This window comes from Gallinula chloropus, assembly GCF_964237585.1.
Source record: "Gallinula chloropus genome assembly, chromosome: 27".
Taxonomy (NCBI): domain Eukaryota; kingdom Metazoa; phylum Chordata; class Aves; order Gruiformes; family Rallidae; genus Gallinula; species Gallinula chloropus.
This window is the reverse complement of record NC_140112.1, coordinates 4774117-4840869: the sequence shown is the minus strand read 5'-3', so window position 1 is coordinate 4840869 and position 66753 is coordinate 4774117. Positions and strand designations below refer to the sequence as shown.

The following is a 66753-nucleotide window of genomic DNA, read 5'->3' as shown; positions in this document are numbered from 1 at the left end:
ATGACCTTCTGCAAATGCTATGTCATGTCTACACCCTCTTCCCAGCCTTTGCCCTGTGCTGCAGAGTAGTGGATGCTTTTTGTGTCTGGACCAAACCCAGAACATCCCTCAGGTTTCTTCCTCTGCAGCCTTTTTATATATATATATTTTTGAGGACCTTAATGCAAACCAGCAATCTAGACACGTGTATCAAAAGGGCAAAGAGTCTCCAGTCAGGTTTATAAAGAAAAAAAAGGAATCAGTGATTCACCCCAGCCCAGTTTCTACAGGACCAACCGTGTCGTTGCAGCGTGGATAAGGGGAGAAGGAAAGGTCTGGTATCCTTCCCATATGGAGACCTTATCCTGAGAGATGCCAGAACAAGCCCAGGGAGTGGTGCACAGCCTAAACAGTAGATTGGGACTTCATGAGCCCAGGATGTCCCTCTGGATCCTAAAGCCTTTGGTTTTGTTCCTGCAGGTTGAGTGGGGCTGCCCCCACTCCCGGTGTTTGAGAGATGTGGTGACTTGGCAGCAGCCGAAGCCAAGGGCTTCCCACGGCAGGGAACACTCACAGCACTTTGGGTCCAGAGCCACGGAGACTCTGGTGTTTGAGGAGCTCTCTGTGTCCTACCTCTCAGCTCCAGCACTTTTGCACAGTTCACCAGCATTAGCTTGGAGTGGCTTGCAAGCCTCGAGCCTTGGAAAAAGTTGACTGGGAAAAACTTGGGGGTTCCTTTCCTTTCCAAACAGTGCTTGAAGGACACCCTGGTTTTCTCCTTTCCCTGCATCACCGTGTCAGATGATGAAGAGGAAGAGGCTAGACAGATAAATTCTTCTTTGCCCTTACTCGTTTAGGAACTACTCCCACTTTTAATGTACTTCTGCTCCCTGAGGCTTTGTGGAGCCAGGCAAGGCAGGAGGGATGCTGTACCCGAGGGATGAGAGACCAGCTCCAGCCCCGGTGCTCTGCCCAGGAGACTGCAGCATGGGGAAGGCTCGAGCTGCAGCCCTCTGCCCAGGGGAGCTCCACCTCTCCTCCTCCTCCAGCCTCTCCTGCTCCAGCCCTGGGCTCCTTGGGGATTTGGGGATGGGAAGCTGAGGGAGCCTCCTCTGGTTTTGTTTTGTTTCTATAAATGTAACCGAGTTCTGTGTTTACACACGTGATGGTGTGTGCCTCCTCCAAACAACCTGGTGACTGAACCTACAGCCCCAGCCACCAAACCTGGGGGTGCTACTAAACACCAGGCCAAAATCTCAGGGGAACGGGCCCCCAGGAGCCCTCTCCAAATGCAAGGGAAGCAGGGACACTTCTCTTTCTTTCAGGTGAAAGGTGAAAAGAAATCCTTATGTGGTTACAGTGCTGGGTAAAGGATGCACCCACCCATGGAGGTGATGGCAGCTGGGGTGGCAGAGCTGGGATGGGGATGGATGGGACCTGAGTGGGTGCTCTGCAGGGCTGGTTGTGAGTGTTTGGAAGGACACACACCCCCCACATTGCTCCTGCTACACACGTGAGAAACAGGATGGAGGGAAAACACAGCACCCCCCCCCCCCCCCCCCCCCCACCTCACTGCCCCCCAGGAAGCGCAGGGAGAGCTGCAGAAAGACCCCAGTGCTCCGTGTCGGGGCTGCACCCAGCCCTGTGCTGGGGGTGGCTTTTGGCCTCTGGATTTCCTCATGGTTTCTGACCTCGGGTTCTACAAGGAGCCGTAATCCTCCGGTTACCACTGAGTCAGCCGCTCGCCAGCAGCGTGTGGAGCGGTGATACAGGGAGTGTGAGCCTGAGATGGTATCAAGGAGCCCTTTGTAGGGAGAGTCCGACACGCTGCCTCTCCCTCCACCTCTTCCTGCTGGCCCCCAGGGTGATTTATGGGTTGTCACCCACAGCCCACCTCCCGCAGTGGGGGGGAGCATCGTCCCAGGGCTGCAGCCACAGCCAGGCAAGGTGATAACCCCCATCCACCCATCCAGCCTGGCTCAGACACGGGCATTTACACCTGGGAGGCTCCTGCAGAACTGGCCCTGCTCTTCCCACCCCTCCCTGGCACACATGACTGCCAACACAATATAAACCACTGCTCTGGGCTCCACACAGAGCCCCTGTCCCCCCACCAACACCCACCCTGGAGAAAGGGGACTGTGGTAACGAGGTGGCAGCAAGCGGATGGCTGGTGGGAAGTGCAGGTGTCTGGGGGTTGGGAAATGTTTGGATTCATTCCTGTCCCCTGCACAAACCCCTTCCCTCTGCCTGGTTTCTGCCTGTGTGTGAGCTGTGACTGGACCTGGGGGTAAAGGAGGTTAGAGCAGGGCCTGGGAGCTGGCAGCACGGGCGCAGTGGGAGGGTGAGTGATGCAGTGCAACCCTCCCCCGGGACTGACTGTGCATCTGGAAGGAGAGGTTGAGCCATCACCTGGGCAAGCAAACATGCCTGACTCAAGAGCAGCTCCCAGTGCCTGCCCCGACCTGTCCCTCGGCAGAAAACACCCGACTCTGCCCGTCACCTTTCCTCCAGTTCCTCCTCCAGCCCCTTTTCTGGAGGCAATGTGTGCTGGCTAAACCAAAAGCACCCCTGGTGCTGAGCACCCCTGGCTGCTCTGGTTGCCCAGAGGTTGCCCCCAGCCCCCCGGAGCCAGGACTCGGGTTGTCCACCCGTGCCAGAGGCAGAGCTGCAGCAGGGACAGGGCGAGGGGCATCCCTGCTGTGGCTGCTCCTTGCATGGAGCACTGGGAGACACGTGGGGACAGAAGGCATCCCTGGAGTTTGTCCTCCTTCTGTGGGGACAGCACATCCCTGGAGCCGAACGTCTTTGCCTCAGCGCTGCCCTGAGCCTCAGCAGAGGAGCAAGATGAGCAAGGAGAGGCAGCTCCAGGGCTGCACCCAGCTTCACTTTCCTGTACGAACAGGCCAAGCACACCCAGGAGCTCCCTGTGCCCAGGAGAACGTCCCGAGTGGAACCTGGCACCGCGTGTTGCCATCCATTTCAACTGCAAAACCCAACATCCTGGCTGCCAAACCCCAGTGCTTGCTGCAGAAGAGGTGGAACGAAGCCACCCCTTAAAAGCCTTTCTCCTGCAAATTGTTTTACAGGATTCTCCCTGTTTTATAGCAGACAATTTTAATCCAGCTCACGTTGGCTGGCATTCCCTGCAGGAACAGGGCAGGGAGCCCAGGCAGCATCTCCTGCTGCCCTTCCTCAGATCCAGCAGAGCTGTGCTGTGTCCTACCAGCTGAGAGTTTGACCTGCAACATGTTTGGCTTCCACAAAAAGGGATTTCTTTCTTGGCAAACAGAAAAAAAAAAACAAAAACCCCAAGACTTTTTGCTAATAGCCCTTGTCATGCTTAAATGCTTAAATTGCCACAGCACAGCAGCTGCAGTGAGGATTCCTGGAACCCAAAGGAAACAGGAATTTTCCTGCCAATGTTAATTACTTGGGTTTTTTTCCCCCCAAATATTTTAACCCTTGGCCTAAAGGAACGTGACTACCTGCAAGGACAGCTGCAAAGGATAACAATGGCCACGGCCCTTTGGCAGGAGCCAATCTTGCACTAGAAAAATAAAGGTATTGAGGCTGGAAAATGAAGATTCAAGGCTTCAAAGCTGAGGTCTGCAGCTTCCCCAGCCAGTCCTGGCACAGCCACATCAGCTGCTGGTGAGAAGGGGCCAACACGTGTGACCCAGGGGCAGAGGATCCTCCAGGAGAACCTTCCAGAGGGATGTCAGCCTCTGCTGGGGCATCTCCTGGGGGGAAGCTGCCTGCAAGCTGCTGTGTGTGCAGCCCTGCTGAGCCCTGGGCACAGGGGATTTCCTTGGGGGTGAGGAAAACCAAAGGCTTCTGTGAGCAGTGGGGGATCCCCTCCTGCCTCCTCCACCCTGACACTGCAAAACTGAGACTGAAACTGTGTCCTGGGACAGCACTGGGAAAGCAAACGTCCAGGGTGGCAGGATTTAACAGGTAGATCTTTGCCCTTGGGAAGGTCCTTTGCTTTCTTGCAGGTGATTCCTTCTATGATTCAACTGGCTGGGGAAAATATAAGGTAAAACACCAAGTTTTTGGGAAAGAATTTCCCCTGGAATAGATCTGCTGCTCTTCACAGGCAGAAGCAGAGGGCACATGAAAGTGAATGAGGATCCTGAATGGGGAAGAAAAAGACCTTCCAAAAATGAATCTTGCTACTTAGCACAGGACAAAACAAGAATTTTTCAAGCTGTGTTATCACTCCTTTGGTTTGAAGGTCTTATTAGTGACTGCTTATGGCACTAGTCCTTTGTAATTCAGAGCCAGTGCTTTAATCCAGCCTTCAAATTAAAATCCTTGAAAAGGATTTAGATATCCTTGGCTTATCCTGTCCTCAGGAATTCATGAGAGACATCAAATTCAGCTTCCCCTGAGCCCAGAAACCAGGATTCACACAGCTGCCTCTTCAACCTGGCTGCTCTGACACAACACAGGGAGGCTTGGGAGCGGTGCTGTCTGGGTTAGTTATGTGTTTCAAGCCAGAATGACAGAGGGCAGCAGGGAAGGGATGGTCTGGGTTGGATGGCTAGCCCGAAGCCTGGGCGACGCAAGGCCAGCCAGATGCCCTGTGGCTCGTGCCCTGTGTGACTCAGGGTGACTGTGTCACCCTCTGTGTGCTGTGCTCCATCCAGACACAAGGATAAAGAGCAGCACCTCGTGCCTCTTCCAGCCAGTTCGGAAGGTGTTATGGTGACAGGGGACCTTCTTGTCGGGGGTGATACCCAACCCTTGTGTTCAAAGGAGGAGGGAGTCACTCAGCAACTAGACTGGCAGACAACCAGGCAGCACCCAACCAGCCACCCCAATTCCTGCATCCTTGCCCAGGGGAGAGGCTTGCCACTGGGCCAGCCAGGCACGGATGCCCTCGGAGCTGCAGCTCTGGAGCCTGCTTGGAGCCACTTGAAAATTTGGCCGTAATATTTCCCTTTCTGCTTTTCCCACAACCACAAGAGCCTCATCTGGGAGAGGTAATTGCTTCAGGTCACCACCCTCAGCGTCACTCCTGTGTCCCGCTGTCATTGCAGTGGGGTTATTCCCTCCTGCTGCCCTCACAGCCTGGTCCACACACACATGTCGTGCTGGGAGGGGGTTTGGACCAGCCTGTGGTGGCTCCGACAGCTCCCGTGGGGTGGGATGTGGCTGCACCCCAGCAGCAGACGGTGGAAGAGAGCCCCTGGCTCTGCTTTGGGCTGCACACCCCCGCTGTGGGACCAGCCTCGGGGGTGATGTACACACTCCCCGAGGCAGACCAGCTCCCGTGGTGATGGTGGTGGTGCGGATGTCCCGCGGGGAGAGACCCACGGGGAAATAGGGGGTGATTCCCACGGTGGAGAGGACCGCGGTGAGATCACACCGCACGGGGAGGGGAATCCCACGGGGGGGGGGAGAATTTCCACGAGCAAGAAACAAACGGGGTGGCCCCACAATGACGGGTCCCGCGGGGAGGGGACCCGAGAGCCGCTACTCCGGTGTCTCCGCGGGAGATGTGCCCCCCCGGGGCCGGTCTCTGCCCCCGTCCCTCCTGCCCCCCGCCCCCCCCCCCCCCCCCCTCCGTGTCTCCTCCCCCGGGCCGGTCCAAGGCGCCTGCGCTGCCCCACGCCCGCCCGGCGCTCCGAGCCCATGGCGTCGCTGGCCGTGGGGCCGTGCCCCCGCCCGCTGCCGCCGTCCGAGCCCGGTTCCATGCGCCGGCGGCCGCCCGGCTCCGCTCCGCGCTCGGGTAGCCCCGCGGTCCCCCCCGAAGCGACGAGCGGCCGGTCCCCGGGGAGCCCCGGCGGGGCCAGGGCGGCGCGGCGGCTGCGGAGACGCGGCGGAGCCCCGAGGCTGCTGCCCGACGTGCGGAGCATCTTCGCGGAGCTGCGGGAACCTGCGGAGAGAGACCGCGGTCACCGCTTCGCCTTCCGCCCCCCGCGCCACGGCTGGTGCGACCTGTGCGGGGAGGCGGTGCGGGAGCCAGCGCTGCGCTGCGACTGTGAGTGCTGCCGTGCCGCCCGCACCCTGCCCGCGCCCCTCTCGCCGCACCCCTGCCCTGCCCGCAGCTCTGCCCGGGCGCTTCATCCCGCACCCCTGCCCTGCGCTGCCGTCCCGCACCCGTGCGCTGCCTGCACCCTGCCCGCACTCCCGCCCGGGCTCTTCTTCCCGCAGCACCGGCCCCTCTCCACCTCTCTCGTCCCGGTTCTGGGCTCCCCATACCACCACCACCCCCGTCCCCGGGTGCCGCGGGGACCTGCCGGGCTTGCGGGGGGGTTCCGCACCGCGCCGGGCTTCCCTGGGGAGTGTCCGGGGCCCCGCGGTGCTGCGCTCCGGGAGCTGGGTGGAGGAAGGGGGACCTGGCTGGGGTCCCCCCCGGGAAGGGGACGCTGTCTCGGAGTACGGGGCTGGGCGTTCGGGGAGGTGAAGTGCTGCCGGGTGGATTTGGGCAACAAAGTTTTTCCAGGAGAGAGGAGATGTATCAGCTACTCGGCAGGATTGTGGTGATGCCCATCAGTGCTGAGCATCACCATCACCTGAGCGAGCAGGGAGGCTTTGTGTTCAGAAAGCTTTAATGGAGACACCTTGCTTTGCCCTGACTCCCCGGGTAAGCGTGCTTGTGCCTGTGAGGTTCACTAACACGGGTGTTATTTGTGTGAGACACGCTGCACCGTGTGGGAGGGGGCACGGAGAGGCCAAGCGGGGTGACCCAGCTGGGGCTGTGTGGCAGCACACGCTGCCTGCCACGCGTCCCGGCTCCCTGGCCACGGGTGCTGGAATGGAAAGGTGTGACCTGTGTGACTGCAGGGGCGGGTGGGGACATGAGGAGGCTGTGGTGTGCTGGGGCACAAGAGGTCTGAGCCAGCCTGTGTCACAGATAACTTGGTAGCGTGTGCTGTGCTGGTTGCTGACAGTGAAACGTCTCCTTTCCATCTCGGTCTGTCTGGATGTCTTACCCAGCAGCAGGCTGGGTGTAACTTCGCTTTTCAGCTGCACTTTTCTTGGGTGACTCAAAGATTTGCTGGTTGGGGTCAGCTGAACCTCCTGGGTTTTGGCAGGAGCTGTTAATGCTGATGCTGTTCACATGAGGCTTGTGCCCACGAGACCACCCGTACCCAGGGAGGGGTGTGTGGGGCGAGGGTACCCTCAGCATCGGTGTGGAGGGCAGGTTGGTGCTGGTGGTTCCTGGGGCTGAGGGAACAAGCTGCATCCAGCTCCCAGCTCTGGACGGGCTGCCCAGCTGGCAGCTCCAGGAGAGGCTTCATTGCTGGTTTGTTTGGGGGGGGGGGGGGGGGTTATGCCAGGCACGTGCTGTAACACCAGCCTCGCTGGGGCAATTAGTACCTGGCTCAGCTTGTTATGGCTCCTGTGCGTGGCTTTCCTTTGATTGTGAATCAGTTAAATGTTTCTAGTGGGGATTTGCATAGCGTGGTGTGAGCGGGGCTCTCACACGTGCCTCCTGGTGCCGTTTGGAAATGAAGGGCAATTGGGAGGGACAGTCGTGCCATATGGCCCTGCTGCATCCCATTAAGGCTTTAGCACTGACTGCTGTTAATTAAACCTAACCCAGCCATCGCCCCGCGGCCAGCACGACGTGACGCGGGGACACACCGGGGCCGGTGGACTTGCTGCACAGTGTGTGGTTGAAAGAGGGATGATGTAAATGTGTTTCACTGGCTGGTGTTTACCTTTGCTTTCTGGCTGCCGTTCCTGATTAACTGGCTCAAAACACAGCCCAGGGCCGGTGTGTTCCCTGGGGCTCGGCTGTGCCTGTCCAATGTGCCAGTCCAATGTGCTTGAAGCAAAAGCATGGGTTTATTTGAAGCAAAACAAACTTTGTTGGGGCTCTTACATCATACCAGCCATCCTGCAAAGCTGCTGCGGGGCTCACACATGATGTGGGGTCCTGGGCTGTGTGTTCTGGACACTGTGAGTAGTTGTTTTGAGGGACTTCTCCTCTGGCAGGATTTTTCCCCTAGTTATATCGAAACAAATCTTATACAACCCTATTTCCCTTTTCATTTCAGGGGAGAATTGTTCAGGCTGTGGGAGTAGTTCTGCCTCTAAAACTCCCCAAACAACTAGGCAGGGTGGGGGAGGGACTCAAGCGGAGATGCTCATAACATCATCTGCATTCCCTGTCATCCCGAGAGGGTATCCTTTTAAAAATGCCCCAGAGCTGCAGACAGGGGGTGTGCGTGCTATCCTCCCTTGGCTAGCAGTTCTCCCGATGCAGACTTGCTGCTTGTTTGCTTTTGACTAGAAACCTCTGGATACTCGAGTTTTAGTTGGTACAGTTCTGGTTTGCTTTTGTTTACACCAGATCTGGTTGGCTTTAGTAAAAGGTGACAGGGGTGTTTATTCCTCCTCCTGCCCCAAACAGTCCGTGCCCCTTCCTATCCCGGGGCACAGTGTCCCGCCTGGGACCCTGCCTGGCCCCAGTGAGAGGGGAAATGCTGTCTGGTCTGCAGCATTGTGACCTTGAAGCTCTGGGTCTGCCCTGGGGAAGGGCAGCAGGAGCTGCCCCGCTGCCGAGTGGGGAGGGGGTTTTGGCCGGGTGCTTCGTGTGCCAGCCAGGGGTGGGTGTGCTGAAATCCCCTCGGCTCCGCTTCCTCTTTCTGGAGCGGCGTGGAGCTGCCTTCCCGAGGTCAGTGTGGGATGTGTGGTTCCTCTTCCAGCCGGAGGGAAGGGGATCCAAGTCCTGGGAAGTCCCAGAATCAGGAAAGCTATGCCCTTGGGAGACTTTACTTGGGTGTCTGGCGGGTTTAGGGTGTCTGGAGGTGTCGGACAGACTCTGAGCTTCTAGTTCAGGTCGTAGCCACTGGTGCTGATCCAGATGTTGCCAGAGACATCGGGAACCTTTTTACTGCCTCTGTTGGGAGCCTTGGGGTATGTCCTACAGTGTCTGTGCCAGCAGGACTTCCCAGTGGCTGTGGCCTCTTGTCCTGGCAGCTGGGGACATGATTTACTGCCCGTGTATTTCCTGGCTCGTGTTGATGGAGTCCTGCGGAGCAGTTTCATTGGCCCCCAGGGGGGGAATTTAAGCCGGATGCATCTATTGCACATGGAGTGACCGTAAACAGTCCCCGCTCGCGTGTGGAGCTGTGGTCTCCCCAGCAGAGCTGCTGGCAGCTGGAACTGGATGTCCTCCCTGCTCAGCGCGGTGGGTCTTGGCTCTGATGGCCGTAGCAGTACTTGAATAGGGCTCTGTTGGCTGAGGTGCTGCTGTTGCAAGAAGCATCACTCCAGCTCTCCCTGCTCTCTGGCTGGGAAGGTGGCTGTGAGGTGCTGCCTCGAGGAAAACCTTGGAGAACGTCTTGCCTTGGGTTGTACCTGAGGTCAGACTTTGTTCTGTAGATCTCACGACAGCAGACCTGCTTCAGGAAAGTCCTGGGTTTGTGCCTCCAGGCTGAAGCCCCCCACCCTTACCTCCCAGCAGCTCATTCCACGTTTAAGCACTGAATCAGGAACTCTTTCCTTCGGAGGCAGGCAGTTAAGCACACACCATTTCTCTTTCTAATTTATAGAGCAAACTTCAGGTCTGATATTACTGGTTCTCAAGTGGACGTTTGCTCAAGATAGCGAATTCCGTAGCAGGCGTGGATGCCCTTATAAAGCTCCACCTCTCCAGTCTGAGGCTCAGCTCACACCCCAGGACAGGGTGGCTTGTCGTGTTCTCTTCCCCCTGCGTGTCCTCCCACGCTCTGTCGTGTCTCTGTTCTTGCCACCATAAATAATAATTGCCAGCAGTTCCATGGACCTGTGGTGCTTTGCATTTCTGCCCCATTGAGCTGGTCCAGACAGATTCCTGAGGCTTCTCCCGCTCCCTGGTGACTGGGGCAGGTTGGGATGGTGCTGGCTGGATGGGTGCTGCTGAGGTCGGATGAGGATGGGGTGGGGTGCTGGGGTGCATCCCACCCGCTGAGGCTCCCGAAGGCAGGGCGGGCACTTATCCCAGGGGAGATGGAGGTTTGGGGAGGGACGGTGACCTGCCCAGAGCTGTGTGGCAAGCTGCTGGGGCTCCTGGAGCAGCCCAGCTCTCCAGGGTCACGTTTCTCACTGCAATCCAGTCCAGTGCCTTGGGAAGGCTTTATGGAGAGTGATACCAGCCAAGGCTCCAGCTCTAACCGTGCAGGTCAGTTTTTGGGCTGTTCCTTTCCTTTCCTTTGCTTCGTCCCTGGTCCAGTATGTTTAGTTGACTTTACTGGTCATGGTGTGGGAAGGGGGGACGTGCTGGAAAGATGCTCTCTGTGTGTTGGGACAGCAAGGGGTGGATGATAAAGGTTCCAAAGACTGTTTATCAATATGGTGACAGGTGCTTTTATATATATATATATATGTATTATAGATACCATAATACATAATATATATTATGATGCATATATTATTGTGTATTATATATGCTATAATACATAATATATATAAAAATAAAGTCTGTTTTAACTCGCTGCCTATGCTGCTTGGTTTTTAGGACGAGTTAAATTGCATCGTTACTCCCAGTGTAAAAGCAAGGATGTGTTGGGTGCTGGAAACCTGGTCTGCTGGCAGGAGGGCAGCTGAGCAGAGAGGGGTTTGTCATGATGCAGAGGGTACAAAACAGCAAGTTTCAAGCACGATCTTAAGCTGATGGCTGTGTCCTACCCCATCACTTGATACCCAGTGTAGCTGTAACTGATAAATGCAGTGGAAGGATCTAAGCTGCAGAGTTTAAATCCGTGTTGTAAATATAGTTAATCTCAGTGTCTTCCCTTAATTTAACCTTGGATTAAATATTAGGGACTCTCTTATTTCCTTAAACTTCAGAAGACTGCTGGGGAAAAGCAGCAAAGGGAAAAGAATTGGAAAGAGCCCTCCTGGCGTGTGGCTGGGTCCTGTGCTTTCTCTCTCTAATCTCTTCCGTTGGGTTGTTTTATCTTATCAAGCAAAAAGCCCCAGAAATAGAAAGTTTTCCATGGCTAACAGGGCAAGCCCAGAGATGCACAAGCTCTGAGCCGCCTGTTACCTCATTGCTCCGAGGGGGGGAAAAAAAAAACCCCAAGAAAAAACCACCCACCCCCCCGCCCCAAAGCATCAAATCACAGCACTTTGTAAATGGACAATGTCAGCGTTGTGTCTCCTGGGGGGGGGGTGGTGGAAAGGCCTCTCCTGGAAGCAGGAGTAACTCGCACGGATGCTCGTTGCATCTCAGCAGTGCTCAGAGGAGCTGCCTGCCCAGCTCAGCGTGCCCGGGAAGTTATCGATCTCCTCTCCTCAGGATGACAGACGGGAAGGCAGAGGCTGCTGCTTGCTTTGGGCCTGTCACAAAGAGAATTCGCAAAATATTCAGGCATTTTCCCAAGTCAAAGGCTGGCTCTGAGGGACCCCGGCGGCTGAGGAGGCCGAGCAGGGAGCTCCAGCTGTTCAGAGGTAGGCGGTGGGGTGAGTCTGTGTGGCTGGCTGTATCCGCAGGCTGCTGCCTGCAGACCTGCTGCTGCTGCCCTGTAGGTGTGTGGGGATCGGGAGTGTGGCTGGGCAGGCTGCTGCCCGGCTCACAGCGATGCTGGCACGGTTGGCACGCTGCTCTGCCACCGTGCCGGTAGCACTGGGTGGCCTCAACTTCTGCTCTGGCTCCTTGGGCAGTGCTGCTCTCACGGGAGCGCTGTGGCAGAGCACAGCTTGGGGCATCGGTGCTGCCCTGCTTGGCACTAGAAAGGAAAATTTGGGGTTTTACAGAACAACAGCCTGAGAGCATCTGCCTGGCAGCTGGGTTTGCTCTCCAGGTCCTGCAACGGCACAGAGACCTCTCAGAGGGGTTGTTGTCCCCAAGCCAGGGGTGTGGGGGGGTGTCTTGTCTGCTCCAACCTCCCCCCTTGGTTTTCAGCTGTGCTTGCAAACAGCCTAAACCCAAACCACCTGATTTAGACCCAAAAAACTGGTGAGAGCTTGATTGAGCTGCAGACTCAGGGCGTGAGAGGGGCTGGGTTGTGGGGAGGGGAGTGAGGTGTGGGAAAAGCTTCTCAGGAAAGCCAAGACCCGTTCCTGGGTTCGCTCTGTGCACGCTGGAGCTGGTGGTGATGCCGCAGGTCCTGCCCCATCCCCTCCTGGCAGCTGTCGACGCTCGCTAGAGCCCGTGATGTCACGGGGCCACATCCTGCAGCGGTCCCTGAGGTTACCCCGAGTGACGTCAGGGCTCCTCTGAGCGCGGGCAGAGCCCTTGGTTCGAAGCAGCAGGGCTCGCACAGCCCAACCTCACGTGTGGCCGGTGTGCGTGAGGCAGCCCAGGGGCCCCAGAGCTGAAGGGGGGTGGAAGAAACCTCCCTCCAGCGCTGTCCCCTCCCAGCACTCAGGCACCTGTGGGCTCTCACGTTGCTGTCAAGACTCACCATGTTTTATTTGCCTGCCTTGGCTGGCCCTGAGCCTTCCCCTGGCAGCTGGGTTGTGCTTCAGAGAGTTCCATGAACTTTCCTGATGTCAGGAGCTGATTTGTGCTTTTTTTCATCTTTTTTTTCCCCGTTGTGTTTTTCTTTGGTTTATCACTGTGATTCAGTGATATGTAGAATACCTGCTTAATAGTCACCAAGGCTGCTGGGTTTTGATTCCAGCTTCTCGAGGCTTTAAATAGCAGGGTGCTTAATGACCCAGGAACTGGAGCTTTAAGGTAACTCCTGCAGTTCCATGGTTTATTTTAACATCATGCAAATATTTATTTATTTATTTATTTGGGTAGCTGGTTCATCCTCTGCCCTCTGAACAACCCCTCTGCAGTCCCATGCACGTCAGGGCAGAGGGCTGTTTGCCCAGGGCAGAGCGGATCTCCCAGCACCACTGCAGGAGCTACAGACCCAGAAATCAGAGCTTGAGCGCATCACAGGGGAGGTGTTGGGACACTTTAGACCCTTTCCATCCTAATTCTGGGGGCAGACATACCCAGGCTCCTGTGCTGTGATGCTTTGGGGCTACAGGAGGCTTTTCCTGGCTGGGGTTGGGGTTGTTGGAGCTGCATCACCAGGATGGGACCTGGTCCTGCTGCCTCAGACCTTTGGTCTCCCCAGCCTACAGACGTGGGGCTTGCACGTGGGTTGGGTCAAAAGATGCCCCAGGGCATCTGCAGTATTCAGGAGGTGGGAGTGGGAGGATGGGGGTGGGCAGGGTGACTGCAGTCCTATATTTAGGCACCTAGATGGGCATCTGCACTGGGCTGTTCTGCTCTATCCAGCTTCATCCCCCTGGGAAACTTTATCAGTGGAGAAAAGGAAATTCCTTTCAGCCACTGAAGTTTTGCACAGAATCGGGATCTGACTCGGTTTTTTTCCCCAAAGAAAAGACATTTACAAGTGTTACTGGGTTTGACTCGAAGGGGAATTATCTACAAGCCTAAGTGGAGGCATCCTGCTCCTCTTGGCAAACCTGTCATGTGGCTCCTTCCTAAAGCTGTGCTGGGCTTCTAAAATTAGCGATCCCTGCCGGACACGGAGCGATTAGGTCTGTTAATAGGTGATGGTGACTAAGGAGGTGTCATGCTTTAATCTTGTAAAGAAATGCCTGGCTGCAGAGGGGCTGATCTGGAGGTGTGCTTGGGAACTGGGATTTCTGTGTTACGTATTGCAGAGCTCTCACTGTGTGTCCCCTTTGCCTGAGATGCTGGAGCCTTCCAGTCCTGGCAGGCTGTGATGTGGGGAGCAGGAGGCAGCTGCCCAAACCTGAAATCCCAGCTTAGATAGGCAGAAGGGACGCTCTGCTGGCACCAGATGCTCTGGTGAACCTGCAGCTGGAGCATCCTCAGATTGGCATCTCCAGCAAAGACTTGGTGAATGCCCCCCATTAAACGGCTGTTGCTCCAAAGGTCATGCATTAATTACTGTATAACAGTGCAGCTTATTCCCAATTAAAAAGAGGGGTGGGGGTGGGGAAAGGCCAGTCCCCCTGCTTTCCCCCCAGGCTTGCTTGAGATGACTGGTTTGGAATAGGCAAAAGATAGACAACTCATGCCAGATGAACATTAAATGATAAATGATTTCCCTGTTTCCCCTGGAGATTGATGTTTCCCCCCCCTCAGGCACCAGCTCCCAGCAGTGGTTCAGCTCCTCTCATTCATTCTCAGGCATCCCCGTGCCTGAGCATTCAGCAGGGCTGGGCAGAAATCTCTTGTTTCCAGAGCAAATGTGGAATATTCCTTTGCTTTCCTGCTTTCAAAACCAATGACCCAAATGCTAAAGAAAAACAAGAAGAAAAGATAAAAGGAGGGTATTTAAAATACAAGCTCGCAGGGTTGGTGTAGGGCTGGGCACTCAGTACCAGCTCCATCCCCTCTCTCAGCATGGTTTTAGGATATATTCTTTTTCAGGTTGGTGACTGCTCTGGTAGGGCAAAAGAAAAGAAGATTTAAGGCTGTTTGCACAAGAGTTAAAAAGACAAAAGGACTGGAAGGGCCGTTAGAGCAGAAGGAGGCTGTTTGCTGGTCTGGGGGAGGCAGCCACAGCATGTGGTAGCCCTGGGGTGGATGGAGCTGGCTGTGGGCGAGTGGGACCCTGTGCTTTAAGAGGTTAAACCCGGGCTCTGCAGTGTCATCTGTGCAATTCCTACCTTGAGCGAGTTAATGTCTTACGGGATGGGTCTGCATCCAAAGAAAACACACTGTGCAAATGGCTCACTGCACCTGGGCAGCGGGTGCTGGGGATGGGAGGTCACAGCCTTCACCCAGACCAGTCCCTGCTCTCTCCAGGGGTGGTTTTTTGGCAGTCTGAGGGTAGATGGGTTGCTGTAACCGGCCTTTGAAGTGTTTGGTTTTAGCGACCTTGAATAGTTTGACTTTTGCCTAATGCAAAGATGTTTTTTCCCTGCTGGTGTTGGGAAGGGGACGCATCCTTTCCTCCTGAAGTGGCCAAACCTTTGCTGCAGATGCTGTCTCCAAGGAGCATAGCACGGGGTGTACCCCGTGGTTTGGTAGGACCAGAGCATGTTCTCTACTTGGTATATTCACATGTCAGCAGCACACAAGGCAGGAATACCACCCATGCTGCAAGAGACAGGAGTTTCCCTGGGGAGAGGGTTTAGGAGCAATTTTTGCTCTGGGTGAGGTGTTCTGGCCCATCTCCCTGCCTGCGGGAACATGCCTGGCCGGGGGCTGGGTGCCTGGCCAGCAGCTCTGGCCGTACCAGTGCCCTCCAGCAGGAATCCAGTCCCTTCCCAGGGTTTCTCCATGTCTCCCCGACAGAGGCTGTGGGTCTGGGGTGCCTCACTCTGTCCTTTCTCTCACACAGACTGCCGATACACGTGTCACCAGGAATGCCGCAGCCGCATCGACCTGGACTGCCGCCGGCCGGACCAGTGCCACAGCCAGCTCTCCCCCGAGAACACCCTCCTGCCGCCCTGCAGCCAGGTATGCTGGGGATGGGGAAGCTCTGGGGGGGTCAGCAGCCTCATGGCACCGATTCCATCTCCCTCAGAGACCCGATGTCTTGCTCCCAAAGGGTTTTCCAAGGAGGAGGGCTTGCCAGAGGTCATTCCAGCGGTGCTGTTAGACAGCAAACGAGTTACCCGTGCACGACGATCTGGCACGGGGGAGGTTGTGCACGTGGGCATCCCCTCGCCATACACAGGGCTGCGTCGTGTTTAAAAGGCTGCAGCCAGAGGGGACCGATGCCCTGTGGTACTTCAGCCCCTGCAATGCCCAGGGTCATTGGGAGCATCCCAGCACTGGGTCCAAAGTCTCTGAAACAGGGCAGCAGATGAGGGTGTCTGCTGTGCCTGGGCCGGGCACGAGCGCACCCGCTGTGAGCAGCTCCGGCTTAGCAGCTTTAAGAGTTTCAGTAGTCGCAGGGGATTGAGGCTCTTCAATCTGGATAAGGGATGATGTGCAGGAAATCCCCAGGGCCACTCCGGAAGGTTTATTGTTTGCTTAATCCCAACCCACCCCCCCCAAAGGTCCCATGGTGTCTGTGAGGCTGCGGTGGGCTGGGAGCTGCCATGGGTGTCCGTGGGACAGGCTGTGGTACCTGCAGCAGTGATGCTGGGCAATGCCACGCATTGAGGTGTAAGGCACTTAGTGCTGGGAGCTTAAAGCATCGCTTAGAGACCTGCCTTGAGTGGATTTGACTTGGATAAAGCCTTCTCAGTCTCTGTATGCCTTTTTAAGAACAATATTCTCTCCTCCATTATAACCCTGTGGTTATATTCCTCTTTGAGGAGGTCTTGGATGCGCTTGCAGCCAGTTGAAAATGGAAATGGGTGCTCTTTCTTAAAATAAAAAAACTCTTTTAAAGGTTTCTTTTAAAAATAAGCCTTTTTTTACTATGTAAAAGGTTTCTGTTGGACTCCCAAGGAGCCTGTGTTGGGGTTTGGTTGTCACCTGCCCTTTGCTGTGCAAGGTCCTCAGAGCTTGGCCTCACCAGCATATGCTGGGCTGTAGCTGCCCAGAGGAAAATGGTCTGGGGGGGAACCCCAAGTTAGATGGGTATTTCTCCTGCATGTTCTGCGTCACAAAGGGACCCTGAGCGGGTTCTTGGCTGAGCCTTGAGGTGTCTGCATGAGGGGTGTGAAGCCAGATTTGAGGTTACACCTCCTTTGGATGTCATTAGGCTTCCCCCAGCAACATGAGAAAAGCTTCATTTTTGGGGAAAAAAATAAAGGCTTGTTCCTCCTTCAGGGTGATAACAGCAGCCGGGAGGGGGGTTATTGATAGTCCTAATAACAAACATGGACCCAGCGCCTTGCAGCAATTCATCACTCTGACACACCTCTGGTGGGATCCTGGGAAGGGGGAGGCACTTTGTGCCAAGGAAGCAAAAGTCTCTCCAATTAGAGCAGCAAACAGAAATCCATAAACCCATCCCGAGGTCCTGGTCAGGGGTCGCACCTTTGACTCTGCCCTGCACTGTCTGGAGTCTTGTTACCTGCGCTGGGAAAGGCTGCAGGGCTGGGGATGGGGGGGGACACAGGAGGTGTGTGGGTTGGCTTGAGTGTGAGCGAGGGTAGACTGTGCAGTAAAGCTCTGCTCTTGTCTGGGGATAATAGGCAATCAGGGAACACAGTCAAATGTAAGCAAGCTGGAGGCATCAGGGAAATAGCTGCTTTAATACTGTGTGGTTAAGTACTGGTACATGTCATGCTGGGCATTAATCATGTGGGCTTTGATCCAGCAGAGAGCTTAGGAGAGTGTTCTGTTCACTCTCAGGTGAGCCTCCCCAGGTGAACCCCAGACTGGAGCTGGCACAGGGCTTGGCTGGTCTCAGCAGCACTCAGAGTCTGGCCCTGGTTCAGCAGAGCTGGCTGTGTACTTCCCACCCGTGAGCTGGTTGGGGTCACTGGTGGGTGAGTTCTGGGGGCTGCGGTGCAGGCAGCCCTTGGCTGGAGATGCTGCTGAGCCGACTGTGTGACATCAGTTGTTTTTTTCTTGCTTGGGTTGGGTTTTTTTGGTTGAAATGGAGCTGATCTTCCAAGCAGGTGGACCACGATGGAAACATGAAGGCTTCTTGAAGAAGGCAGTGAGGTGGAGCGATGGGAGCAGGTCCAGCTTCACATGGGGGCACTGCAGAGCTGGCTGCACCCCGTTCCCACTCGGAAACACCCAGGGCTGAGACTTTGGTGCAGTCTTGACACCTGTGCTGCTCATCACCCAACGCTGGCTTTCTGCTCCTGTTGCACATGCTCAATCTAAGCCTCTTTCTCTTCTAAATATAGCCTTGGGAAGCTGAGGAGGTTTGTGCCACCGCAGGAGTACACGTGCTGCTAAGAGGATAGCTGATTTATTTGCAGTGTTACAGGTTGCTTTGTGAATATGCCGTTTGGATCCTTGCCTTCCTCTTTGAGATGCAGATGTTGCTACTCTTTACATCCTCATCCCAGTTGGTATTCATGGGATGCTGCAGTGGGATGGAGCTATCAAAGGCTTGGAGCAGTTTAAGTCCTTCAGCTAACAGATGCAGATGGAAGGGTGTGAAACACCATCTGCAACCTGTTGTGGGGGCAGAAAGAGGTTTTCATGCGTTTCATGCGTGGATGGGAGCTTATGGGAAGAGCCTGGAGCCCTTTTGGACCTGTCTGAGGAGCCCCATGGCCCAAAGGAGCGAGTGACATCCCCGGTGTGCAGGAGGGGTTTCCTGGTGGTCCTCCAGCAGGCTGGGGAGCAGAGCTGAGCTCCCCACGCTCACTGGGCTGGCGTAGGAGTGGCAGGTGGTGCCGGGCAGAGCTGTGCTGGGCAGAGCCTGTGCAGGAAGACACATAGGAGCAGCCTTGGGGCACAGCAGGGCTGTCGCTGTGCTCGGTCGGTGGGTGTTGAAGGAGGGACCAGCAGCATTGTGTGTGCTGCTGCTTTAGTCTCCCTGGGAGCTGCCCCTGGGCACTCCTGGGGTGCAGCCTCTCCAGTCATTTATAATAAACACCAGTGAGGTCTTTCAGATGAGTCTGACTTGGCGCATCTGCCCCCAGCACAAGTGATGGGTTCTGCAGCTCCGATCACATGTAGCCTGGAAAAGCACTCTGGGTTTTGGTGTTAAACTGCACCCTGGTATGGACATCCCCTGTGGGTTTGTGCCCCTCTATCACATCTGGGTTCTCTCCAGCCCTTCCTTTCCACATCCAGGCTGGCCCCAGGCATGGAAACCTCCTGTACCCCTGGTCTACCCTTCGCAGTACCTCTCACCATCCTCTTCTCTTTCTTGGGTGGGCTTGGCTGAGTCTTGCATGAAGTATTTGAAGTGTGAGCAGGGATGGGTTTATTCAGCAGCACGATACTCTCAGGCCTCAGTCCCTCTTTTTTTCCTGAAATATGATGGAGAATTGTTAGCAGGTGCATTAATACTGCATTGCCAGGCAGAGTCCTCCTTAAGACAGGCTTTGCTTTAGTCTCCTCAACCTGCTTATGAACACAGGCTGGTTTCCTGGTGGGTTGGGAGAGCCTGAGCTGTGGTGTGCTGCATCCCCTCAGATGCACGGCCCCCCACAGCAGCCATGCTGAGGGGGAGGGTGATAGTCTGTGGGGAGCAGAGCCCTGTCCAGCCCTGCAGAAATACCCGTGATCTTCAGCAAGGAGGAAGGTTACAGCTGCTTTAAAGGTGCTGGGTAAATGCAGGGGGCCTGTGGGGTGCTGGTGGCTCTGGAGGGGCTGGGGCAGAGGGACAGAGGCGGCAGATCTGGGTAGGGGACTGTGCCAGGCTGGGTCTCTGCAGGGATTCGAGAGGAGAGGGTAACAGGGATGATGCTGTTGCTCTGAGGCTCTTCCCAAGGCCAAGACAGCATTTCTATCACCCTGGAGCCAGTGCTGCTTGCAAGGACGGAGGAGCTGAGCAGCATTTTCCTGGGCTGCAATTGAAGCTGCCTCAGTCGGGTGCCAGAGCTGCTGAAATCACTCCTGCTGCTCTAAAATTAGCCGAGAGCAGAGAGGCACCCGCTGCCTCCCACAGCGTGATGACCAGGGGGCTCCAGCACCCCCAAAGGGGGGTCCAAGCCTGTACCCTTGCCAGGCCCCCTACCTTTCAGCAGCTCAGTCCAGCCTGGGCTTTCCTCCCTAAGGCAGCAGATGCAGCGCAGCTCTGGAGGATGCGCTGACAGGGAAGGAGCAGGAAGGCAGCCTGCCATAGCCATGTATTTTGGGTAGCAAAGGAGGTGCTGGGGATGGGGGGGTACCGGGGGGTCAAGCCCAGCGCGTGCAGCGGGTTGACAAGTGTTGCAAGAGGAAGTGGCAGGGAGTGCGAAGCGAGCGCAGGAAGGGGAGGTGATGCTGCGCGGGCGCCTGTGGGACCTGACCACGGGTGGAGAGAGAACCCCGGGCGTCAAGAGCCGGGGAGCAAACTCGCAGCTCTCCCCCCCTTTCCATGCTGCCCCAGCGCTGCTGCGCAGGGAGGCGGGTGGAGGAGGAGGAGGAAGAGGAGAGGGAAGGGTTACCCGGCACGGCTGCCTGTTAAAGAGAAATAGCTCCGCTTGGCTCTGGAGGATGAGCCGAAGGAGCTACTGCAGATAAGTGCCGGTGAGCTGAGGATGTGAGAGGGAGGGGGGGGGCTCGCTGCTGGCGTGGGAGCCGGAGCGGGGACCGCCGATGGTCGCCAACCCCCCCGAGCCCCCCGGCCAGCCCCGTGCACGCTCGGCCTCTCGCCTCTGCTGAGCTTCGATGACCATCGGCAGCAGCATGAGCAGCGGCTACTGTAGCTTGGATGAAGACCTCGAGGATTGCTTTTTCACAGCAAAAACCTCTTTCTTCCGGAGTGCACCCAGCAAGGTCCCTGCCAAGGTAACGGCTTGGAAACTAGTGAGGAGGGCTGTGCTGGGAGAGGGGGGCAAAGGGGGGTAGGATTGCCAGTGAGGGGAGATGTCGGTGTTCCTGCACGTTTGGCTGCAGGTGCTGCCAGAATTAGCTTGCAGCTAAAGTCAGTGCAGAGATTCCAGGAGGGAGGAAGGCTCTACCTGCTCCTTGCAGGCTCCCTGCTCCTGGGGAGGGGGGCTGCGCCGCTGCAGATCTTCCTCAGCCACGTCTCAAGCTTTTTCCCTACCATGCTGTGCCCTTTCCATCCCTTGGGGGATGCTGACCCCAAATGTGTGTTTTCATCTTTTGGGGGGGCGGCGGTGTGCAGGCAGCAACTGTCATCCATAGGTCTGGCTCCTGGCTAGGGACCTCACCAAAACACACACCACTGGTGAGAATTGCATCTGCTGGGAGGTGGGAGAGTTGCAGGATTAAATGTACCTGTTAATTTATTAAGGCAGTGGTGAATCTGGCCCTTTTTGGGGTGCACGTGCCTTGCCATGGGGCGGAGAGGGCACGTGGCTGGGCAGAGGTTTCTGCCCTGGGGCCGCTGACAAGGCCGATTCCTGGGCTGTGTGTGTTTATTTAAAAACACCACGAAGGCAACATCGCCGCCATAAACTTCGGGGCCCCACCATGAACTGAGCATAAAAGGAGAAGGCAGGCGGCTGCTGGTGCGGAAGTGGGGGTTTCACTCAGGAACAAGAGCCCTGAGATGAGATCTGGCCCTGGGAGCAGCTTTTTTTCTTTTTTCCACTTAGAAATCCCCCTGCAAGCCAGCAGCACCGACACACTCCTGCTCGGGGGCTCTGCTGTGTTTGCACGCCCCAGGCTGCTGAGATGCTCAGCAGGTGCTTTGGGGTTCAGCTTTCTGCAGCGCAGGGTGCAGAGGGCAATCCTTGGGGAATGGTGGGTGGGGGGGCTGGACCCATGGGAGGGTTTAAATCAACTGGCAATCTTATTTTAATGCCTTAGAAGAAAGGCTCCCTTGGGTTTAACATGGGATATTCCCAGTTAGCCAGCAGCTCCCTCTCGCTATGATTAACCCACACGTACTGCTGGCTTTTAAATGTCATGAGATGATTCATCTGTGTAGGAGATGTGAAAGAGCAGGGTGCTGGCATGGTGGGTGCTGCGCCCTGCGCCGCTTCCGTGCTGCTCTTTTGGAGCCAGGGCGCTGCGGGTCCTCAGCCACCTTCTGAACTCAGCCCGGTGATGCTGGGGAGCTCTTCCTGGCAGGGGGGCCAGGGGGCTGCTGCAGCCCCTTGTCGCTGGTGAATTCACCTGAAGGCAGCAGGCATGGGTGGCAGGCCTTGTGGCTGCTGGAGAAGATGGAGCCATTTTTTTTTTTTGGGGGGGGTTGTTTGGGAGGAAATGGTTCCTGTGCACGGAAAGGAAACCAACCCCAAGACAGCAACCACAGGCAAAACTTGCTGCTGAAGCAGATGCTGTTGTGTAAAGGGTCTGGGAGCAGAGGGCGGGGGTGTCCTTGCATTTCTCTGGTCCACAAAGGTGATGAAGGGCCTGGAGCATCACTCCTATGAGGAAAGACTGAGTGAACTGGGGCTGCTCAGCCTTGAGAAGAGAAGCCTGAGAGGGGATCTGATCAATGGTCATCAATATCTGAAGGGTGGGACACAGGGGGACATGGGCAGCCTCTTCTCAGTGTCTGTGGGGACAGGACAAGGGGCGATGGCCTCAAGTTGGAGCACAGGGAGTTCCCCACCAATGTGGGGAAGAACTTCTTCCCAGTGAGGGTGAGTGAGCCCTGGGACAGGCACCAGTTTACCTCCTGGGAGTGTTTGGGAATGGCAATGTCTGTGTGTCCATAGGTGCCCGGGAAGGATCCCGAGCGCAGGATGCAGGGTGAGGTCAGCACTGCAGCAGTGGTAGCTGCCAGCCCGTGGGCAGCCCCTGTGCTGGGCAGGAATAGGTGACATTTGATAGACGCAGGGGTGCGTGTCTTAAAAGACCTGGGAAGCCATCTCTCTAGAGGAAACGTGCTGAGCGTGGGGTAGGAGGGGACAGACAGCCCTCCTGCCATCTAAAGCAAAAATAGAGTGCAATTTGATCACTGTGATTAGAGAAAGGGGTTTTTTTCTGATTGAAATAACTGCCTCAGCCTGGAGAGCCTCTTTCCAGGAATTCTGAAATTCCCTTCTCATTTTCAGCCCCATCAGCCCCATCACAGGGAGCTGTTTGGGATCTCAGGTGTGACCTCATCCCCAGGGATCTGTTACTTGGCGTTTTCCCGACCCTTCAGCTGAACAGCTTCAAGGGGCTTCTGCCCCAAGCACGAGTGCTTAAAGCTCTGCAAAAATTGCTGTTCAGGTCCTGCCTCAGTAGCTGCTGGGAGAGCCAGCCTGGAGGAGGAGGAGGAAAGATGCTGGAGAGGGGCAGGATGAGGTTTCACCCAGGCGTGGGGGCGATGGGGCCAGTTCCTGGGGAGGGGTCTCCCTGGATGATGTGAGTGGGTTTGACCCAGTAGGAAAAAGTTGCCTGTGCTGGAGAGGAGGGAGGCTGTGATGTCGTGGGGGTGTGACGTCATGGAGGTGTGACGTGGTAGAGGTGTGACGTGCTGGAGGCTCAGAGGGAGACCACCCTGGGGCATTGTGCTCTGTGGGAGTGGGCTCTGGAGGGGATGGCTGGTGGGAGTTATGTGATCCTGGGGGCTTGGAGGACACCACAGTGGGGCCTTTGGCCCCATGTGTTTTCTCTCTCTCTCTGAGCACTCCAGGGCATCAGGTGGTGGTGCCTGTGATGAGGGCTACAGCACTGGAGGAGCCTGAATGCCAAGCAGGGGCTGGATGAGGTGATCTCCATGATCCCATCCAGCCTTGGAGAAAACCCCTGGTCCCAGAACTGGGTGGTCGTCAGGTGCAGCATCTGTGCTGGTTTGGGGCATTTGTTGGGTGCTGGGTGGGCAGAGCTCTCTGCCTGGGGCAATGCAGGAGGTGCCAGAACCAAGGGACCTGTCCTTGGCCAGGACTTGGCTTGGATTTCCAGAGGGGAGGCAGGTCTGCAGTGAGTCCGGCGCAGGGGTGGCCCTGGGGCACCTCTCCTGAGGAGGGGAAGGGGCTTTTCCTGGTCCCACAGGGCTGCAGTCAGTCCCCAGATGTCTGCTCCCAAGGATCAGTAGGTCCCGCTGATCCACTCAGCATCCCTGGTCTGGGCTGGGGTCTTGCCAGGCTGGTCTCTGCACACAGGGAATGGTGTGGTTGGGCACTTGGGGGGCCTGTCCAGCCCCAGCCCCCCCTAGAATGGAGCTCATCAGGAGGACCAGCTCAGCTCTCACTGCTGAGCAGGGATGTGTGGCAGGAAGAACGGTTTCTAAGTGAAATCTCCATGGCAATCAAAACACTGAGCCCATCTTCAGTTGCCTCTAACCTCTCTGAAATGCAGCAGCAGTGATCCTCCTCGGGAGATACGCTGCTCTCCCAACCCCTGCCTTTTCCTCTGCACCCCAAAGCAAACCACAGCACCTCGTTTGAGTTTCTCAAAGGGAGTGAAACACCTTGGAGGGTTTTTTTTGGGTTGGTTGGGGTTTTTTATTCCCAAATGCATTGTATGGTTCTTCCCCCCCACACCCATCTGTGCTGGAGCAGTGGATCCCTTCCCAATTTAGTGCTGTGAACTGTTGGGGCGAAGGAGGCAGCACAGGGTGTTTGGCAGCGATGGGGAGCTGTGCAAGGGCAGAGATGTGACTGTGATCGGGCTGAGTGATGCTGTACCCCCCCCCAGCCACCACCTCTCCCCACCACAGCTGGATGCATGGTTCTGAGCTGCCAGTTCTCCTGTTTCTGGTTGAGATTTGAAGCTTTCACGTTTCTCTCCATGCTGCAGTGTGATGGTGGCAGGGCACGAGCTAGTGATGCTCCTCTGAACCACAGCTACCTCCAGCCATGCTTGGATGGTGCTTCTTCAGGCTTGGTTTTCTGATGGTTTAAGACAAATCTGCCCTTAATAAGGGGAAGAATTGAGGATTTTGGTGCCCTGAGGTGTAAAATCCCTTCAGAATGAGCTCTTCAAAGTTCTCTTGCAATCCTGAACATAGGAGCCAAAGGGAGAGCTTGGGCTGCGTGTTTGGGAATGCAAACTGTCACAGCATCACTGGTGTGAGGGGCCATGGACCCGTGCCCAAGCACACCAGGGATGGCTTGGCTGCTCCTGCCTCTCCAAAACGCTCGTTGCCAAGAACGTGGTGATGCTGGGCCGAGTCCATCGCCACCACTCTGCTCCTCAAATTCATTAATTCACTAGCTGGTGAGGAAAACTGACTGGGAGCACAGGCAGGGACAGTGTCTCTGAGGCTGGTTTGTGGCTGTGGGGAAGCAGCCCTCGATCCCAGGGCTGTCCTGGGGAAGCGTGTGCTCAGCCTGTCTACCTGCACTGCCTTTCCATGTCTGGTTTTATGGCTGGCAAAGCCATCCTTCATGAGCTGCTGGGGTTCCACCTCCTGAGCTGTGCATCCAAGCCGTAACCATGCTCTGGCTCCTCAGGACCGGTAAGGGCTGTGGTGGGATGGGGAGCTGAGGGAGAGCATCATCCCCTCTGTGCCTCTGCAGCAGCACTGGGATGTTCCTGGGTCCCACGTGGAGCTGTTACTCCCAGCAGAGAGGTTGGTGTGTTGCAGAGCTGCTGCCTTGGCTTGTTTGGAAAAGGGTTTTAAGCTGGAGGTTGACCTCTGTGAGGTGAGGGGCTGTAGGAAGGATGCTCGTCAGCTGGGCATGGAGCACGTCTCTCTTGGCAACTGCTAAGTAGCAAAGTATGCCAGGGAGGCCTTCCTGTTGCTTTTCTTGGCTTAGAATCGCTCTTTGAGAGTACGTCACCATCATCAAGGTGGCTCATGGGTTTCTTACCTCCCACATAATGGCTCGTCACAAGCTCACAGCTCGTTAGATGAGCGGTAGGTTGCAAAGAAGAGGCCTGGGCTGATGCAGGAGGTGCCAGAACCGAGGGACCAGCACAGGGTCCTGCCCATGGCCGGGACTGTGGCCACCCTGGGCACAGATCACCATGTGTCACAGCCATCTGCCTCTTCTGGGGTGCTTGTTCCAGGCAGCTTTTATCCTGTGGAGCGTTAGCCTGTGCCCGATGAGGCTCGAGTCCCTCCCTGCCACTGATGCTTTTACAATGGAGTGATAACATTGGTTCTGGAAGGGGAGCCTGTTTGCAGCAGGGCAGCGATGCAGGGCGAGGACACGGGCAGGTTCACCTCTCGATGATGCTATGGGTGCCCTGGGCCACCATGACCAGGCTTGGTACCTGTGTCATGCTGCAGCCCAGGACTGTCTGAGAGTTACTTTACAGCTGATCTGTAAGGGATGGCAAACCCCTCGTGCACTCAGCTTCAGCGATGGGGCAGCTGAGCTGACCGAAGCGGCTGAGCTCCAGCACCTGCAGCCATGCAGAGTTCTGTGTTGGGATTTTAATGGGATGGGAGTGGAAGCACCCTGGCAGCTCCAGTCCTGCCATCACTCTCCTTCCAGTAGCACATACTGGTTTTGCCACCTGGCGCACAGACATCATGGTGTGCTGCTCCATGGCCCTGCTATCCCCAAGGGTGGCTGCTGTTCCTCCTACCCAGTTTCCAGCTGGGAGAGCCACGGGTCCAGCAGCACTGCCAGGGTCTAGGCACAGGCAGAGTCACAGAGCTGTTGTTTAGTTCACAGCTCGTTTCATCCTGTCCCAAGTACAACAGGAAATGTGGCAACGGTTTATGGTTAATCGCTTCTGTTTTTCTCCCTTCAGCCAGAGTTGCATATTCTGCACCAGAAGCTCTGCAAACCAGAGCTCTTGGGGGCCAAGAAGTAGCTGATCTAATCGTACAGAGGAAGGAACTCTACTTCTCTTCCCTGGCTGTGGCCACCCTGCCCAGGGCTCCCCCCCTGCCTCGGCACTGGTGCTGCTGGGCTGGTTTGGGCTCTGCTTGCAGGCGGGTTGCAGTCTGGAAAGTGGAAAAGCAGAGTCTCCAGCCATGGGATGGGATGGGGGGCTGGACGGTGTGGTCACTGCTGGGGGCTCATGGTGTAGCTGTGCCTGAGCATCGCTCCCATGAGCAGCAAGAAGAGGTGGAGGGGGCAGCCTTGGGAGTCCTGGTGCACTTGGTGGTGCCACGGGGATGGGATGGTGTGGTGCTGGGTGCTGTGGGACAACCAGCTGGGACACGTATTGGCTCTGCTTTGGTGGCCTTGCTGTTTGGCTCTGTGTGGAGCTTGGCCCTTGGGGTTTGTCCGGGCGCTGTCCTGCGTGCTGTGCTCGCCAGCCCCGTGGTGGGATCACTGCAGGTAGAGAGATGATTAAAACCTTCTGGCTCTCGAGCCCCAGGGTGCAGGAGGAAGGTGAGCTGGTGGAGGGTGTGCAGGGGGAGTGCTCCCATCCTGGCCCTGAGGGGGAAGCCAAGGGCTTCTTTGCAGTGCTGGCAGCGTTTTGTTGCAGTGTTGGCCCAGCTGACTTTCCTTTTAAAACCAAAGCAGCTGTAGGAACCAGCCTACGATGCCTCCAGCCCACTTAACGAGCACACTGTGGAAGTGGCAGCCTCTGGTTTGGTGTCTGCACCGCGACTGAGGTGATGGGACGAGAGGCCTGGTGGGACCCTGGCGCTGCTTTACGCCATACACAACCCCTGCTCTTTCAGAGATGCATCTCTAAGTCCACATCTGGGAAGTTTTTGTGTTGGGTTTTTGGTTTTCCTTTCCTTTTCCCTGGTGCTACTTCTGGGATTCTCTTGGCGTTCTCGTGCGGGACTCCCACGCCAGCCCCTGTGGCAGAACAATATGATCCTTGGGGTCCCTTCCGACCCAGACTGCTCTGTGACTCCACCTGAGGACTGTTGTGGTCAGCAGATCGCTGTGAAGCGTGTGCCTGTGGACTTAGATGCATTATGGGGTTGCAGTTCCCATTGGGATAAGAGGATCTTCATGTGTGATTCTTACGTTCCCCAGGAAAGCTTTGCTTTCGGTTTCTTCAGGCCCTGAATGAGGAGGAGACTGCAGGACGGTGTCAGCGTCCCTCTGCTGGGTTACTGCTCCAGATCTGCCTCTCAAGAGGCCTCATCCTGTTTGCCTGTCTCCAGCAGGAATTGCCAACTCACACTCGGGAATTGCCAGATTGAATTTCTGGGCTCGCTGGGTCCCAGGGCTGGAGCTGCCTGGCCAGATTGGAACTAGGATTTCACTTTGTCCTGTGCTTGATTTTTTTTCTTCCTAAAAGAAATATCACAGGCAGCCTGGGGCCACCCTGGCTTATCTACAGCTTATTGACAGCTTCCTACAACCTGTACTCACGTACCATGGGGATGCCTGGGAAGAGACGGGTTTTGCTCTGAAAATGGATTTTTTTTTAAATTTTTTTAATTTTTTATTTTATTTTTTCCCTTCCTCCTTCTCAGAGGTTACAGTTTTTATTCTGTCCCAGCCTTTGGCAGCACATCCCTTCACGCTTTCCACTCTCCGTTAACAGGGGCTCCTAAGTGAGCCCATGTAAAATATAGGAATGCTGCTCCCAGCTTCAGGCAGCGCTGGGAGAAATGTATTCACAGCCTGTTTCCAGGGATGGTGGTGAGGTAGGGAAAGGCAGCCGAGCGCTGCGCTGGGAGATAACAGCCCACTGAGCATAGTCCAGGACACAGGGAGGCTTGTTTGCAGCAGGTCTGGGGTTTGGGATGCTGGAAGAGCATCTCCTCTGTGCTCTAGAGGAGAGCTGCCCTCCTGGCTGGGTGGAAAGCCCCTTTGCTGAAGGGTGACCCAAGCTGGAGTGGTGTCAGACTTTGAAGCACAAGATGAGCCTTGCGCAGGGAGTTTCCGATGGTCCTTGTGGTGATCAAGTCATCGAGGCTTCTTGAAATGCTGCTGCTGGACTCGGTCCCCACTGCCAGTGGAAAGTGCCCAAAGAAGCTGGTGAAGAGACCCAGTGGTCGTGTGGAGAAGCGAGCGACACGTGTCGCTGCAGGCTGGGAGTCTTGTGGCTGGTTTCCATCTGGTTTGACGTGCATCCCTGGGCTGAGACGTGCTCAGGGCAGCTCAGCTGGGGTGCCTGGCAGGGAGCGGTGCTTGGCCGTGTGTCCTCACACAGTCCTGTCCTTGCAGCAGGTTCTCTCCCTGTCTCACGTGTCCCTGGAGAAAGGTGGCTGGCATCCCTGAGCCTTGTTGCCTGCATGGGAGGCTGCGTGGCCAGAGTCCCATCCCTGGAACTGGGTGGGAGCTGAGGCAGGCAGGGCTCTGTGATACCCTGGAGACGTGTGCTCTGGCCCTCTTCTGAGCAGGGCACCTTGCTTTTCCCTTTTTAGGTGCCCTGTGATGGGCACTGTGGTCCTGCTGCTGCCTTGCACAGCTCTTGCAGTCCCTCCGACCCCACAGCAGCATCCTCCTGCCCCAAGTCTGCTGAGCCAGTGCCGCCAGCAGCACCGGGCTCTGCTCCAGCCCTTTGTCCAGACCCATCCATTGCATTTCTGCTTAAACACTCTAAACCCTGGGTCACATTTGGGAAACTCCCTCAAGCTGCTCTCCATCATGCATCATGTTCTCCTGTTATTCTTCAGTGACTTTTCCACATGTGACCTGGGGATAAAGCACACCTATGCACCAAGCCTGCTGCTTTGCATCCCAAAGGGAAATTCCTCCCCAGTCCAGCAGCTCCCAGTGAGCCCACACATGGGCAGATGCTGACTGGTTTCTGACATGGGCTGGGATGCCTCGGCTGGGTTTGCAGCGACTGATTTATTAGTCATGCAGCCGACTTGCCGCTTGTGTGGTTTTACTGCTCTGAGCTATAATTTCCAAAGCAGAGGAGGAGTAATGTGGCAGAGATTTAGCTTCAGGTTCTGCATGGCTGAACCTGCTGGAAGCTGGTTGAGAAGCACCCCGGGATTTTTAGGGGGTGCCTGCTTTGGGTAGGCAGAGCCGTGAGTATGAGAAACAGGATGGGATTTTTCAAGCAGCAAAGAGAAGCTGGGCTGATGAGGGTGGTTTTCTTTGCCAGCAGGTTTTAGAGGCTGGATGTCTTTGCCCTGGTTTGTACTGGGATATCTTTACTGCTCTGGACTGTAGTGTCCCACTAACCAGTGGGTTTTTCATTGCCCTGCAACTGGTTGATGGTGGTTTGGGGCAGGGATGTGGGGTCTGGCACATTGAGCCTTTGGGAACATCTCCAGCCCCATCACTGCTGGGGTGAGTTGAGGGGCTGTGCAGCCTTGTCATTCCCGTGTTTCCCAGGCAAAAGCTGAGCTGAACAGACTCACAGAGCTGTAGGGGTTGAGGGACCTCCAGAGCCCATGGGGTCCAACCCCCTGCCAAAGCAGGGTCCCTAGGACAGGGCACACAGGTCGGTGTCCAGACGGGGCTGGAATCTCTCCAGAGAAGGAGATTCCACACCCCCTGGGCAGCCTGTCCCAGGGCTCTGTCAACAGACACCGGGTTACACACCACACCAACCAGCTGAAGCCTGTCCCTTCTCCTTTCAGCATGTAACGCAGCCGGTAGAAGAACAACCCAAGCCTCCCACCGTCCAGGAGATCAGACAGAAGATCGAAAAATACAATGCCAAGGTGACCAACTGCCTGCTGATGAAGCTGGTGAGTGCTGAGCTCTGATTGCAGCTCGCTTTGTCACCGTGCTGGTGCCAGGGGGTGAGATGAGGAGATGAACTCTTCTTACAACCCAGCGTACCGCCAAGGTGCAAACTTCACAGGGTTGTACAGAGAGGGGGGAGAAAGCTTCCTAAGGAGTGAAACGATGTGGAGAACAGCAGCTCCCTGGTGCTCACCAACATCTGAAATCAAACCTGAGGTTTATAGTAGCTCTTACAACAGTTTCCCTGGTGAAGGCTGCACAGCAATTCCTTCTGGAATGTCTCGCCCCTGGGTCTTTATCAGCCCTCAGCTCACAGGAGTTGTTTGGGGCCCAGATGTTTACTCTGGACTTACTTTTCTTGAAGCCTGGTGCAAATCCAAGTTTGAGACTCGGTACAGTCCTGGTGCTCAACTGGGCTCACCCTTAGGTGGGACCTCTGGCCAGGGCTCCTGGACCGGAGGTGGGTCCCTTGGCTTGTCCCTGCTTGACACCCGTGGATGGACTGTACAGAGCCAGGCTGTTCTGATTGCTGCATTTTTGCAGAGCTGAGGGTGGGGTCAGGGACCTGTCACAAGACAGACTGATCGTGGCTGGTGAGTTGTTATGTGGGGATGATGGAGTTTTGGGCCCCTCACTGCAGGAAGGATGTTGAGATGCTGGAGTGCATCCAGAGGAGGGTGATGAAGCTGGGGAAGGGGCTGAAGTCCTGTGAGGAGTGGCTGAGGGAGCTGAAGGTGTTTAGTCTGGAGAAAAGGATGCTGAGGGGAGACCTTACTGCTCTCTGCAACTACCTGCAAGGCGGGTGCAGAGATGTCAGGGTTGGTCTCTTGGGTAACAAGTGATAGGATGAGAGGGAATGGCTTAAAATTGCCCCAGGGAGATTTTGGTTGGATATCAGGAGGAATTTCTTTCCTGAAAGGGCTGTTGGGCACTGGCACGGGCTGCCCAGGGAGGTGGTGGAGTCACCATCCCTGGAGGGGTTTAAAAGGTATGTGGATGAAGTCCTTAAGGACATGATCTGGAGCTGGGCCAGGCAGGGTTAGGCTGTGGTTGGACTCGGTGATATAAAGGGTCTCTTCCAACCCTGGTGATTCTATGTGACTATCCCATAAAAGGTGGAATAACACATGAGGAATATGGTTGGGAGATCCTGCTGGACACGAGGCATAGAGACCTTCCCAGAGGTTTCCAGCCCCCACAAGTGCAGCTACAAATTACACGTCATGGTTTCCATAACCAACTGGCAGCAGCGTGGGGTTCAGTTCAGAGGCGATGAGGGATGAGTCACTAACTGGGTGGAAGGAGCAGGAGAAGATCTGTAATGACTGACCCAAAATTACTGGTTACTTATAACACGATTAATAAGAAACCCACAAGCTCCTGGCAGTGCCGGGGGGTGGAAAGTCCTACGCTCACCCCACAGGCACTGTAAATCAGAAAGCCCTTTATAGCTGGGGGGGGGAAAGGACTGGAATGACTCCCTGGAGCCTGACCCCCCCTCTCCTTGGCTTTAGAACGACGATGGGACGTACACAGGTTTCATTAAGGTGCATTTGAAACTGCGCCGGCCCGTGACGGTACCGGCAGGGATCCGGCCACAGTCCATCTACGATGCCCTCAAGGATGTGAACCTGGCTGACATGACGGACAAGAGAACCTCCTTCTACTTGCCGCTGGATGCCATCAAGCAGCTCCACATCAGCAGCACCACCACGGTGAGCGAGGTGATCCAGGGGCTCCTGAAGAAGTTCATGGTGGTGGATAACCCGCAGAAGTTTGCACTTTTCAAGGAGGTGCGGAAAGATGGGCAAGGTGAGTTGGTGCCCTCAGACCCACCAGCTGTCCTGCAGCTGATGGGCTTTGCTTACAGCTTTGTGTGACAGACGTGCCCGAAGCGTTCATCTAGGACGTGGGCAGTGTCTATGTTTTGGAGGATGACATGCCCTGACCTCCAGAGGAGGTGGTGACGCTGAAGTTAAGGGGGGTTACAAGTTCTTAGGAGGAGGCTGAAGCCACCTGAGACCTTCCAGAAATTGTTGGGGGGTCTGTGATACTCAGCCACCATCCTGAGCAGCATGACCTACCTTTATGAGCTCCCCTTGAGCTTCCCTCTGCCCTGGCAGCCAGGATCTCACTGTGGGTGTCATCCTGCCCTTGCAGTGCTCGTCCAGAAGCTGCCTCTCACCCAGTACCCCCTGTACCTCCGGCTGCTGGCGGGCCCAGACACCAACGTGCTCAGTTTTGTGCTGAAGGAAAACGAGACAGGGGAAGTCGAGGTATGTCAGAGACGTGTTTATGTGAACACTAAGAGCCACGGAGATCAGATATGTCTTTAAATGTCTTTTATTGTTTCTCTCCATGTGTCTGGGGGGAGAATACCAACACAGAAGCACTGGGGCACGTGTTAACTTTCCCTCTGTTTCTGCTGGTTCCGCAGTGGGACGCGTTCTCCATCCCAGAGCTCCAGAACTTCTTGATGATACTGGACAAAGAAGAAAAGGACAAAATCCAGCAAGTGCGAAAGAAGTATGAGAAGTTTAAACAGAGACTGCAGCAGACCTTGAAGGAAGCCAGAGGCAAGCCTGGATAACCATTCAGGAGGCCCTGGGCATCAGACTGAACGAGAGAATATTTTTAAAAAGACAATTCTCAGGACACCTTATAGCGGTCACCCTCCCTCTTCAACCTTCCATTAAGGACTGGCACACAGCACCCATACAGCATTTGTCTTCTGAAACCTCTTACCCCAGGCCCAGAACCACTCAAAGAACGGGCAGCCTGTTTTAAAATGGAGCCCAGCAACAGCAACCAGCCCAACACAGCTGCTGGTTCGCTCTTCAGCTGTCCCATCCCATGGAGAAGCTTCGTGGAACAGATTCAGCATGCCACCCAAGAGGAATGTCTACCAGCTTATGTCGTGAGCAGGGTAACGCTGTTCCCACTCCTCCCAGTGACTCGTGTGCCCTTGCTGGGAGGTGGCTGCAGCTCGTCGCGTGTGGCCACGTGGCCCCAATTTCTCATTTCGTAAGTAGAGCACAGGAAGCAGCAGATAAAAGCGCAGGAGGTTGTTGCAGCAAACCACGTGGGTGTTGCAGCTGTAACCAATGCTGATGGACTTGTTCAGGGCTGAGCTAGCTGGGGAGATGTAAAGTTAAGATGCCAAGGAAGCTGCAGCACCCAAACAGGCTGTTGGTACGTGTTGCTGAAACTTGGTAATGTTAATTCCAGGAAAAGTCAGTTGTCTCCGCTCTGTTTGGCTTCCAGTTTCAAGTCCAGATGGGAATTAGAGCAGATACCACAACGCTTAGCTAAGCTAGCCTGTGTCTCACTAGCTTTCTACTCTGTAGGAACTGGGACTTTAAGGAGTTCTGTTTGGAAAGCGTGGAGGTGATGGTTGGGCCATAGGCTGATGGTTGATATCAAACCTTTAGCAATACATATCCAACAGCCCAACCCCGGAAAACTCAAAACCCTTTTCAGCAACCAAACTGATTTTGAGCTATGAACAGGTTCAGCCCCAAGGGAGAGGAGCTCCGAGCAGGGCCAGGGCATGGAGAGCATGGAGAGCACAGGCTGCCCACCCAGGAATGCCTTAGCACCCAGGAGAGCAAGAGACCACTTCGTCTCAGCTGCTTTCCACCCGTGCATCCTCCTGCTAGCCCTCAGCTCCTGTCTGTGACACACCATCCTCTCCCTATCTGTGCCACTCTGTTGTGTTCTCCCACCTTCCCCACTCGCAATCGGTGCTCTGCCTGCATGTCCAGGATGATTACCAGGTTTTTGGAGCTAGGGAAGGACACCTGAGCGTGTCTCCCTCTCTCAGGGCTCCCACCATCCCCGGTGTGTGCACTGCACATCCTTTGTAAAGCTGCTGGAGCATCAGTCACTGCCATGACTGCAGCCAGCACCCCGATGGTGCCGCTGCCACGCAGCCAGCACGGCTCTGGGGGTGCCAGTTGGAGAGAGGATGGTCCCCATGTTTACTCAGTGCTCGTTGAGCGTGCTGCACACAGCCAGGTTCAGTCTTCCCTCTGTTTACACAGGGCACCACAACAAAGCGTCCAGAGAAAGGAACACCAACACTGGCTGGGTTCAGCTGGAGCCTGAGAGGGTTCTGGATGGACTCGATGTATGAGCAGCCCTCTGAGCTTTGCTGTGGAGGGCAGGCGACAGGTTATTGGGTGACAGTTGCCACACACAGTGCAGAAGAGTTGAAAATTTACCTCAGTGCCTTTTTTTTCCCCTTCATTTTCCTTTAATTTCCTCCCCAAGTGGGAAACTTTGCATTTGGGCCAAGGTGGCAATTGGAAGGGGCTTTTGTGGAGAGGCCTCATCAGTCTTGCTCCCCCACCCTGGTACCTGAAATCCTGCTGTGATGAGGCTGCTTTTGTCTGTAGAGAGATGAGGAACTGTGGTGTGTGTTCCTTGAAGGTGACTGCTTGGGATTGTTTTATTTTTTCCTCTTTATAAACCCTAAGAGTGCAGAGAGCACCTGCAGCACCTCAAGCCGCTGGGTTTGTGTAGACACCGCTTTCTGCAGGCTCAGTTCCCACTCCTGTTCTACTCAGCAGTGCCCAAGGGTTTGCTAACAGGGCTCCAGCCCCCAGCCCATGGGGCAGGAAGGGCCTCCCAGCTGTACTGTACTCTACACCCAGATGACCTTTAGCAATGGGGCAGCAGCAGTTTTCCTGCTCTGGGGCTGGCTGTCCAGCTATGAGAATCCTTACTACTTCCCTACACACTGGTGCAGTAACACAGGTCCCGTTTATCGAGGCGTGAAAGCGCCGTGCAAATACTGCAGGTGAGAGAAAGAACACTGTACAAACTGCCATTGGTTCTGAGGAGTAAGATCCAGACCCTTCCTTTTTAAAACCCCTTCTCTTTCTGGCTAAAAGCTTGTCAAGATTTCCTTTTCCTTGGTGTTTTCTACCAGTTTCGGTGAGTGTCTCCCTCTCCCCTCCCGGAACCCAGCATGTCTTTGACATTCTGTAGAAGGCATGGCTTCTTATGCAAGTACCGTGAATGCTGCTGGACTCCTCCTGCAAAGGGGAGGGCTGTTTCTTTTGGTTTGGTTTTTAATTTCAAGATAAAGGGGCATTGGAGGTAGCAGATGATCTTTTTCAGCAGCCAGTGGAGCTGTGTCTAGGCTGGGAAGCGTTGGCCCCTTCCTTAAGCGCAGAATACTGTTGGCAGTGCCTTTGGTTAGTATATTGTCTTGCCTAGTTCGTGTGTTTACGTCTCATGTCTGTTGTAAACCATGTAAAATACTGTGTATAGGATGGAACAGTAGAGCTTCTATGGCAAAGTGAAATGCATTGTTGCAATGCTGTAATTTATTTTTACTACTCCCTTGTAATTCTAAGGCATTTTTAAAAAATGCCTCACTTTCAGCTTTTCTGAAGGTTCTGAAACTACTTGTTCATATGCAGACAGTGTAAAAGACAATGATAATAAAACTGTCAATAATTAAAGAAGGAGATCTCTCTAACTTCTTTTTCTGGTGCTCTCCTATGGAGCTTTCATGTATTAAGTCTAAAGGGAAAGCACAGGAATCCTTCCTAGAAGTGAATTTATAGTCTGTAACCCTACTGTAAAAGGTTTAAGCTTCAGCTAGGGAGGTACAGAACATCAACCCCTGCAGAACCCGACCAGTGTTCCACCCATATAATGTTTCAGCTGGAAGAACTGCTGCCCATGTCTACCCCTGGTAAGGTACAGTTAGTGTCATACACTGGTTGATGCATAAAAATACCAGCGACTAGAGTTCATCCTCTGTGCTGAAGTGTCTGAGAAATACCTGGAAATGTTCAAAAGGATAAAATCTAAAACCAAATGGGTTTTCCTTCTGACTGTAGCACAGCCCACCAGACTGCTCCAGGACAATGTGTTGGGATGGATGTACTTTGCTTACATGTCAGTGGAGGTTCTATCACCAAAGCCTTTGCTCCAAGAGGCAAAGCAAGAATGTTAAACTAGCCAAAAGCTGCTGCAGCCAGAAAACCAGTGAACCATTAGGAATATTTTCTAGGAAAATACATGGAAAAGGCTAACACCAGGGGGGTTTATTCAGCTTTTTATTTTTATGAAAAATGAACAGCTGGAGCAATATTATTATCTGGGTGAGTCCTAGACACTGTAAACATCCAAGACTCATTTTTGAATGGATAGGGCCTGTACATAATCCTTGATTTGTTGGCAGAATGCTTCTATAAATAACGAGATCTGAGTCATTCTTACAGTAGATTTTTCTCCTACTTCTTCCGGCCAAGCTTTGGAGCCTTCTCAAGGCCTTGGATGTATTTCCGAGGTAGCTGGTATTCTTCTGCAACACAACCAAGAGTCAACTTCAGGTAAAGATTCAGAGCACAGGAAGGAAAATCAGATTATTGGTGTAACTGGGCCAAGCCCAGTTCCAGATCAGACTTACCAAGCAGCAGCTTGGCCAGGTGATGGATTTGGTTGCCTTGGATCTGGACTTGAACTCTGTCTTTTGATCCTGGTACCGGGGTGATGGTGGCACTGGCTTGGACTTTTTGTTGCAGAACGTTGGCCACACACTGTGGGTCTAAACCATACAGCTCAAGGTTCTTGATAATTGTCACCTACAAGTGTTAATAGTTATTGGAAAGATCACTCATCCCAGAAAAAGCAGCTGCCAAAGCTGCTCTTAGAATCCGGGTTTCCACTCAAATGATTTCAGTTCTCTTTTTACCTTCTTATTTGATGACCTCTGTGCTATGGTTATATCGATGGGCTCGATGTTTCCTTTCCTCACAACAGGTTCTTGTCCAAAAAATGTCACCTGGTGTAAGGGCTGCAGTCGATCGAGGCACCTGGACAAAGTTTATACTGTTAACTCTGCCCTTCTGTTGCAGCCCCTCAGCTTTTTGAGGCTGCACAAAAGACAAGATTCTATATGCAAGGAGAATTTGTATCTTAAGAAGACAATGCATGGTATCTCATGCAAGGATTTAAAGGGACTCACTATAAGGAAGCTAGTCCAAATTAGAGATTGTTATGGGTAAAATTTTATGAACTGATTCTTGTAGAGGAAAACCTTCTTTAATTTTGTCTTTAAGTGATTGTTCAGCTGTGTTGTTCACAGATCAGTGGAGCAACTTCAGTTTAAAATTCAGCATAAATTGTCCCACAAGCAAACCTGGCTTCAAAAATAAAGGAAACAGCTGGAGGTGCCTCAGAAGTGTTGTGTGACGAAGCAGCTCAAGGCAAGTAAGAGGCTGGGGACACCTAGGCAAAGCTGATCAGCACACAGAAGAAATGGCCTCGTGTCACATACTCAGGCCCCTGGGAGCCAACAGGTAGGTTTAGGTTATAAGGGCATTAAGTTGTGCTGCATGTAAGGAGCAGGATGGCTACTGCTGCCTAAAAAGGGCACATTTGGCTATCTGTTGCAAAGGCTGTGTACATATAACTGTGTACATACAGATAATGCACAGAACCAGGCACGGTTTGCTTAGGAAGCTTTCCCTGATAAAGTGGTTAGTAGGTAAACATAAAAAACCTCAAACCCCAACAGTGATAGTTACTGCCAGATGCTTGGTGAAGAATCAGAGATTCTTCAAGTGAAGCTCTCTGTATATATATATGGGTTTTTTTTGTAATACCAGTAGGAAGTTGCACCTTAGGTAGCTCAAATAGCATGTGGCTTTGAGTTGGATGCAGTCATTGTATGTACTACCAGAACGCTGTATTGGGAGAAGTCACCTGCTCAAGAGGTCATCCCATTTAAGGTTTGAGACTTCATCTTGCTCTGATTTATCTAGCAGGCAGTCACACAGAACAGCATTCACCTTCACAAAGCTACAAAGCAAACAACAGGCATTAGAAGCAAACAGGTTCACTTGTTTCCTCTATCTGTGGCATCTCCTGTGGAAGCAGGGTAGGACAACCTCTGGGTGTACTTACTTCTTGTTTGTTTCATCAACCAACTCATTAGTCTTCACGTAATTAATGATGATGTTTCTCACCTCACTGCTTGAGAGGATGCTACCTTTTCTAAAGAGAAAGAAAACTTTTAAACTTACTACTTTAAGTTGCCAGGTGTTGGGTTCTGTCACAAGGACAGAAGACAGCTACTACTACCCTGACTAAATTTGGTAGCAACAGCTGAGTACTGAAGCACATCTGCTAGGAACTCGCTTCTTGTTACACCCCAGCTGCTGTACACCAGACAAAAGGCTCACAGCAGCAACTCAGTTGGTAACTGTTGGTTCTGAGAGCCTAGTTTGGGAAGATGACCCCAGTGGCACCCCCAACTTCAGGGAACTGTGGAGAACTTGTACAGAAGTGAGTAGCTGAAGAGAGGACACTTACCTGTGTCCAGATTCCTGAAAGAGTGGGATCATTTTTGTTGAGACCCCATAAAGTGGAATAATTTCAGGAGCATGGTATGCTTGTTCTTTGTCTTCACTCTTCCTGTCTTGGTCAGCAGAGGTTGAAGAAAACCCTTCAGGTACTGCAAATGCTCTAATGCTGAAAGAATTGTTTGGTGTGAGTGAAGGGATTGAAACTTGCCACTTCACTGCACTGAGAAACCAAAAACTATCTACAGAAATATTCTCCAATTCATCAGTGGAGTGAGTTAGAAATTCCAGTGAGCTGATGTGCCAATATGCAGAAGAAAGGAGTAGGATGCTCTTAATGTAACTACTAATCCTTAGACAGCTAACAGAAACACAGAGGAATGGGGTAATAACTAATCAAAAGGCTAAGAGTATTTGTGCTAATCAGTATGTGTAATGGAAAACAGCAAATTATTTTTAGGGGTTTTTTTTAGGTTCTAACTTTGCAAAATCAAAAGCCAAATGCTTGGTTTGATCTTCTGTGACATTCTGAGGCTGCAGTTTCAGTTTCATTCAGCAGCAGTGGCATCTTTTATTTTTATTGGAGCTATTGTTTAGCCAGGTAAGTTCCAGCACACAGATGGAACAGGGAGGAGGAAACCTGCTTAAACTGGAAGGGCACAGAACAGTCATCCTATTATAATCACTGAGAGAGAGATGGAAATTTGCCTGATGGGCTCCAACCCTCCTTGCCTCCCTTCCCCCAACAACAACAAACCCACACAAACTATCAAGACACTGCCAAAGGAAATGTGCTTCTTCGTGCCTGCTACAGGCTGGATGTGCTAAGGCTTTTATTAGCATCCCAACTGGAAGGCAGAGATTTCTCACTGTAACACTGCGACAAATCGCAATGAATCGAATCCTCTTTAACATTTTCTAAGCTGTTTTGCTGGAAAATGTGTACATTAAGAGCCATGTTCAGCTTTCAGATCATTTAACAGTCCTTTCTGGTGTTAAGTTCCCAGGATGAATGCACAACTACCAAGAAAGGTGGAAATCTGTCGTTAGACTTTAAGCATGCTCAGTGCCACTGAGTAAAGGAGGAAGAATATAGTTTACCTGGAAGAACTGTACAAGAGGAAACAAGCAATGCTGTACAGGAACAGAGTGTAAAATCCCTCAGAGCATCTTCAGATTAGGAAATGAGGGCTGCTCAGTTCCTCAGGAGTATGAGCAGAGTACAGGTAACAGAGCTGGAAGCAGCAGATTCTGCTCCCCCTTCTTTCAGAGACTAACAACTCTTTAAAAAAAGACTATGATATTCTACATACTCAGGATGTTTCCAGTCCACTTCTACGATGCTCTCCACCCCTTTGTTCAGCTCCTTCACTTGTAAGACCTTCTGGTGCTGCATACATTGCAGGAATTTAGAGAACTGAAGGAAGCAACAAAGAGAAAGGGGAGAGTCAAGCATTTTAATTCCTGTTCCTGTGTTCCTGACTGCCCCAAAAGTAACCTGTTAAATGAGAAACTTCCTTTATAAAACCTCCCACACCCCACACATTTTCATCTCTAAATGCAGCAACTGTTTAAGAGCTAAGAGTAAGCAAGTGCTCCCTTTGTAGGTCTGCCCCTGTTTGCTCTCTGAACTTCTCAGCCAATTCATGGTACACTTCACATGGAGGGCTGTCAGATCTTTGGCAAGGTGCTTGTCATCTACACAAGAGGAACAAAATCATCTCCTTTCTCTTCATTTTGTTCCTTAACAGCAGATCAATGCTCCTGCTCTCAGGACAATTAGTTTTCTCTCTGGACCCCACAGGAGCAGAGAGTTGAGAAAAAGAACTTGGCTTTTAAGAACAGCTTCTTGGGGATTTTTGTTTGTCTGTTTTACTAACACTTGAACAATTTGGATTCCAACCTTTTCCTCCCATTCAATTTCTTTGTTAAATTAATCCAAAAACTAACAAAAATAATCTCACCTTCTTATAGCTTGATTTCTTTATGTCCAGTTGTTGTCCAGTGGGGCTATAAATAGATTTTTACAAGTCCTTTAGTTATAAGTCACCCTTCATTTCTTCTTAAATCTTGCTACTTATGCTAGAAGTTTAACAGTGAAAATATGAATCATGGGGAATTACTTCAAACAAGTTAATGAAGAGAACATAAGTGAAACTAGTACTGATGTTTCTGTGGGTAGCAAATGGCCACTTAAGTGGCAATCTTGAAACAAATGCCAGACAACTCAAGTTTGCTGCCAAGTGCATATCCTGGACTGGACAGTCCTTACACCAAAGTATCTGATGTAAGATTAAGCAGCATTTTTAGAAAACCTTAGATAAAAGAGTGAATTCTGGCTCCTTTTAAGTCAAAAACTTCATCTCCACAGTTTTAAAGCCAAATACCAGCAAGCAAATCCAAAGACAATCTTCTTACCACATACCAGCATGAGAACATATGGCTGCGTAGAAATGTGCTGGTAAGCAGAGGGAGATCTGACTTCTTCACTTTATATTTTAAGGCATGAAAAAAGCACTGATTAAATAATGCATCCATTTGCTCTGCAGGGAAAAAAAAGGACAAGTAAGCCATGAGTACTCTGCCTTTCAGAACACTGCAGTCAGTTCTTTCAGGCCACAGAGAGCAGCTGTCCAGAATGCACAATAATCTACATCATGAGCAAGGGCTTCAGCAAACAAAGGGGCACAGTTTGTTCACCTGCATGCAAAAATACCTTGTGGGGTCCTCCTGTCTTCGGTTTCCTGCTGAACCTCTGTGCTACCATCTTCAGCTGCTTCTGCATCTTTGTTCTCATGGAGTTCCTCCTTCCCCAGCAGCACTGCACAGCCCTCTTGCTCCTTCAGGCTCAAATCACCCACGTCCACCTGCTGCAGTGGGTCAGGGGAGAAGCTGATGACAGACTCTTTCTCCTCCATCTCATCCTCATCTTCAGCACTCTCCTTTTCAGCAGGATCTGTTACCAAGGGAGCTAAGGTAGGAGGATAAGATTTGTCACCATATTCCCTATAAAAGGAAGAAAAAGGGTAACATAGCCTTCTGTTTACTGCTTTGAAACCCACAGGACAATTCACAAACATCACCCTGATTAAAGGGCACTGGCAATTGCATGGATCTTCTTCTGCATTCTCAAAACTCTAACACCTATTTTTAATTCATCTTCTTCCATAAACTCTATGTCCCCCCCATGAATCTTAATTTAAAACCAGTTAGATCTAAATGCAGAGCAACTCATTCATTTGGCTGAGACTGGCACATCTGACCATTTTTAAGCAAAAATGATTCAATGTTCACTTCTTAGAGAGCAAGATTTTCTAAAATCAGAGTAACAGGCATGTTCCAGCAGCATTTATATAATAATTGCACTCAGGTTGAAGGAACTGAATCAAGTGGGTAGCTTAATATAGCTATTTCTGACCATTATGTCTGTCATGGATAAATACCAGGACAGACACCTGCTTCTGTCAGAGAAGTGTGGTCAGCAAAAACATGTTGCTGAAACCTCAATAATAGGCATAGCTAAACTGTACACAAATAAATCAATACAACAGGATTTATTAAAAGCTTTTATTTTAGTAAATATTTTACCAAATGCCTGGCAATATACCCACCAGAGGTGATCGGTGTAAGTGTGCAACACCACAAAGCCCTTCCCTTTCATCCCTGCAGCCAGCATCTCTGCAGTGGACATAGTGGCAACTCCAACTGCTACTGGAGCTCTGGGAAAAGAAGGGAGAGTTACAGCAGGGCAGCACAAGTACACTGTGCTACTTGGACAAAGACAGGCTGTGTGACATACTGCATGTCTTTTACTACATCATCTTCTTTACAACCTTTTTTTAAATTATTCTTAAAACATCCAGGTGTTTTCTGGCTTTGCCCCATCTCTCAGGTCTGTAAAGTCTTCCAGAGAACCCCAAGGAGGTGTGCAGGGACACACTGTTTGCTTTAATAAAGCACAAGCACTGTCCAAAGGGACTAACAGCATGGGTCACACCCAACAGCTTTAGCACTGCTAAAATTCACCACTCTGGTTTTCCTCATACACAAAGACAACTGTGTAGAATTACAATCTGTTGTTAAAAAAAAATTACCCTATCTCAAAACAAATCTACCAGGTGTTCCCCCAACCCCCAAGTCCAGAAGATTTGCAAAGCTCTCCACCCAAACTCAAACATCCTAACCCAGATGCTTAAGTGGGATTTTTCTGTGTTATCTTCCACTGTTTAGGCCCATCAGATGCCTAAGAAAAATTCTGCTTTTATTTCCTCAAAAGCCCCAGAGTCCTCCTGTTAAAAAAAACAAACCCAGCTTCATTTCAATTTCAGTTGTTCAGAAAAGATATGCATGGAGAAAGCTCCCTACCTGTTTCCCAAGAGGGTGACAGCACAGAGCGTGCCCCGCTCCACTTGAGGGAAGCCAGAAGATGGCACTACAACTCCTGGCAGCATCAGGTCTGAAGGAAGAATCAAGCACATCCATTTCTCAATGAAAGCCTCAGCCACTACCTCCTCCAGCCCTACCCCTCCTGTTACTCAGCAGAAACACACGCCTGTTAATAGCTGAGCACAGGCCAGATAAAACCCTGTTTCTCCTAGTAAGGCAGCGCTTCTTGCTACCACCTTGTGGAGGATCCAAGTCACAAGGGAACATCCCCAAAGCCTTGCCCTGTCAGGCACAGAGGGAGCAGCTTTTAACAGGTAAGAGCTCCCACCCTTGGAATCATTACTCTTCCTTAATGACAGGGAAGGAGAAAGGAACAAGATGTGTCTGGAACTACCCCCCCTTTCCTCTTCCCTGTCCCAAGGACAGGTTAACACAGCAGCTCTCTCCCTGAAGAATCACCTAAAATTTGTCACTGCTTACCCAGCCCTCCTGATCTGACACAACAGCTTGCACTCAGCTGTGAACACTCCTCAGCATGAAGCAGCAGCTTTACTTATCTCCTTGCTACCTGTAAACCTTCCTGTGAGCTTCCTTCTGCTTTCCATACCTGGGATGAACAGACTGGCATGTGAGTACAGAAGAGTTTTCCATGCTGCACATCACATCATCACCAAATTATGTAAAGAGCATCTGCTCTCCCTCACAGCAGCTCTAACTGCCTAGAGCCAGCAGTGTCCTGGACTGACCTGTGTTGCCTGGTTTAGTTTTGAAGGCATCTCACTTCTCTCTCAGCACCACAGATTTAATGTGTATGCTGAAGGTGGCAAATACATTTTTCCTCCTATTCATTATCACACCTTTCAGCAAATCTAGAATGAACTCTGCCATTGCAAACAAGGCTCCACATCTTGTGAGGACAGAAATCACAGGAAGACCTTCCCAAGGGCAGGAGTGTGTATCACACAAATAACTTAGGCAGACAGCAGATATCTGAATTCATGGGACAGGGATCAGGAATAGCACTGCCTTGCTTCTCCTCTTTGTAACTGAATGCTCCCTAAATCAGCTCCCTCCATGTGTGCAGCGCTGGACAGCCTCATCCCTTTCCTCTTCTGAGATGTGGCTCTACCTCTCCCCTCTGCCTTTGTTGGCCATTGTCTCAGTGGCCAGCTTCTTATCTTTGGATCCTAGCAGAGGTAGCCTGGTTGCCACGGGAGATGAATGACCTGCAGCCCTCTTTCATCAATGTCCTTCTCCTATTAGCAAGACCTTCCTTTTTTTTCTTTCCCTCCCAGAAACTAGGTCACTACAAGTCAGCAGCAAGGCTCTGATGCCTATCACAGCTACACATTCAAGCACTTTATTTCACCAGAAGCAAACAAAGTAAACAGAGGGACTTGAATTCTGTTTTAGGTGCTGTGTAATGGAAAAAAGATGTGTCTTCTTCCATTTACAGACCAAGGCTGCAGCAGCTGAAGTTTAATCTTTTTCTGGTTGAGCAGTTCTGCAATTTAAAGTTTATAAAGACCTGATTCACCTGACTCTGAAGTGCATCCAAAGAGGGTTCCAGAAAATAGACTCCTATCTTGTTAGTCTTGATCCATAATTGGGTGGTAGAGCCAGTAATCCAGGAATTCAAACACAACCTCGCTGCACAATCCACAATTTACTTGACAGCAATTACAACTGTAGGTTCCAATACCCATCCAGTTCTTATCCCTAGGATAAGCTACTTCACCTCTGAATTGCCAGGAAGCAGGGTGGCAGCAAAGGAACTCAGCTGCTCAAGGGAAGGTGTAAAAAAGACAGACCAAAGACAGAGACACAGGCAGTTCTGTGCCCCGATTCAGCGTTGCTGAGCACCCTGAGAAGATACTTCCAAATCCAAGACTCCCACATGGAAGAGGTTCCCACATTTCAACAGCTTAACCTACTTCCATTCACAAACTTCACAGCTGATTTATTTTCCTTTTTAGGGTATCACCATGAGTTACTTGGTGAATACTTATTCTTTATACCTTTTTTCCTCTCTCCTTTCAGGTATCTTTTTGCTATTGGGAAAGACACCATCAAAACAAACCCTGAAGGCAACTCCTTTTTTGCAACACAAGGTGACCAAGCTCCAGTCCTCTTACCTGCTCCTCCAGCTAGCTTCTGTAGCACAGGGGGCCATGTTGAGAAAGCAGGGAGAAGATCTGGGTAGACCCACAGCGTGTACACTGTGCCAAAACAGAACCAAGTTTAAAGATGCAGCGTTAAAAACTTCTCCAGCTGTTGCTTTTTTCCCTCTTTAAGACTAAGCAGCACAACATTAAGTCACACCTAAACACTCTCCTGGAGTAATTGAGAAATCTGAAGGCAGAACAAGCCTACAATAATTAGTAGATGTGATGAGGAAAAATAATCTGCCAAATTCATGCTCCTGTGAATTTTTATGAAGGATATAGATGAATATTTAAACTATTCTCCTTAAATCAGGGACACTCTGAGCTAGAATGCTGCTCCAACAGGGAAGAATTGCTGGGCATGGAAAAAATAAAAGTACAGAGCATCAGAGCAATTAATTGCCTAATTCTAGCCCTGCCTGGAAACAGACATCATGCTGCTTGGGAGTTACACCCTGCAGTGGGCAAGAGAGAACAGGGGCTAAGATGCTGAACTATGACTTCAAACTATGTTTCCTGCTTTATAATGTCTCAGCACCTCAATTTCCTTTGTTTTTTTCCCTTTTTTTCCCCATAAAGAATCCAGAAATGTCACTGATTTCACAAAGATGTCAGTAGAATAAATGCATTAACGATTAGCAAGCGTACTGATACTACAGGGAGAGGGTTAAGTACGTAAGAGAGACACGAGGAAATCTGGTGAGAGAAAGGCTGGTGGTGCTCAGGAAGTAAAGAGGGAGGATTATTCCAGTCCACTCCCCATACCTGTTGGATAGAGAGCTTTCTCAAGTTCAAACAGTATTGGATTCCGGTTGTTCGTGTAAACCGTGACAGCTTCCCCTTTGTGGGAGTATATTTTGATGACATTAAGCTCTTCCTTGTTTGGAATAAACTCGGTTAACTGTTCAGCACTAAGGGTTGGAAAAGCTGCCGCAACGTCACTTCGCAGTTTTCTCCTGTAAATGATAAAACCACAGACTGTGTTACAAAGCTGCCTAACCCAGCTCTCACAGTAAGTCCCAGGGCAGCAAGTACTACTATCCTGATGGCTGTTGGTGAGGTTCCCACTTCTTAATTGAAGATAATTTGCAGTGTTTGTGTCCAGGTTTACAAGCGAGAGTGGTTAGTGCTGGAAGAACACCAGGAAAAGGCCAAACATGCTTATCCCCGCTGTATTTTTCCATAAATAACTGCTTACCGCTCCTGTTGCTGCCTTTGCCTCTCGTTTTCTCAGCACTGTCATGTCACTGCTGCTCTGAGCTCCAGAGCACCACCTGGGAGCGTCAGGCTCGCTCAGCCCGGCCTGTCACCCACAGCCCCGCTCAGGGAGGGGCAGGGGGCGGCCGCATTGTCGTGTCCCCCCCCCCCTCTCATCTTTAATAGACATTCAAGACCCGGTGGCCAGCACAGGGCGGTTTTATCGTTCACAGAGTGAATCTAAAACGTGTCGGTCGGCAGGTCGGCCCAGCAAGAACAAAAGGCAGGCTCGGCTCGGCCTCGGCGCGGAGACTGGCTTAAGCCCGGCCGAGAGAAGGGCGCCCGTGGCCCTCGGGCCGGCGGCTCTGGGTTATGACAAGCCCGCGGTGCCAGCGGCCGGGGCTGCGGGCCTGTCCCCGCACCCCTGCCCCGCTCGCACCGCCGCTGCCGCCCCCCCCACCCCGCCGCCGTCTCCAGCTCGGCACCGACACGGCCGGCGAACGGCTGCGGGCCGAGGGCCCAGCGTGGGGCTGCCCGATCCCCACGGCGGTGCGCGGCCGCCCGCCTCCGGGCCTCTCCCCATCGGCGCGGCGGGGGGGGCTCGGGCCCCGGCACTCACCGGTCGGACCCCTTGATGGCGGTGTTGGATCTCACCCGGAACGCCCTGCAGAACATGGCGGGCCCGCGCCCCGGCCGGCGCCGCGCTCCCCTCAGGCCGCGGCAGCCGCCATGGCGCCGTCCTGCGGTACAAAAGCGTCCGGGTGGAAACCGCCTCCCCGCGGCCTCGCTCGGCCCGCCCGGTGCTTCCCACCCACACCGCTCCCACCGGCCCGGGGGGCTCCCCGCGGCGCGCCTCGGCTCCTCCCGCCCCGGGAGGCGATGGCTGTGGGGCCTCCGGGCTGCCCGAGCCCGCGGGCGGTGCGGGATTCTCCGCACGGAGCCTTTTCCTCTCCCCGAACGCTCGTGCTTTGTTCTGCGGGGGGGTCTCCCGCGGCGGGAGCAGCAGCAGCAGACACGCTGCGGGGGGAGAGGGGCGAGGAACGGGCAGCGAGTCCCGAAGGCTTCGGATGCGGAGTTAAGAACGTAACTTTGCCGAGCAGACGGCGCCCGGACGCTTCCCGGCCCTTGCCGGGGCGGCGAGGCCCCGCTCCCCGGCTACCCCCCCCGCCCCCATCCGGCCCGCTCCGCGCCGCCCCTGCGCAGGCGCCGGCGGGCGGAGGGACGTTCCCGTGGCAACGGCCGGGCCAGTGGCGGGCGGCCGCAGCCTGACCGGAGCCTCGCCGCCCGCAGCGGCGGCGCTGGACGGCGGAGCGTGGGCAGGCGGCGGTACGGGGCCCGGCGGGGGATGGGGGCTGATCCCCCGCCGCCACCATGCTGCTGGGCAGGAAGCCGGAGGCACCCCTCGGTGCAGGTGAGGCGGCGGCCGCGGGGCCGGGCCGGGATGGAGGGAGGGAGGGAACGGGCTGAGGCGGCCGCTGGGCCCTCCCCGCTGCGCCCCGGCGGCGGCCACGGGGGTGCCTCAGGGGAGGGCCCGCGGGGGAGCGCGGGGCGGTGGGCCGGGGATGGCAGGGGAGCTCCCTGGGAAGCCCTCCGGGGCCGGCCGGGGCACCCTCCTGAGAGCCCGTCTCGCCCCGCTCCCCCCGTGGTTTGTCCCGTTCACGAACCCGCCCAGCCCCGTTGCGGAGCCGGTTGCGTTAAACGCAGCGATTTCAAGTTCTTTAAGAATCTTTGCCCACAGTTCCGGTGCGGAACGACGCGACCTCCCTCCCCCAGACTCCCCCCCCCCTTTGCTGTAAATCTGCTAACTGATTCCCACATATCATTTTTAAAGGATAACCTACTTTGAGGGATAGTCCTATCAAGTATTTAAGCGTAGGCTCGTTTTCTGGCGTGGCTCTCATCGGGGCTAGTTCGGGATTATCCTACTTAAGGGAGAGAAGGGGAGTGTGCTGGGTAATGCTGCCTGAGGGTATGTATGTGCAGCGGGAAAAGTTGATTAAAAAAAAAGAAAAGAGAGAAGCTCTAAATTAAAAGTGCCACAAATTAAGATTTCCCAAGAGCTGTGCACTCTGTTGTGGTATTAAAATGCAGCCACAGGTCAGCGGTGGAGGTGGTTTAATAAATGAATGAGAAGTGATGATCCTGCAGACGGGCTGAGCCAGATGCGTTTGTCTCTATCGGTGTGAATTGTTGTAACTAACTGGTCTGTATATGGGACCTTTCCAGCCAGGTTTGGAGATGGATTGTATGACTCCTATATGAGGATAGATCAGATTAGGTACCAAGAGCCTACAAATGAAGAACACAGCCCCTCGGCACTTCCTTCCCTTGGAAGATCTAACGTGAGTATTTTCAAGTCGTCTGGGTCTTCGCGTTGTGTTGTGTGGCCTTGAGAACTATGCAATGAGTTGGGTATCTCCCTGTAGAGAATGAGTTTAAAAAGTGGGTCATTGCAGCTTTGTAGTAGCCTACTAACATTATTGCTTTCACCAAACATGAAGATGGGGTGCTGCGTTCCACGTTGAACTGGGCAGCCTCAGAAATCCTCTCTTGCTCTCCTCTGCTCGTGTTTTAATCAAGAGTTACTTTACAAGAGGTTGAAGTGTTCCACCGTGTCACCTGCTACGTGGATAAGTGTGTACAGCCACACGTGCTTTGCTTCAGCTCCTGCACGTTTCCATTTTAGTTTCCCTCATAAAAATTCCCAGAGATAAGTACGTACAAACAGCAGAAGGATCAGTGTGAGTTTGCCTGCCTGCCAAACAGCTTACAGAAGTATCTCTCCCCTCTGAAAACTGGCGTTATCTGCTGCTCCCTCCCCTAGAAAAATAACTCTTTATGGACTGAAGGTGTTAAAGGGCTGCTTCCTAAGTGCTGCATTTCCTCAGCAGATGTGGGGTGATGAGATCTTTCCTTAATTTGCTTTAGCTGAGCAGTAGTGATCGTGCTTAGCTGTACAGTAATGTGACCTTTATGTGGGTTTTCAGGGTGTTTTGACTCCTGTTGAAGTGAAGGAGCTTCAGCTTTAAAAAACCCACTCTGTAAAATGTAAAAATGGGCATTTTGCTGAGATGCATTTAAAAATCATCACCTTGTGGGAATGTATTGTAACAAAATACATGTGGTCTGTGCCAGTCACTGAGCAAACTCAGCAGCATGGGTTCTGTGTTTTCCCTGTCTGGCAATATCAAGGGATAGCAGAAGAACCTTAGGGATTTAGTGAGTAGTAGTTTGAAGAGTGGTGAGTAGCAGGTTGTGAGTTGTTGTCCTGGGGTGTAGGAACTTTGCAACTGCAGTCACAGTGTAACTACAGATGTTCATAAATGAACAGAAATAGGTAGAACTGAATCATCCTGTTCAATGTGAATGTGACACTGAGTATTTTGTTCCTCTGGTGTATCTTATTTGTTGTGTTTTGTCCATCAAGCCTTCCCTAAAGCAAGGTTAAGGATTATAAAAATGCCAAGTGTTGCCATGATGACACATGGCTTGCACTGTCAGTCTGATTTCTTGGCAGCTAATGGCACTTTATTGATAAGGCAAAACCTGTGCAGCCTGTGATTTGTACAAGAAAGCTGTTGAAAGAGAGCTGATGGTACCCAGAAGTCATCTGACTTCACGTGCAGCTCTATTGGGTGTGAGTTAAGATGGGTCTATATTTGTGTCTGACTGTCAGAGTGGCAAATGATTTCGGTAGTCCTCTGAGGAGAGTTTAGTCCTGGCTGCTTTGTGAGTGCTCAGTTGAGTTTGAGATCCAAAGCCATAGTTCCCTCATTAAAATAGAGTTCCAGGATAAATGAAATCATGGATTCCTTGTTTATTTAGGGATTCTAAGGGGTGAAGTGTTTGCTCCAAGCAGCAATCGGGGAGTCACTCCTGTTCCTGAAGAGGGAACGTGTGGCTGCAGTGCTCTGCCAGGCTGTAGTGCTTTATCACCCTGCTCCAATTGATGACATTCAGGCTGGGAATCAAACAGTTGAAAGAAATGGATGTAAAGAGTAACATTCCTGCAATGCAGGAGCCTTGTTCATCCATCCAGCTGGAGAAGGCTGCTCCACAGAGCCCTGCTGATACAACCTGCAGTTGTCACCCGCAAAGGTGCGGCTGTGTCTGCTCCAATCACAGTGATAAGCAGATAAAAAGCCACTTCTGTTGTGCACACAATTGAAGTAGGGGGAATATCAAGTTTTGATTGCAAAGGTGAGAAGTAGACTTCTCCTGTAGGAGGACAGGCTTGTTTTGGTTTGGTTCCCCCCTCCCTCTCACCCCCTTGGAAAACTGGAAGATAAACATGAACTTTGTGCTGTGCTTATGTTCACTGTTTATTTGTAAACTGACTGTTTGAGTCTGCTGGACTCCTGTAGCCAGTGCTGAAAATATGTCATTCTTATCTCTGAGGTTCAGCCAGGCTCCAAGAAAGAGGCGTTTATTCTAGTTACCGGGGTTGGGCTTTGTTGTTGTTTCTCTCTGGAAAGGCGTGCCTCTGAGTGAGCTGTATTTTGGGGTTGATAGGACTCAGAGGAGTAGTGGAACTTAGTAGGATACATCCAATAGCCCCTACTCACCATTGCTAAGGACTGACTGCTGCAGGAAATGCCCAGTTTCTGTGCTTGTGAGCAAGAGGTAACGTTCCAAGGAGCACCAACAGACAGACAGACTCTTAAAAGATACGTGTGTAGTTGTTTTTGGCAAGAACATTCACTTCCCTTATTTACTGGCTGTGCTGAGATGCTGTGTTGTGTGTAGCTAGAAAGGAATTTGGTTTTATTGCTGTGGATCTGCAGGTTTATTTATATATATATTTTTGTTTGATTCCCCTGTAGTTATTTTGGTTTTCAGGGATTCGGTTTGGCATGTGTCTCAAATCTTTATTTTTAGATTAAAGGATAAAATGGAAAACAGATGTTGCTACTCTAGCCATGGCTTTAGTGTAGCATGGGATACCACGACACCTCTCTGCTGTCTGTCAGTGAGTAAGGAAGGGAAATAACTGCTGTTCAAGTGAACTCCAGGCAGTTGAGCATTTAATAATTTCTAAAAATTACAAGCTTGGAGAATCTCACAGTGCTTTTCTCACCTTCTACGCATTCATCTCAGATGTAAATATTTTAACATATGGCAGTAAGAGGCAGTGGTTGCAGACTACTGTCAACAAAGTGGAGTAAGGGAGATTTTATTCAAAGCTTCCAAGCCTGTCTTAAGATAATTGTGGAGCTATCCTGATTCTAAAAACTGTGGCTATGATGGCATTTTCCCTTCCAAAGAGAAAACATCTTTTTTTAAACCAAAATAATGGTGTGGTTCATCTTGTTTGGCTCTGTCATCCTCACTCACTCCTTGGTTACACCAGCCTTGTGTCACTCTGCTGTCCTTTCTTTGTCTTCCTTTGGCACACTTGTCTTCCCAGCGCTCCTGAGGCTTCTCTGCACATCCATGTTGTTTTGCATGTGTCAGACAGGTGCAGGTTGCATCTGTCACTGGCTGTGTTTGCTGCACCCACGTTTAAAGCTAAACATAGCTGCTCCCCTGGCCTCTTGCTGACCACGTGTGTGCTAGTAGAGATAGGTGTTGTGTCCTTGTTTGAATGTTTGACTCTCTAGGGTTTACCCTTTATGGACTTAAAAATCCCCTACACTTGTGTGAGTGCTCCTTTCAGTGAGTTGCCTTCTCTTTGTGTCCCTTTCCATAGCTCCCTCTGTAACCTGAGTTAGTTTAGGTCCAGCATTTTATATCTGTTGCTAATAGAAATGCAAGGCCTGTTATGTTAATGTTCTTGCCTTTGGAGGGGATTGATTTTATTCTTAGTCTGTGCTTTAAAAGGGAAAGTAAAGCTTTTTTTTTTTTTTCTGGTCTGTTTTCCATCTGTAGGTTTCTAGCAACAAGCTGGCAATGAAGGATCACCCTCTGAGTGGAAGTCAGGTCAAAGTGGAGCAGCTATTTGAGGACTCTGGCAACAGAAGGAGCAGCACTCTTCAGCCTGCAGGCATTACTGGTTCAGAAAGATCTCTTCCTTCCCTGACGAAAGATAAAAGCATAGAGAGCATAAGCACTTCTAAAGGTGGTAGTAGTTCCTCTAAAGCACATAAAGCCATTTCCCAAGCTCCAGAGCAGGCTGTCAAACAGTACAAACACCAGTTATCTGCTTATGAGCAGCAGGAGATCCTGAACTTCTCTGAAATCTACTTTGTGGGTCCAGCTGCGAAAAAGAGACAAGGAGTTATTGGTGGTCCCAACAATGGAGGTTATGATGACGACCAAGGCAGCTACATCCACGTGCCCCATGACCATCTTGCTTACCGGTATGAAGTACTCAAAATCATTGGGAAAGGCAGTTTTGGACAGGTTGCTAAGGTTTATGATCACAAACTCCACCAGCACTTAGCCTTAAAGATGGTTCGTAACGAAAAGAGGTTCCATCGCCAAGCGGCAGAAGAAATCCGGATTCTGGAGCATCTGAAGAAGCAGGATAAAACAGGCAGTATGAATGTTATTCACATGCTGGAAAGCTTCACCTTTCGGAACCACATCTGTATGACCTTTGAACTCTTGAGCATGAACCTGTATGAGCTGATCAAAAGGAATAAGTTTCAGGGCTTCAGTATCCAACTGGTACGCAAGTTCGCTCACTCTATACTGCAGTGTTTGGATGCTCTTTATAGAAATAAAATCATACACTGTGACTTGAAGCCAGAAAACATCCTCCTAAAACAGCAAGGGAGGAGTGGTATCAAGGTTATAGATTTTGGGTCCAGCTGTTTTGAGCACCAAAGAGTCTACACATACATCCAGTCCCGATTTTACCGGGCGCCAGAGGTCATTTTGGGAAGTCGCTATGGGATGCCCATAGACATGTGGAGTTTCGGCTGTATCCTGGTGGAGCTATTGACTGGATATCCTCTTTTTCCTGGAGAGGATGAGGGAGACCAACTGGCTTGTATGATGGAACTTCTTGGGATGCCTCCTCAGAAGCTTTTGGATCAATCCAAGCGAGCGAAGAACTTCATCAACTCGAAGGGTCACCCTCGCTACTGCACTGTAACGACGCATGCGGATGGAAGAGTGACCCTCACTGGGAGTCGGTCACGCCGGGGTAAAATACGAGGTGCTCCAGGGAACAAAGACTGGGTGACAGCACTGAAAGGCTGTGATGATCCCTTGTTCATAGAGTTCTTAAAGGAATGCCTGAGCTGGGACCCTGCAGCACGCATGACTCCGAGTCAAGCTTTAAGGCACCCTTGGATTTGTAAACGCCTGCCCAAACCACCCAGCACTGATAAAACCTCCAGCAAAAGGATTTCTGGCTACACAAGTTCTTTCACAGGAATAGGTTCCAAGCTGCCTCCTGTGGTTGGAGTAGCCAACAAGCTGAGGGCTAACTTAACATCCGACTCCAACGGCAGCATACCTCTGTGCACTGTGCTACCCAAACTCGTCAGCTAATAGAGAATTACCTACTCCCAGAATGCACACCTTGTGTTTTAATTGTTTGTTGATGATGTGTAAGGAAGTTAAATGCAGAGGTTTTTAATGGATTTACTTTTTATTAGAGGCTAAATCTTGAATATAACAACTTTGGTCAGAACATACAGGTTTAAAGGGCTAACTTTATCCAGTTGTTTCCCTCACAACATGGTGCATATTACGATCCTGGGTAGGTCAGCTCAGCTGTTGAGGACAGTTTAGCAGGCATGCTGTTTAATAACACTCTTTTTAGAATTCAGACTTTCTTATCAGGATGGTTTAACAGATTCTTTTGCTCCAGGCAGCAAGAGAAACTGATTTCAAATACCTACTTTCAGTTAATCTCCAACTGAACTCTTTTTATTCTGGGGAGTTTTTACACCTCTTGTCAGAAGCACAAATGTGTTAATGTTATGCATTAGGAACTTACTTGCAAGTTGCTAAATTATGTGTGAAGAGTTTTATTTCTCTGCACTGCTTTTCCCTTACCTATCCCAACTGGGATTTTTTCTTTTTAAATATGTAGACACCAAAGGAATTTGGTGCTGAATTTTTATTATCCAACTTAGGTTTTTTTTTTTCCCAGAGGGACACAGAGATGCCATGAAACACAGGATATATCTAAACAAAACTACTCACTTCTGTACACTTGCTATTTCCCCTGAAAGCTGGTAGGGGAACTCAAGATCAGGACTGGTCTGTCACAAGTGTGGGCCAGTTTGTTCAGGAGTAATGAGTCATTTAGGTGTTTCTTTGGAGCTCAGACTTAAATCATCACTTCTGCCAGGTGTGTGTGTGTTTGTTTTCCTGTGGTGTTTCCAAAACAAAAGCGTTGGACTTTAAAGAGCTGTTTATATACGTGTTTGAGATTCTGGTCATTGAAAAAAAACCCTACTTTTTAACATAGAATGAATTCCATTGAATTACATGGAGCTCTTTTAATAAACAGCAAACATGCCACCTCTATCAGACAAGTGACACTTTTTAAGGCCCAGGATTGTCACTAGAGAATGAGAGGGTGTGGGGAGCCTAATAATCTGTGAAGTACCAGGAGGGACATGAGGTGGATCCAAATCAAAACATGTTAACGGGAAGAATTGCTTTATTTCTAATCAAATTCCCTCAGGTCTGTGAGGGAGACATGCCTTTGTTTTCTCATTCTTGACAGCTATGAGTTTGTGTTTCCTCTTCCTTTATCTTCCAAGAACATGAAAAGGTGGCGTGACCCGTAATGACAACAGCGCAGCTCCTCCGCCTCCTCACTGCACCCACATGGCCCCAGTCCATGTACAGAAGCCTCTGATCTCTTGCCAGGTGCCTGGATGCAGTTTTAAACACAATTTAAGAGCTTTTATGAACAGTAGATTTGAAATTTAATGAGTTTCTCTGCTTTTAATGTTAAGGACACTGGGTATAGAGACGGAGGAGTGGCAGGGTGAATTTTAAGAGGAGGTGAGCACACGTTCAGTGCGGGGCTGGCTGAGAGGCTGAGGCTGTTGTGCTCTCTGCTCTGTCTCCTTGCCACAGCTGAAATGCTGGGTGGAGGCCTCTAGAGAAAGTCAGACAAGAGCCAAAGCTCCAGACTTTCCAGGACTGTTGTTTAATATGAGGTTCTTGTGTACATAGCTCTTCTGAGTCGTGTTTTACGAGAGTAAACTGAATTTACTTGAATTTACTTGAATTACTATTCAAGCTTAGTAATAACATTAAAATAAGAATCTAGCCTTTATCCCCAGGTAGTGCCAGTGCCCGTGGGTCACCTCCCAGTAACACACAACTGGTGTTTTTTATTTGTGTCAGCTTAGTGAAGTTTTATTTGAAGGGAGAATGGGGGAAGTGGATTTGGGGAGGAAGTGGCAGAAGACAGCATCGTTTTCAGTAGAATCTCATGTTTGTATTAACCTGGCATGTTTTGAGAAGCTGGAAATGTTCTTCCTTCTCTGCCCTTTACCCTATGCATTTTTTTAATGAAATAGACCTGGTGAGTGAGGAGATGGGAACCTTGCAGGAGCAACAGCTTCTAAGGACAGCTCTTTATAGAGAAATTGTGGAGTGATGGTAGTGTCTGGAGCCTGGCAGAAGGCAGCAGAGCATGTGTGGGCCAGGAGCTGTATGAGCAGGTCTTCTCTTAAGAACACAGAGCTGGGTCTTGACTCTAAACCATTTTTTGTCTATAAAATGCAACATCTACAATACTTTTCTCCTGTGACTTTTGGGAGCTGGTTACTATGTGCTCACTTCTAATGTAGCAGCCTCTGGTGGTAATCTCACTTCAGCTGGTGCTGTGGAGCTGCAGATAACACAATTAGCTGGCAAGAACGATGCTTTTTATCTAGAAAATGTGTTCAGTGTGACCTGACTGCACAAGGTGTCTGGTATGAGTTGTGTGTGGTTAAGACTGGCTGGCTCTTATTGGGACTACTACATTTTAAGATCAAGTGTGTAGTTAACCAGCTTGCTAACCTGAGGCTCTTGTCTACACAGCCATAGTTGGTGAGAAGGAAAAGGAAGCAGCTGCAGGAGATTTTTACTCTCTTGAAAAGCTCTTCCCAACTCAGGCAGTACAGCTGAGTTAATTTTGCTTCCAATTGTTCAGCCCCTTTTTTCTTTATAAAGCATTTGTCCTCAGTGAATAGCATGACCCAGTATTCCCCAACTGGGAGAGCTCTTCAGGTGAGCTAATACATCTCCTGTCTGGGTGGGAGCTGAGGAGCAGCCCCTGTAGACTTCCCTGTGAACTCACACAGGAGTTGCCCACAGGCAGAGGGTCAGATTCTGGGCTGTGTTGCTGAGCAGAGCCCTTCCTAAAGGGCTGCCATGCTCACAGTGCCTGCCCTCACTGAGCTACTCCCAAGTTCATGCTTTGAAAGGTAAACACTGAAATCCCCCTTGGTCTGGATCTCAGTAATCATGATGCTGGTTAGGATGTTACAAGCAGTCTAAAGCACTGGTCCCACTTGAAAAACAGCTTTTATTTTTCTTATAGCTCTTTGCTTTAGGAGTTTCTTGCTCTGCCTGCACCAGTGAGGTTCCACTGGAGCTGCAATCCCATTCCTCTAGCAGGTTAGCACAAAACCAACACAGATTACTTGGGTTCACAACAAAACAGACGTCGCCTTCTTAAAAGTTACTTAAGCATGTTTCAAAACGCTCCTTGTAACCTTCCCTGTGTTTCACTACACTGTTACTCTGCGTTGTAAATAACACGCTCTGCTTATTGTCTGCAGTTCTAGCTGTTTGGTTTAGCAATAGTTTATATAAACACACGACAGGGCACGAGCATCACATCCCACAGACACACGCTGCTTTTACACTGGGGTCCAAATATTGTCTGCCTGTCTGGCTTGCAGGGAGAAACTTGTTTTTGTTTGAGCTCAGCAGCACAGTGAAGCTCGTGGTTCTTCACTGTGGATCGTGGTGCTGTGAGCAGCTGCCCAGGCTGCCTTTGGTTCTTCACAGGTTTGATTTACTAATGCTGGCTGCTGAATGCAGGGCTTGTTTTCCAGTGGTACCCCAGTTATAGAGATCTGGGTACAACAGGTCCTCTTCACTGGAGCTTTTTATCCTTCCCATCCAGGTTGGAGAGGAGCTCTACTCATGTAGCGCCCTGAGAATGCCAACCAGCCCAACTGGGAAGCTTTAAGGTGACTTCCATGGAAGAGTGTGTGTGTTGCTCAGCCTGAAGCAGCTGACAGCCAGCGTGAGCTGTTAGGACTGTCGTGCTGTTGAAAACTTTCTGAGCAGTAGTTTATCAGTAGAGGTTCCTTGCAATGGCCATCCTCTGTAAAACTACCTCTGACACAAACCTGGGGTCCTTTCTAAAGGGATATTCACTGCAGGCTACAGCTCTTTCTTTTATTTTCCTTTTTTTTTAAATACTACCTGCTGTTCTGGCTGTGAGCTGTATACATGATGATCTCAGCAAAGGTCTTACTAATCCCAGCCATACAAGCAAAAGGCTGATTCTGCACCCAGAGATCTCTGCTGAAATGATTGACACAAATCCCCTGCCTGCCAAAGTTTAATACTGGCAGCAGGGAGCCAAAATAACAGGGGAAGCTCTGGGGTGCTTCTCTGCAGCACCCAGCTGAGACCTGCACCAAACCCTGCTGAAAGGCTGGAGTGAAAAGCTCTGGAGCTTTTGCAGGGGTTGGGGTCCTTGTGAACATTGGGTGTTGTGGTTTTATCCTTCATGCTTGGCACAGACACCACTCAATTATATATCTCTTTAATTTATTTTCCTGAATTTGATAAGAGTTTTGGGGAAATGGATCCTCTTCATCCTTCCCATAAAGCAGCCCTTGTGTGTTCTAAACCCCAGTGACACCTTACTTTACACCTTCCTTACACAGCTTTTAACTCCTGTGTAACAGCTAACACCCTCAGGTCATCAGAGCAGTCTTGGATAGGTGAAGTTGTCCCTGTACTCTGGGGGGTGTGGTGACTCCAATCCAGCTCTTGCACGTGGGCTAACGAGGTCACTAAGTCTGTGTTGCTAAAAGAAGAACCCGTGTTCCCTATACATAGTACTGTGCCTTATTATTTTACCAGCCTACATCTGTCTTGGTGCAATCAAATTACTATTCAGGGTTTCTTATACATTGCAGATGTTCATGCTAAATGTCAGTGTCTGAGGAATTGACAGGTTAGCCTGGTCATTACAAATATTGTGGTGAGGTGTGACATGGTGGAGAATGTAGAAACTATCTTAAGGTGCATGTGACTATGACTCTGTGAAGGGGCAGGTTGGGAAGAAGTCTGTCTTCGAGCTATGTATCGACATGTAACGAACAGATATTTCCTAAAGTTGTATTTCTGTTCATTTTTAAAAGAAAATAAATACATAATTTTCTCTAGCAACAGGCTCTGCAAATTCCTAAAAGTACTTGATTAAAAAAAAACTCAAAAGCCAAAGTTTACATCTTTCCAGGTGGTGTAACTCACCTTGTGTTGCCTGACCCTGCCCTTGGGGGAAGTTTTTTACTGAGAGAGTGGTGAGGGGCTGTAACAGGCTGCCCAGAGAGGGGGTGGGTGGCCCGTCCCTGAGGGTGTTCAAGGCCATGTTGGATGGGGCCCTGGGCAACCTTGTGTAGCTCCAGGCCTGGAGGTTGGTGTCCCTGCCTGTGGCAGGGGGTTGGAGCTCTGTGACCCTTGGGGTCCCTTCCAACCCATGCCATTCTATGATTCTAACAAGAGGTGAGTAGCACAGGAATAGATGATTTTGGTGTGTCTGTGCTAAACGTGATGAATGCTCTGATCTGACAAGTGTTCTTCTCGTTAACGGGGCTGTAATTAGAACACACAGAAGTTTTACCATGACATTCTTCAGTTGTCACTTTCTTATTCAGCTCCACCCCCCCTCTCCAAGATCTTTTTAAAGCCCAGAATCCTGCTTATCCCTAGGCTGGTAGGAGAAATCCAGTAATAGCCACTTAAGGAAGATTTGCTTTTATTAGAAACCTATAAATGGGTAACCTACTATACACAAGTGGGTATCAGCATAGTTGGGAGATGAAATCATGCTGCAATAAAAAGGTCTCTAGCTATGCCCTATATGATTAAACGATGCATCTTACCCACAGAGAGAGTTTGCAGACAGCACGTGCTGATCTGTTTATTTTCCTTGTTTCAATACAGGGAAATGGCAAATATTTTATTTTTTTTTTAAAGTTTAGAGTCTGAAAACAATAACAAAGTGTGTTGTGTGGTGAGATTTAAGTGTCTTTGTGTATGTCTATACTTAGGTGTGGACACGCAGCCTGTGGGCACGGTGCCTGCTCCATCTGCCACGGTTACTGGTTCTCATGGGACAGTCCCTAGGAGGGTTTTATGCCACCCAGAGGCATTTTCTCAGGCACAGCACCCTCACCTCAAAAGAAGCCCCCACAATCAGCTGCTTTTGCCGTGCTGCAGTGCTGGTTGCTGTAACATGACAAGGTATTGTATCACAAACACGCTGTCTGGAGCTGCACAGCGTGTGGGAAGGTGAAGTGCTGGTTGATGCCAGCTGAGGAACCAGGGAATTCGATACTAAAGCTGCATTCAGACAGTTCTGTCTGTCTCCATTATGCTGAGGGATGTCAATATAAAATCTGTGCCTCTGCACAAAGGGTCAGACTGTGGGGCAGAAGCCCAGAGTCTGGCCTGTTGCCGCTCAACACGCTGTCTTCCATCCATTGTTAATTACTGCCATTCATTAATTAATGCGGCTTCTTGATGGAAAAAAATGAATCAGGAGATCCTGGAATCATTTTGACAAGAAGATTTCTTGCATTTAGCACTGTTCCTTTTGGCTTGCTGGGTTTCACTTCCCAACCTTGGCAGAGAAGGAGGGGCGAAGCTGTTGCCTGCAGCAGACTCATTCAGCACAAAGTGCTTTAAAAAGCAGCTGCAGCGGTCTGGTGGGTTGTTGCTGAGCACAAATTTCTCCTGTTTTAATTTTGCTTTCAGATATCTTGAAGACAAGAGGTCGAGTGCTTCTTTTAACCTGCCTACCTAACCTGTAAGCCAAGACTCTGCATGGTGGCTGGCTGCTTTGAGCTTTGTTTGGGGTCTTCTGCTCAATACGTTCTAAAGGGGCCTGATTTTTCCTCAATAAGTGCCAGGAACTCTGCTGGAAGGGGTGGTACCAAGGAAGCACCGGTCTGTATGGGGACAGTTCCCGAGCTCTGCCATGGTTCTTATGCCTTGTTCCTATGGGAGGGGGCTGTGTGTGGACCAAGAGGTGAATCTTGCCCATAATTAGGTTTCCCCCAAGCATCAGCTGGCAAGCTAGAGCTTCGTATGATTCATCCGATCCTTTTTATAAACCGAGTTCTTTGCTGCACAGAAGATGAATGAATGGTAGGCAGCGCTGGGTGTGTTTTCTTTCCTCTTGTCAAATTAACCTGACAGGCTTTACAAACGCTTTTTAGGGCTTTACAAACACTTGTTAGGGCTTTACAAGCACTGTTTAGGACAGCCATGCTTACAGATGCTCAGAAACATCTTTTCCTCTGGAGGCTGTTTTCTTCCCTTCACGTGAACACACGTTCTCTGGACAGCACACGTGTGACATGCACTAAATAGTTTCCTGTGGTACCATCTCTGTCTCTCCCCAGTGTTTATACAGACAAAATAAACGTGCTGGGAGGTACTTGCTGCAGTTGCAGACATCTGTGCCCCAAGGCATCCCTGAGGCCTGAACTTGTACCGAGTCAAAGGCAGGTTTGGAGGTGGGGTCATTGTCCACTCCAGCTTTTCCCTCACCTCTTGCAGACCCTTACATGGGCTTCAGCTGGTCTTCAGGGGATGAAATAGTTGCTTGAATTGAGTCTGCCCGTTCTTAATTGCTGAGAGGAGCTTTCTAAAGATGCCAGAGCCCAGCCCAGCCCCTTGCTGAGGCACAGAGCCCTGTAAGGGTTTGGTTCCTCCTGGTAGCTCGGGACCTTGGCTACTTGGCTTTCCAAGCAGAGGAGAGGTGTATGAGGAGAATTATGTTCCTGGGCAAGGGGCTTGCAGGTAGGAAGACAGAGACCATGATTATAGTAATTAAGTGTAATTAAGCATATCTGAGAAGGATTTGAAAGAAATAAAGCACATGCCTGGTTAGCCACCAGAATTTACTGTTGGAGGCAGCTGCAAAGACCAGCGATGTTTTTCCAGCAGGTTGGGTTTAATATGAAGTTCTTCACCATTTTAACTGTGTTGTGAGAATACCTGGGGTGTGCTGTGTTTGAGAAGGGGTGCTGCTGAGCAAGGGGATCTCCAGATGATGCAGCCGGTCCTTGCCCTGGGTGGTTTTCCAGCTGCAGGGGGGTTGCTGTGGACATGCATCCCGGGAAGCACAAGAAGCCACAGCCAAGAAGGAGCTGGGAGAACGGAGCATTGTGCTTGGCTGGTGGCCTTTCAAGGGCTGTGCAGCCAGTGGCCACGTGGACAAAGATCTTGTAGGGCAGGAAAAAGAATTAGAGAAATAGGATTTCCACCGTGCCACGCTCAGCAGGAACCTCAGCAGCTTGTGCCGCTGGTTCTGGCATGAGCAAAGGATGAGAACAAGCAATCAAAACAAGTGCATTGTTATGAACGTTACCACAGGTCTGACTGATAATGCCCAAGGTCCTCATTCGTGTCCTGTACCCTCAGGGCTGTGCAGTGCAGTGATCTCTCTGACCGTGCGTGCCCACCTTCTGCCCAGCCACCACCGCAACGCTGGCTGACAGCACCATCGATAATTTAAGGCCAGGAGCTGCCAGGCTCTCAGCAGGTGTTGATGATGGATGGCATAAATGAAATTGTATTTGAGGTGTGGGCAGCCAGCTGTAAAGTCATCAAACAGGAAAGGTCACGCAAGTGATTTACACCAGAAGTTCTCTGCTCCCCAAGCCCTAAGCACAGAATGAGTATGTGCAAGCAAGCAGAGATGGGTATTTCTTTGAGGCTGAACCTCAGGGATGTGAGCCATCCATCCCCTGCCTATCCCCTTCACAATCCCCTTCATCGCTGCTGCCTCGTGCAGAGCTCAGGCAGCGACGAGCCTCTGGCATAGTTTGCTCTTGATGCTGCCAGCTCTTGTCTGACCTGGACAGAAAGAGGATGGAGACGAGCAGTTCCCAGGGCTCCTGAGCTCCTTGGCTGCTTCCTCTGGGCTTGGGCTTCTGGAGGTGCCTGAAAAACCCCACACTGCCCACCTTCTGCTCCATGCTGATGGGGTTTAGGTGCTTAATTTCTTCTTTAGAGCTGGATAAATGTGGAACCAGCACAGGGAGTTAAGATGTTTCTGCCTCTTTGCTGGGCAGCTGGGGAAGGCAGGAGACAGTGGATGTGTTTGGAAGGCTGAGGTGGGGGGTGGGGGGGAGTTCAGGGAAGCCACTAGTTATTTTGGGAGCTGCAAGAAGGGAGCAAACAGCCCAGCTTTCATTTTCCAGGCAGCTGGTGCTGATTCAGGCTGGTTTTGCAGCAACAGTAGCGTGGAGCTGTGCTGCTGAGGCCTCGGTTACCTGTTCCACCTGCAGTTACTCCTGCAGCAGCGTTTTACCTCCCTCATTGTCTTATTTCTCATGCATGGGACACTGGTGGTGCCTTTAGGAGAAGCAGTAAGATGGCAGGAGGGGAAGGAAAAGTCAAGACCTCCCAGCTGAATTTTCTTCTTCTTTTCCCAGCCTGGTGGGATCACATGCTTGGCCGTAATGATTTCCAGACCCCTCTTCAGCACTTGCAGGACTAAGCGTGATCCTCTGACACATCCCCGGGTGATGGGGAAGGCACAAGAATGACACAACCCTTTCTCAGAATGATTCTTTCTTTCCCCCTCCCCCATTACACTAAAAGCATCCTGCATCAATCACAGTGCTAGGTCTAATGACAGTGGGCAACACAGCTTTTATGAAATGCTTTCCCAGGTTCTGGCCTCGCTCTGTGCTGCCTTCCATGAGCAGAGAGCATTACAGAAAGCTGTTTGACTTTCCCATAGGACCACAACAAGCACAGCTTTCAGTGCACCTGATTTTTAGGTGTGCTCCCCCCACCCCTTTCTTTCCCTGTCTCTAACCTCCTTGATGCCATTTGCAGGGTTCTTCCTACATGGCACTGCTGAGGGATTAAGCATCCCTGTGCTGGCAGCAGGGATGCAGGCGTGGGAGGTTTGTCCCTGCTCTGCCTGCAGCCTGGGGGGCAGGGGGTGACCTTGTGTTCCACTCATCCTTCTGCAGCTCAGGCAGGAACCTGCAGCCCTGGGAGAGCTGCCCCCAGCAGCAGAGCAGTGGGGCCCTGTGCCTGCAGGGTGGTTATGCTCTGACTTTGTGTATAACTCCTTTGCACTCATTTATCAGGCTGCCTGCCCTGTTTTCTGGCTGTGACTCCTGCTCCTTCCACCAGCATCCTGCCACTGCAGGGACATGCTGGGTCCTGAGCCTGAAGTCTGTCTGAAGGAGCCCAGGTCACTTCTCTGGGACTCATTCCCTATCCATAAGGTGGGCATGACAGCTGGAAAGGGCTCAGCACCCAGCATAGTAGGTGGTGTCTTCCCATCCTCAGGGCACATCCTGGCTCAAGCTCATGTCTGTATCCATTTTGCACTGTATCCAGCATCTCACAGGGTACACCAGCAGCTGAAAGCACGTGAAAGGCCCATGCAGATGTTGCTGGAGCCAGGGACCTCACTGCCATCCCAAGCAAAACCCCTTTAAAAATGTAAACAAATCTCTTCCACCCAAATAAATAAATATTTCTGACCTAGGGGGGGGGGGGGGGGAAAGCCCCAACAAATCCAGGCACACCTCCCTGAGCTCCTGTTGCTGTTTTCTCAGTTGCTACACAAACAGTTTTATTTCTGGCTCGTGCTGCATGCCATGGTCCCAGCCTGCTGCAATGTAATCTCCTGTTATTGGGTTAAGCACGCGGGGCGGATACGGAGGTTTCAGAGCAAAGCCCCCCCAGCACGGCCTGGCCCCAGCACCTGCTCGCCCTGACCCCCCCAGCACTTGGAGCCTCGATGGCCCAAGTGTTTTTCCACACGCACCAAAAACCCAGATCAAGTCCCTGTCAGCACCTGGGTGGGAAGGCGAGGGCTGAGTTTGGGGGTGGGATGCTCAGGGTGATGCATTGCCCCCTGCCCTGGCTGTGGGGGTCCCTGCACCCCAGATGTGGCTCTTGGCTCCAGTGCTGAGCCTGAGCTGCTCCGTGCCCTTCACTGAGATATCACATCCTTGGTCATGTTTTCAGGAGATCACACACACTTTCTATCTCCTCATGGGCTGTGTGTAGTGTCTGTGTCCCTCCTCCTTCCCTGCAAGCAGTGCTCCTGCCTGCCTGCTCTTGCTGGGGTTCAATGAGGCACAACTGCTGATCATTGGCAATTAATGCTGTTAATTGCCATGGGAGAAGATTCCTTCCAGCAGTGTTGGTCCTGCCTCCTGGCAGGGAGTAGCTGAGCTGCAGAGAAGGGTGAGGATTGTGTCTGTGCTTGCTCTGAGGCTGATCTCCAGGAGCCCTTTCAGCGCTTGGCTTTGGGCTCTGCTCACAGGTAAGCTGGGCTCCCACAGCAGGGCTGCAGGCCAGAGCCAGGCAGGGTGTAAAAAAGCAGCTGGGTTTGGGATGTGGAGCGGCTCAGGCTTGGAAGGAGGCCTGCAGGCAGGCTTGGTCACCTATGTGAGGTGTTTCTAGGTTGTAGCCTGCAGTATGTCAATAAATAGCTTATTGTGGGCTGAGCCCCCTTTTGTTTCCCACCCCCCTAAACAACCCCCCTGAGCAAATAGCAGCCTGGCAGGGCTGGAGCTGGCATTGCCCTTTCTTTGCTGCACCAAGTGTCCTGAGAGGCTGTGTTAAAAAATGAAGGGGGCAAGCTCTGCACCTTGCTCGTGTTGGAGCAGCTGCTGGGCTGAAAGGCAGCTGGGGGAGCCAGAGGGGCCATCCCATTGCAGGGCCTTTGCAGGGTCCCCCCCCACCCTGGTGTGTGGTGCCCCCTGACACAGAGATGTGGGTGCAGATCACCTCCTCCAGCTCCTGGAGATCCTTCAGGGCAGCCTGGGAAAGACTGTGGCAGGGGCTGCATATGTCCCCCTGGATTAGGGCCAGCCCAGGAGCTGCTTATGCTAAGGGAGCTAATCTCTGTAATCTCGTCACACAAATGCCTCCCCTGTGCTGGCAGACGGGCAGGGATTGGGGTTATGTGTGGATGCTGGCAGATGTAAGGGGGGATGGAGGGGAGGCACATCTGGGGCTTCACGGGGGGTGACACTCTGCCAGGCTGGGTTCAGCCCATGGTCCCATCTGACCCCTTCAGACTCCAGCTCCTGCTGCTGAGTCTGTTCAAACTCATCTGAGTTATTTTGCTCTCAAAGAGAAGCCTCTGGGCCCCGTGTCTGCTCCGGAGCTGCCCGCTGCATTGCTCATCGTGAGAAGTGATGCGTAGGCACGAGGCAGGATCTGCCTCCTCACCCATCACCGAGGCAGTGGAGCAGGCAGCTCTGACCCCCAAAACGTGACGGGTTTGCCTGGGGACCCCTGGGGACTGTGGCAGCTGTGTTTTGGGCTCAGGAGCTGCAGAGAGCTGGGGGAACCCATGGGGCCCAGGGGACCCCTTTTTATTCAAAAGAAGAAGCTCTGGGTCTGATCACTGAGCTGAAATCCCATCCCCTCTCTCTGCAGGGGCATTGCTGTGGTTTTTCTTAGAAAATCAATGAAACCAACCTGTGTTTAGAGAAAGTGATGTGAGAGGTCGGCATGAGATGCTGATGGCTCCTTGCTCCCAGGCCGTGGGACTGCCTGCTGCTGTGATGTGCCTCAGGCGAGAGCTAACACTTGCTGGCAAGCTCGGTTTTCCCTTGTGTGGGATCTGTGGTTTTCCCTGTCAGTTGGGCTACATCTCCTTCGAAGCAAATTATTTCAGAAGACAGATATTTCTGTATTTCTGGGTAGTGGTTTTTGTCACTGTGAGTTAAGGAAGCACATTTGGCATCATCCTGTGGGCAATGAATCAGGATACAATTTCCAGGTGGAAAAATCACCCTGTGTTGAGAAAAGCAGTGTGATGGGTCAGCGTTGGGGGGGCTTTTGCCTGGTTTTAATGTGCTCTTTCCTTGGCTGAACACTTCCCAAGGTGATGGGGATGCTGCCTGAGGTGGATGCATGTGAGATGCACCTGTGGCAGGATGGTCTGCCCGTGGGTCTTGCCAAAAGCTGGTCCAGGGTGTGTAGGGTTGGCTGGCCAGGGAAGGGAGAGGAAAACCCTCGTACCCGTCAGTCAGACAGCTATAATCCTGACCAATATTTCCTGACGTGTCTTGCGATTATGGGCTCTGTGTGTCAGCTCGAGTATGTGCAGCGGGAAGGGCTGGTGGAGCTGTTCCGCGCAGGTATGTGAGCAACGCCGGAGCCTGCCGGGTGCTAATCTGCTGAGGGGAAACCCAGCAGCCTCTTCCCACCGTGTGCCAAGGGGCATTTCTCCTTCTGCCACTGAAGGGAGGTGCCATTGGGAATAGCCCTGGCAGAGGACTGGTGTGCATCCTGCCCTGGCAGGGTGAGGGGAGAGGGTCTCCATCTACATGCTGTTCAGACTTGTCTCGGGTGAAGTGAAGAAAGTCTGTGGTTACTTTTTGGATAATAAATCCAGGTTATAATAGCTCCTTTCATCCTAAATGATCCCACAGAACTTTATAAATAGATATGCAAACCACGCATGAGGATCACTTCCAAGCACTGAGAGACAGCCGCTTCCTGGGAGCAGCTGGTCGAGCTGAGCTGGAGCTCCTGGAGCGATGCAGCTCGGTGCAAAGCAACCTGGAGAGCTGGGCTGGCTGCTTGGGGTGCAGGGGGGAGGCAGCTCCTCGCATCCCCCCATGTCTGCATGGAGCCCAGCTTCCTCACTGACAGAGAGAGCTACCCTGTGCATGGGAAAAAGCTTCCAGTGCTGCCTCCCATCCTTATTCCACTCCTCCCATTGCTCTACAAATGACATTAATAGCTGTAATGAGGATTAACAATATCTTTTT

The 66753-nt window shown here is 51.8% G+C and overlaps 4 protein-coding genes across 4 annotated transcripts in view; 3 read left to right on the top strand and 1 right to left on the bottom strand.

Moving 5' to 3' along the window:
- IKBKE (inhibitor of nuclear factor kappa B kinase subunit epsilon) overlaps nt 1-1126 on the top strand; it is a gene marked incomplete at its 5' end in the record, with an annotated part of 12392 nt that extends 11266 nt beyond the window's left edge. The window contains one exon of the mRNA XM_084275949.1: nt 460-1126. Within this exon, the coding sequence (XP_084132075.1) occupies nt 460-493 (34 nt within the window). The 3' untranslated portion in view covers nt 494-1126. The remainder of the gene's footprint in view (nt 1-459) is intronic.
- An 18751-nt stretch (nt 1127-19877) lies between these two features.
- Nucleotides 19878-32341, top strand: RASSF5 (Ras association domain family member 5; the record flags this gene model as incomplete). Its single annotated transcript, XM_084275871.1, has 5 exons — nt 19878-20170; nt 29643-29753; nt 31266-31563; nt 31912-32027; nt 32189-32341. Exons 1-5 carry the CDS (start codon nt 20051-20053, stop codon nt 32339-32341), a joined length of 798 nt encoding a protein of 265 aa, XP_084131997.1. The 5' UTR covers nt 19878-20050.
- A 3515-nt stretch (nt 32342-35856) lies between these two features.
- EIF2D (eukaryotic translation initiation factor 2D) lies at nt 35857-46560 on the bottom strand. The gene is made up of 15 exons (XM_084275771.1): nt 46443-46560; nt 45392-45582; nt 44597-44680; nt 42441-42531; nt 41687-41794; nt 40792-41081; nt 40501-40618; nt 40040-40085; nt 39389-39492; nt 38086-38244; nt 37678-37767; nt 37477-37572; nt 36464-36584; nt 36179-36353; nt 35857-36073 (listed from the first exon to the last, which is right to left on the bottom strand). The coding sequence occupies exons 1-15, from the start codon at nt 46496-46498 to the stop codon at nt 36003-36005; spliced, it is 1800 nt and encodes a 599-aa protein (XP_084131897.1). The 5' UTR covers nt 46499-46560; the 3' UTR covers nt 35857-36002.
- Nucleotides 46561-47194: 634 nt separating this feature from the next.
- Nucleotides 47195-53275, top strand: DYRK3 (dual specificity tyrosine phosphorylation regulated kinase 3; the record flags this gene model as incomplete). Its single annotated transcript, XM_084275785.1, has 3 exons — nt 47195-47234; nt 48050-48165; nt 51692-53275. The coding sequence occupies 3 exons, from the start codon at nt 47195-47197 to the stop codon at nt 53261-53263; spliced, it is 1728 nt and encodes a 575-aa protein (XP_084131911.1). The 3' UTR covers nt 53264-53275.
- Nucleotides 53276-66753: the final 13478 nt, after the last annotated feature.

Coding starts and splice junctions, on each gene's coding strand:
- EIF2D (XM_084275771.1), bottom strand. CDS start 46,498: ATGTTCTGCAGGGCGTTCCGGGTGAGATCCAACACCGCCATCAAGGGG. Junction 45,583..46,442: donor GCCATCAAGGGGTCCGACCG/GTGAGTGCCGGG, acceptor TATCATTTACAG/GAGAAAACTGCGAAGTGACG. Junction 37,573..37,677: donor GTTGATGAAACAAACAAGAA/GTAAGTACACCC, acceptor TTTGCTTTGTAG/CTTTGTGAAGGTGAATGCTG.